This window comes from Callospermophilus lateralis, chromosome 2 (assembly GCF_048772815.1).
Source record: "Callospermophilus lateralis isolate mCalLat2 chromosome 2, mCalLat2.hap1, whole genome shotgun sequence".
NCBI classification, from domain to species: Eukaryota; Metazoa; Chordata; class Mammalia; order Rodentia; family Sciuridae; genus Callospermophilus; species Callospermophilus lateralis.
The window spans coordinates 210,671,570-210,743,036 of record NC_135306.1 but is presented as its reverse complement, the minus strand read 5'-3'; the positions used below and the strand labels follow the sequence as shown (position 1 = coordinate 210,743,036).

The 71,467-nt window shown below is 54.3% G+C and overlaps 1 long non-coding RNA gene across 1 annotated transcript; it reads left to right on the top strand.

The window, feature by feature from the left end:
- The first annotated feature begins 29,157 nt into the window (after positions 1 to 29,157).
- Positions 29,158 to 66,947, top strand: LOC143641401 (uncharacterized). The gene is made up of 5 exons (XR_013155323.1): positions 29,158 to 29,356; positions 29,774 to 29,895; positions 60,130 to 60,239; positions 60,681 to 60,757; positions 64,218 to 66,947. It is a non-coding gene; the product is annotated as an uncharacterized LOC143641401 (long non-coding RNA).
- Positions 66,948 to 71,467: the final 4,520 nt, after the last annotated feature.

The window sequence follows — 71,467 nt, the reverse complement described above, 5'->3', positions numbered from 1 at the left end:
GACCAGTCCCACGTGGACAGAAAGCTCCACCCAGCCACGCCCTGCCAGAGCTCCTGACCTGCCGCATTGTGGGAGGCAAGACGTCGTCGCTTCATGGTTCACTTGTTTTGGAACCACTGGTCAGGCACCGAGGAGTACTGATGCCACCCCTCTGTCCTCTTCTCCAAGCTACACCTTTCTGTCCCAGAGGCCCCCCCGAGGCAGGCAGGGGACACCAGACAATCTCACATCTACCAAACTCCTGAACTTAGGTTTCAGGAAATGGAGGTCAGGAGTTGGGTTCACCAGGAGGGGAGGCAGGAGATAGGCAGCCCTGTGAACCTTCTGGGGAGATCTGTGTGGGGCACGTGGCACGTGGCGCCTAGTGGCTCACTGGTTAGTCACGAGGCTGGTGGGGTCCTGAGACATCAGCGGGCCTCGTTCCTCTTCCTCTGACTGAGGTCGGTAGGATCCCTGCCGCCAGCGGAGGTGGACCTGTGCCGTGGAGGGTGGGTCCACGGCACGGTCCACCAAGGCCACGCATTCCATCACAGGATGCCCCCACACGTGGTCACTTGCCGACTTTGCTCCCTGCAGGGTTCCTGGCCCCACCTTTAAGTTCTGCGCTTCTGAGACTCAGGAGAAGTCAGCTACCCTCCAAGTATCGTCCAGACCCTGCGGAAGGTCCTGATGCCTCCGCTGAGAGACCACCAGGCCCTGGTGGACCCCACCGCCAGCTGCGACCCTTTGTCCAGCCTGGGTGCCCACCATGGCCTGTGGCCTTCTGGACCTTCACCTACTTGTTCAGATCTGGGAAGGGACAAGGCAAAGCAGTCTGCCGCAGCAGCCCAAGGATGGCCCCTGACGTGGCGCCCACAGGGCTTCCCGGAGGCTCTGACTCAACCCTGAGCCAGCTGAGACCCAGCTCTGCCCACCTCGGGACTCTGGGTGCCTGGATGGGGTAGAGCTGAGTGTGTGGGGCTCAGCCGCCCTCCCTCTCCGTCTCTGTCTCTCCCTCCCCTGAGGTGCTGGCGGTAGAACCAAGGGCCTCGCGCATCCTAGCCAAGTGTTCTACCACTGAACCCCTCGGCAGCCTTCAGCCCAGCCTCCGAGGCCTGGACGTGCAGTGAGGTTGGTTATTGCTTTCACACTCTACATGGTATCACTGTCTGTCACCTCAGCAGTCCCCAAATGGCTCCTGGCCTCTGCAGCCTCTACCTGAGACCCTCCTTAGCCTCTGGTGACCCTTGACTACTCCTGTGACTCCTGACACTTGCCTTTTCCATCCCTTCTTGCAGCCACATTGTCCCCTGCTCACCCTGGGCCAGCACCCTGCTGGGGAAGACATGACAAGAGCAATTTTGAGCAGAGGATGTCCCCATCTGCCCGAGCCGCAAGCCTTAATCCTTGCTTACGGGCCAAGTGCAGGTCTTCCTGGTTTGCAGGGAGCGTGCAGATGGGTGGACCATGGCTGCTGCTCCCAGTTCCCAAGGTGGGGACTCAGAGGTCCCTGGCCACTGCTCTCCCAGTCTGTTTTCTGCCGTGGGCCTTCTCTCCAAGCTCCCCCACTCCCATGCTACTGTCCACAGTCTCCTGCTTCTTCATGACCCCCGGAAGGAGCTCCTCTTCCTCCCAGCTCTGGAGCCTCCATGGCCTCTTCCTCCTGCCCGACTCAGAGAACGTGGACGTTAGCACAGTGTCCTGATCACAAGCTGGTCCCCTCCGCAGGGCTCCTAGAGGCTGCCCCTCCTGCCCATTTGCCCCACAGGCGCACAGCAAGCTGAGCTGCTTTCAGGGCTCTCCCTACTCTTGTGAACGGGACCCCCTACTTGTCAGGTCTAGGCCCTCTTCTTCTGCTTGACCCGTAGGGCCACTGTCATCCCAAATCTCAGTGAGCCTGTACCAGTTGGAGCAGATTGAGGAAGGCTGGGGAACTTTCTCAGGGAAAGGACAGGCGGCAGGTTCCTTTCCCCCAGGCCCCAGGGACAGCACAGCAGTGGGCCCTCCTCTATGCAGGGTTGACAGTGTAAAGGGAGGGGGCGCAAGACCACGGAGCCCCCCATCCAGAGAAGTCAAAGGAGATGGGAGTCTTGTGCCAGGACCCAGGACTTGCCGTGAGTCCCCATCGCTTGCTCCCTACCAGGTGAGAAGAGGGCTAGAGGTGGGTGGAAGCCCCTCTCAGGTCTGCACACAGGAGTTCAGGGGGCTGGGGGGTGAATAAACCAGGACACAGCGGGTGGACTGGAGCTCAGAGCAAGAAGAAGGTGGAGGACGCCTTCCTGGTTGGGATTCAAGAGGGAAGAAGGGCCTCTTCCTCCAGCCAGGCTGATTGTTCCCGGCCCTTCTGGAATCATCTGGAAGTTGATCCTTTGGAAAACAAATGTTTCAGACATCCCAACAACACAGGCTCTCCAAGTGGGAGCCTGAGCAGATGGCCAGAGGCCTGGGAACTCTCCCCCACGCCCAGATGCTTAAGCCCCCCAGTCCTCCTCAGCAGCATCCGTGGGGGACGAAGACCACGGCCAGGAAAGTGTCAGAGCCGCCGGCCACCTGCCTGGGCCCCCGCTCCTGGGCCCCGTCCATTCTGCTTGGCAGCTCCCGCCATGGACAGGACATTCCTGAAGGCTGAGGCTGCGCACTGGGGGGTTGGAGTTGGAAAGACCAGAGCAAGGTCCACTATCACCCCAGGGCTCTTGCTGCTCCTGTCCTGCCCTCTCCCCGGCTGCCCCTCTCCTGCTGGGGGCTCACTAGGACGTAGGTGCTGTCCTTGTTTTCCTTGCCCATCCTGAGGGACCCCTCTGTTCCTTCCTGCTGAGAGGCCTCTGCCCAGAGCCCACAGGAGCCCTGGGCCAAGGGTCTCTGTCATGGGGGAACCCAGTCCTAGATCTGGGCTGTGCTGGTCACCTTCCCTTTCCACGGCAGTCTCTGTCCCATGCAGCCCTGAAGCTGCTAAGGACAGAGACCCCCTTCTTGACCTCATCTGTCCCCAGGAGCAGGTAGGTCCCAACCATGGACCAAAAGCAGTTACCAGCCTGAGCAGGTTCCGCCCGCCTGCAAAGACTGCCATCCTGGGGGCTGGGAGAAGGCCTGGGTGCAGACCAGGGGAACATGGCCTTGGGAGTGGGAGCTGGGCAGCCCCCCAAGGGGCAGCAGTCTTCATGGAACACCCTCCAGCCCCTGCACGGAACCTGGCCCCCATTTTGGAGCCCACGAGATCGCGCCACTTTTGATCTGGCCCAGCGAGGTCTCCAGGAGGATGTCCCTACTCCCAGGAAGAAGGACGGGGTTTCCAGAGGCTTCAAGAGTGCAGAGCCACAAGGTGGCAGGAGCCTGGGTCCCCCCCAACACCCAGAACAGAGCCCCCTCCCCATGCCGCCCACCCCAGCTGTGGCTTCCCACATGCACCCTGTGGGTGGCATCCTGGTGCCTGGTGGTGGGCAAGGAGGGCTCAGGATGTTCTGGGGACAGGAAGGCAGAGTCCCTCACCAGCAGTGGGTGGGCACAGGCAAGCGTGGTCAGGCCTCACTGGAGATGCCTGGCAGCAGAGCCGGGCAGGACTGGGGAGGGACACCCTGTGGAGATTGCTGTCTTTGTGGCCTTGCTGCCACTCACAGGAGGCCACCCCCAGCTTGGGCCTTGGACCTGGATCCTGACTGGGACCCTCCTGTGCCACGAGGCCCTGGGCAGCCAGGAAGAGGGGAGAGCAGGGGCGAGGTAGAGCTGCGGGGTCCTGTGAGGAGGGGGCTCGTGGTGCAGAGCTCCCGTGTCTGTCTTGAGGAACATTCAGGCCTGTCCTTTATCTCACCCCTCACAGACATATTTCCACAAAGAAATCGCTTCCAACTCCAAGGGCTCCATGGAGGCGGATTTTTCCGTCTGGGCTCTGCTGATGAGCTCTTTTGGAGGGAACTTCTGCGTTAACTCATTTCCCTCATCTGCGCCTCAGGCTGGGCCGGTCAGGGGCAGAATCGGCGGGTGGTGCCTGGCGGCTGCTTGGTCTGCAGGCCCACTCTGACCTTGCAGGCAGCTCCTGTCCCTTCCCAGGCAGGTCCCCACCTGGCTAGTGTGACGGAGCCAGGGTCTGGATCCCCGGAGGCCAGCAGGATCTGGGTAGATGGGCCATGTCTCTGCACCTGCAGCTCTGGCCCCACAGCCCCATCTCCTCTCCTGGGTCTCCTCTCGCATCCGGCTCTGGCGAGGCCGTTTCCCACACTGTGGCTTCCAACTGAGGGGCCCCGACTCCCCTCCCTCCTTCTCCTGGCTGAGCAGGCTGTAGCCTGTCTTCCCACTGTGACCCCCGCCCCCCCGCCTGTCCCCCTCCCCCGCTCATTCTTCTCAGGCCCCGACCTGGGCTCCAGGCTGGCCTTTCCCCCATGGGAAGGTGGCCAACAGCAGAAGTCTGTAGCCCTCTTCTTTTTCTGTCACTCTGGTCTCTGGGCTTCCTGGCCATCTGTAAATGTCCTTGTCCCTTTCATGTGTCCCTGCTGGAGCCTGCTCCCCATGGTGACACTTTTGGGCACTGGACTTCTACAGGCTGAAATGTGTCCCCCAAATCGGTGTGTTGAAGCCCCGCTCCAGCATGCTCGAGTGCCACAGCTGGAGGCGGGGGTCCCTGCAGAGGTGGTCAAGTTAGGATGAGGCCCTCAGGGGGTCCTGGTCCCATCTGCATGTGTCCTCCTAAGAAGAGGCCATCAAGACTGACAGGCAGAGGTCGGCCATGTGAGGACTCGGGGCGATGGCCAGGAAAGAGCCTGTGGGTAGCCAGCCTGCGGCACCTGGACCCCGACTTCCTCTGTAACTGGGATGATGGCTGTCGGAGCTGCCAAGCTGCAGGGTTCTGTTAGGGCCCCCAGAGTGGACGCAGCCCCAGCCCTGCTCTGCCTCGGCTCCCCAGCACCTCTGGCCTGCTCCGCTTTCTGGGCACGTCGCCCTCCTCCCATCCATCCCACAGGACCTCTCTGTGGACTCTGTGAGCCTGGCCCTGAGGTGCCCACATGTGGCCCTCGGCTCTCAGGGCCCCGAGCTCTGATGCTGGGCAGCCCCTCGGCCACCTGGGTCATCCCCCCAGGCCTGTCTCTGGGTTCCCCTGCTCTTGGATTCAGGACACCTCGAGACCCAGTGCCTGCTGTGCCTGGATGATACGGTGGGGTGTCCAGGCAGGGAAGTGGTCTGGCTCCTGGGCCCAGGGCCTCTGTAGCCCCCATCTCTCTAAGCTGGGTGGGCTGAGTGGGCCCCGGGAGTGGCTGTGGTGGCTGTGAGGCCCCTGCCTCCCTTTCTCTGGGGCGCTGGACGCAGCATGGCCTGGAAGGGAGGCAGCGTGCATGGCTGGAGCCCATGGGGAACCATTTTATTGCTTTCATAGCCCCTCCCAGCCCCAGTTCTCAGGGGCACCCTCTGGACCAATGCAGGGACCCTAGTCCATGGAACCCAAGGTCTGGGTCACCTGGAGCACCCCAAGGGGACCTGGCTCAATGGGCTTTGGAGCCCCACTCTGGGGCAGGTGCTGGATGCTCTGCCTGGCTGGAAGACTCACGCTGTTCACTCGGCTTCATGTCTGTCTGCCCTGCTGAGTCCCCTGGCCCCCAACTCCCTGTGTCTCTGGAACACAGCAGTCCCCTCCCCTGGAGGAGAGCTGGGTCCCTGAGGGTGACCCTGGCCTCTCGGTCCGCTGCCTGGCCACCCACCCCCTCGCCCTGTTTCTCTTTCCTACGGGCTTCCTCTAGCTTTATTGTTTTAAGTTGGTGGTTGGGCCAACAGCCAGCTTGAATTTCACCCCTGCCCCCTCCTCCTCCTGCTCCTCTCTTTCCTCCTCCTCCTCCTCCTCTTCCTCCCTCAGCCTATTCTGCCCTAGACCCGGGGGTGGCCACTGGGGTAAATCTGGGATAGGGAACCTGGTGCCCAGGCAAAAGAGCCTTAGAAAAATGAGAAGAGAAAATAATAAATCTCTCCCCTTCTCAACTCCCCCCCTTCCCCTCCTGTCATAAAAGAAGGAATTTATTTTTCACATGCGCTCGGGGTTGCAAACCACTGCAGTCCTCCTGCGGCGCTGGGCTGGCCGGCTGAGATCTTGGGTTTATTTTGGGGGTGGGCGGTGGGAGGTGGGGGATGGAGGGGGCAGGGAGAGTGTTTGTTTTCTATTGCTTTTGCAAAAAAGGAGGGGGCAGGGCTGCATGGAGGCCAAACTGGGACCCCTCCCCTCCCTGCTCTGGAAGGCCAGGGAGAAGGAGCAGAGCCCAGGGGCCAGGTCTTCCCCTTCAGCTCCTTTTCCCTTGTAGAGGCTGAGGTTAAACAGAGGGCAAGAGGGGCCTGTGACCTTTGCCCTCTGACATCTTTGAACTCTGGAGTCTTTGATGTCCTGGCATGCCCACACCCTCTTCCAAAGCCATGCAGTGGGGCTGAGCTCAGCAAGAGTTGGACCCTCTAGCATTGCCCCTTGGAGACTCCCAGCCAAGCCAGGGGCCCTCTCCCTTGCTGACCTGGAGCTCCAGGTGCCCATCCCTCCTGCCCACATCCCACCTGGACAGCTGTCCTCCCATGGCCTTCTCTCTGGACCTGTTGGAAGGCTGAACCATCTGTGGGGAGAGGCCTGCCTGGGCCTCCCTACTGCAGCTCCGGAGCTGGCTCTGTCCTGCTTGTCCCAGGAGCCAGTTCTATGGGACATGCTGGTGACAGCCCCAGGCTGGGTATTTGGGGATGTGGACGGGGTGCCCAGCTGACTGGGGAGAACTGGGGCAGGACCCTCCTCTGGTATCTGCCCTCACCGCCCTCTCCAAAGCCAAAGCTTGCTGCCGGCCTTCGGGTATTCTGTAGGCCTTGCCCACTGGGGCCTCCTTTGCCCAGGTGGGGAGCACAGACTGGCTCCTTGGGGTTGCCTGCTTCCATCTTCAGATACCAGAGGAGGGTCCTGCCCCAGTTCTCCCCAGTCTCTGGCTGGAGCTGGTGTCCCTGAGTGGCCAGAGAACTAGCCTGAGGTGGAGTGGCAGATGGCGGCCCCCAGCCCCCGGCTTCCCATGGACCCCACCCTCACTGCTGCTCATGTCCCTGGGACTGACGAGCCGTGTGCATGGCCTGGTGGCCTGGTGGCCACAGATTCTCTCCTGGATCCTCAGGGCTGAGCCAGGAAACGGGAGGAGAGGGCCTTGAGAAGGAAGGGTGGACCTGCCCCCGCCCCCGCGGCCCTCTTCCTGCCTGCTTCTCCCTTGGCCTCAGTGTCCCACCTGGTGCCACTGTCTCTTCCAGTCCCATGTGCATCAGAGTGTTTTGGGGTCCTCCAGCTGCCCCATTCCATTGGAGGGTGTGTGCTGGCCTGGGGCACAGCCAGGTCCCCATGGGTTCCAGCCCTGCCACGGTGGGCCTGGGTCTGAGTTCCCCATGATGGCCCCATCCCCCAGGCTGCCCTGAGTAGACAGGGCCTGGTGGGTGGGCAGAAGCTGGGACCGGCCCGTCAGGCGCAGAACGCCAGCGTGGCCTCCTGCCCCGCCCATCCTCGCCCGCAAGTCTGGCCACTGCCAGGTTTCTGAGGGGCATTGTTATTAATTTTATTATTACATTTGCTGCAGAAACAGCTCTGAGCCCCTTGAGTGATTGATTTAGTGTGCGGCCTTATTGATTAGGCCAACTTTCCACGGTGGCGGGCCAGGAATCTGGGGTCTAGGGAGGCAGCTGCCTGTCCAGGGCCTCTGGGAAGACTTTGGAGGCCATCTCTCCCACTCCTTGAGGGGAGCCGCCAGCCCAGGGAGGCCCCAGTCTAGTGGGGAGGCAATGTCTGCCCTAAGCGGGGCCTGGCCTTTGGGAGGGGAAGTCCCACACTGTGAGGGGTCTGGGGGGGCAGCCCCTACCTGGGGCCAGCACCAATCTTAGGGGAAGGCAGTCCCCACCCCAGGAAGACCTAAGCAGAGACCCGGCCACCAAGTCTGTGTGTGCAAAGGGCAAGAGGCCGGCAGTGGGGCTGGAGGGCAGGGTGGACACAAGGCTCTGAGCCTGAGGGGGCCTGGGTCTCCCTCCCTGATTGGCCTTTCTTCTGCAGAGAGGCAGACTGGGGGGCGGGTATGCAGACCAAGGAGCAGCCTGGAGGCCTGAATGGGCTGGGTGGAGGCACTCGGCCTAAGCTAACTGCCCCTCCCTGACCCCATGCCAGTTCCTTCCCTCTGTGTACCAGTGACCCCTGACCCCTCTGATCACACTGAGGCAGGGGGCCCAGGGGTCCCTGCTGGTTTCCTTCCCCCCATGCTGGCCACTCTAGAGCTCCTGGGTCAGAATAGCTCCTAAAATTGGCTACCAGCCCTGTCCACCTGTCCAGGACCCCCCCCCCCCCGCCACGAAACCAGGCAAAGGGGTGATGAGGAGGGGAGGGAACACAAGCAGGGATCAGTCATCTGGGGAGCCTCCCTCCCAGTAGGGCCCCTTTCCCTGAGGACAGTTTTCTCCCCCTGCAGGACCGGTACCTGCTTAGAGGTAGTGCTGATTTGGGGGGTAAACTTGATCATAGACCCCAAAAGTAGACTGGCCACGGTTCCCCCTGGGGGCCACCAGGATGCATGTCTTTTCCTCTACTTCACCCCAGAAGCGGGTCCCATGGCCCAGTGCACAGAAGCCAGGACACTTGGCATTTGAAAAGATGGGCTCCATGTGGGGAGGCTGTGGCCCTGGCTGTGGGCGGGGGCCTGGGCAGCCATGGGGAGGCCCAGGCCAAGGGCCACATGCAAACACTCCCCTTGCCAGCTGAGGCCCGGCTGTCTTTCTGGTTGGCCCTCCCAGGGCATCTGTCCAGCCAGCAGCCCCTGATCTGCCCTCCAGCATCCTTGCTGGCCAACTGGGCATGGAGATGGTATTGCACATGGAGATGGGATGAGGAGTGGTGCAGAAAGCTGACCCCTACCAAGGGCCAAGGCCATGGCGGAGCTAGCCATTGGCTGGAGAGAGGGCTTGGGAGGCCTGCTCTGGGCCCCGTGTTGATCTGGGCTGATTGGTGGAACAGGGAAGACCCAGGGGTGATGGGCTGGGTGAAGCCTCTCTCTCAGATGTCATGAGTCAGGCCACGTCGAGGGAGGAGACTTGTGGTGACACCTCCATCCAAGACAGGCATCCAAGACCTGGCAAGTCCAGGTGGTATGAGCCATCCTATGGGCTTAGACAAGGTCTCGGGAGTGGGACACCCCTCGGGGTACAGTGCAGACTCCCTGCTCTCAAGGCCTCTCTGACCGCTGCTCGAGAAAGCCCAGAGCAGGGGCCTTCTGGGTCTCCTGGTCACCATCTTGAGGATGGTCCCCTGCCCTGGGGTTCTGGGAGCAGGCCTGGCCAGGAGAGCCAGCAAAGGTGCACGTACCACCTCGGTCTCTCCAGCCGGAGCAGCAGCTGGGCTCCAGCCCCGCACACCGCAGGATCCCCTCCCGTCCCTTTTTATGACTAATAAAAGGGATTGTAAACCCTGGTGTGCACAAAGTACACCCTGTAAATGGCTTCTGGTAATGGTGACACTTGCAGAGGTGCCGCTCGGCCAGGAGGGCTGGGGGAGAGGGGGAGCTGGCTTGGACACTTGTAGCATCTGGTCCACCCAGGGCTGAGGGGAGGCCTAGTATGCACCCCAGTGTGGGCACGACCCTCTCTAGGACCAGCGGGCGCTGGACCAGGAGGTCCTGGGCAGAGGGGAGAATGCCTTTGTGCAAGGCCACCTGGGCCTGGCTTGCCCTCTCCCAGGCTCTGACTCCTAGATGGACACACTTCGGCATGTGGCTCTGGTTAAAAAAACACCAGTGGCTCCCTGTTGCCAACCTCCTGGGGCTGAGTTGGGACTGTGACCTTCTCCCCTCTCCATGGCATGCCCTTGACTCTGGGGACTTGGTTTTCCCATCAGGCTCTTGGGCGCCAGGCCCGCAGGCCAAGGGAAGCCTTGCCCCTTCCTCCTGGGGCCCCAAAGGTGCAGGTAACTGTGGCCCCGTGCCCACCCCCACTAACTGCCAAGCCAGGGCAGGGGGATGTCAGGCCCTGGGGCTGCGGACTGCGTGGGAGGTGGGAGGCCCAGCTGGGTCGTGAGCAAAGCCCCACAGGAAGGCTTTAGGGATTAACTCTTGTTTTCCCTTCTCCCCAACATGCTCTGTCTCGCACAAGGTGGCCCTGCGAGGACACCTTCACCTTTTAAGGTTAATTTCCTATTAAGATCCTCCTGTTCGGAGAGTGCCTGATGGAATGTGCTGTTAGCTAATCCCACTCAGCAGAGCCAGCAGGCGCCCCGCCGTGCAGGAGAGTGACAGGTATCAGGGACCCGCCTGGGGCTGCGGGCCTTGAAGGGACTTTTATGGAGTGTTCCGTGTCCTGATGCGTCAGTGAGGGGCCAAGGGCCTCTGGCACGTCAGGTATCCTGCCCTTGTTTAAACAGATGGGAGATCTTCTTAATAGATCCTGGGGAGAACTGCCAATTTCTGTTCTGGAGCCCCACCCTCCATGGGCTGGTCTCACGCTAGCCTTTCTGTGGGCAGGGGGTTTGCTGCTTTGAGTATGGCCCCAGCTTGGCCTGGGAAGTTCAGCCATTGGCTCTGGGAGGAAAATGCTTGATGTTCTGTGTTTGACGATAGCCACGATCCCCATCATGGCCACTGTCCTCAGAGTAGGGAGAGGACCATCCCGGGTGTCACATGGTGAGGGTGAGCCAAGGTGGATGGAGTGCCCCTGGGACTAGAGGCTCCCTCAAGGTGGCCAGATCAGCCCTGGTGTCTTGCTTGCCTCCTTGATCCCTCCTTACACAGGGGCCCTTTGGTCACTGTGCCTCTGTGACCTGTCCCTGGCTGCTTGTCCAGGTGAGGTGCTCCTCGGGCCAGTCCCCTTGGCCTGCGGCCCTGGAAGGCCAGGCCCTGGAGAGCAGTCTGCTGGAGACCACGCAGGGGAAGTGACTGTAGACAGAGACGCAGGCCCTCTGGGACGGACCAGGCAGCTGTAGGGCAGGGGTTCCCCATGGCACCTGTGGGGGCTGTGGCCGGTCCTCCTCATATCAGTTACCAGCAGCTTCCAGGTGCCTCGGGAGCCTGCCGGGAGGTCCTGAGTGCCTGGACCATGTGTCTGCACCACACCTCCCTCCTCCCCTCTGCTTGCTCAGCCCAAGGCGGCTTCCAGCCTCAGGGACAGTGAGCATGGGTTGGGACTTGGGTGGCTGGAGGAGAGCAGCCGTACCACTTTCACCTTGTTTTGACTTCAAGGCCTGCGGGGGCCTGTGGCCAGCCGGTCTTCCTCTCCTCTCTCAGCACCCACCACAGCGCTGCCCAGTGGGGCAGAGGCACAGGAGAGTCGGGCTGGGGAGCTGCACAGGGAGAGATTTGAGCGGGAATGCTGGGAGGAAGGGCCGGCGGACACCCAGGCTGGCTGTCTTTCCAAGTCAGCTCAGCCCCCTCCCCTTCCTGCCTCCACACCCGGCTTTCGTCACCTCACACCTGGGCTGTTGTGGCAGCCCCTGCCTCCCGCCACACTGGCCCTGGGCTCTGCACACAGTAGGCATGCTCTGCACATCGCGGAGGGGACTTGAGAGGGGCGTCAGGGCCCGGGACCCATGGTGGGCCTGTGCACACAGCTACCCCAGGCACAGTGCGGACAGACTCTGGCTCCTGGCGGAAGGCGGCTGTCTCACTGGCTTTCCTGCCCACTGCATCCTGAGAGTCCAACAGGACCATGTCAGGCAGGGACTCCAGGAGCAGTGCTGGCCCAGGGCTCTCTGCTGACTGACCCCACTTGCAGCAGAAGGCCTCATCTTGAGCCCTGCCTTGCTGCAACTTAGGGTTGAGGCCTGTTAGGCCGAAGCTGGTAGGGCCTCCAGCAGTCCCTTCTGGGCAGCTCCTCAGGGAAGAGCCCTGGAAGAAGGCCGGTGTATCCAGGGCCCTGGGGCAGTGGAACAGCTTAGGCCCTCCCAGATGGGGACGGCAGGCCAGAGCTGTGCAAGCCAGTGGTGTCCGGGGAGCTTCCACCACACAAGTCCTGGGGAGCAGGCTCGCTCCTGAGGTGTGGCAGAGGGCAGGCTGAGCTCGGGAGTCAGGCCTGGCCCAGGGAGCTCCTGGTGGGAAGGCCAGGCTCATGAGAAGTGGGGACTGCTGGCCAGTAAGGATGCCTCAAGGACTAGGAGGGAGCTTCTGCTCAAACCAGCACCCCAGAGAGCTTCCTCTAGCAGACGGAATGTTCCAGATCGCCAGTGGACAGTAGGAGCTCAGCTCAAGAGACCCTGAAGTGTGGCCAATTTAATTTTCACTCAACAAACATCACCAGTGACCAGAGGCCGTGGCCTGCATGGCAGACCTGAGTACGGGGGCAGGATGGGGCCAGAGGAGTGGTGGAAACAGCCCTGCCTGCTGTCTAGAGCCACCAGGTGAAACGCAGGTTGCCCAGTTGGATCTCAAAGCAGTGAGTCACCGAGGTTCTTAGTGTGAGCTGGGCTTTGTCACCTCTGGGCATGTACTGGTCTTTATCTGAAGTTCAAAAATTTCAGGCATTCTGATTTTTATCTGAATCTGTTCACCCTCCTGGATGTAGTTGGCCCCCGATCCACAGGAGAGTTGGCCAACACCTACCATGCGGTGGGTGGTCTGCACAGGTGGCCTCTGCGGGTCTTAAGGACAAAGGATGTCTTGGCTGAGCCCAAGGAGGGCCGTGGTTCTGCCTGCTCTGGACGCTGTCAGGTTCCCCAGGGATAGGAGTGTTGCCCCCCACAAGCAAGCTATGGGGGGTGGGTCTTGCCTGCCCATGCACCCTATCTCTGCCTGCCTTCCACCCTTCCAGAAGCCACCAAAGCTGGGGAGCTTCCCAGGGGCTGGATGTGGTGTCACCTGTGGAAGCCTGCTGGAGAGAACAGGCCCCTTGGCATTGCACAGGGTCTGGGGTCTGGGATGTCATCAGTGCTTCCCGGGCTGGGCTGGTGGGTAGAGGGGACTCTCGGTGTCAGCTCTGGCAAGCATCTGAAAAGGTGATGTGTCTCTGGGTACCTGTGTGCACACGTGCTTTTCCAGGGGAGCAGGGTGGGGCCAGAGAAGCCAGTGGCTGAACCAGACCCTCAGTGGACACCACCTTTTGATGCCTGACCCACCTGCCATCCTTCTGAGCCGAGTGAGAGCAGACTGAGATGGGGCACAGTCCTGGGAGTGGGGCTTGCCTTGGTCCCCAACTCTGTTGGAGGCAGGGATGCTGCCAGGACCTGTGTGGTGGAAGGCCCTGTGCTGCCCAGGCAGAACCAAAGCACACTACTGGCCTCACCCAGGGCCAAGGCTAAGTCAGGCTCAGCTGGGAGTTGGAACTGCTCTGGGGATCCAGGGGGCTCTGTGGGTGTCCCCAGCACCCCCTTTCCTCTCCTGGGGATTATATGGAGCATTTTGGGTGCTGAAAGTCCCCGACAGGGGCAGGTGAAGTATAGGATACCAGGCTAGCTGGCTTCCCCGCTCCCCAGGCCATCCTCCCAGGGTCCTTTGGGCCCTTGGCCAGGCTGGCCAGTGGTGGGTAGTCTCCAGGCAGCAGGCCAGTGCTTCCGCATTGTCTCAGACACCTCCTGACACTCGGGCCTTAGCACAGCCCACCACCCGACTGAGCCCACCCCCCAGCCCCTGCCCAGCTGTCTGGCCAGAGGGTGAGATGTGTGTCTGTCTCGCCTGTGTGTTGGGGGGTGTTCCTGAGCGCTGCCGTCTGCAGGTCCCAGTGTGATTTGCACATGGAGGCCGTGTTTGGTTACAGTTGATGGAAGACAGAAGAATTTCTTCTCAAACCACCTCGTTGGCCCCAAACCAAGTGTGGGAAAGCAAGAAGAGCATCGCTCTTTCCCCTTTTAAACAAGTTTTCTTTTTTCAAAGGAAAAAATTCCAGGCTCCGTATTTCCTTATGTGCCTTCCAGATGGGGAACCCCCACTCAGGGCAGGAGCTCCCAGCTAGGTCACCAGAGCTACCAGGCAGGTGGCATCTGGCACCCGAGGGGGCCTGCCACTCTTCCTTACCAGGCACCCTGGGGCTGTGAATTGGAGTGTACCCCAAAACTGCCTCTGAGGACCTGGGATCCTGTGGGGCTGTGGGCCACTCGCTTCCACACCCAAGCTGTGGGTCAAGGCAGCCTGCTAGAGAGGGGCTGGAGAGGCCTGGCCGGCAGGGACCCCCTGGCAGGAGGCCGGGGCTTCTTGAGGTGCTGCACTCAGCACCTGCCACAGCCGTGGGGCAGCCTTCACAGCCCGGGGCTCCGATCCTCTGCCATGCACGTCCTTTCCCCCCGGGGCCCCACATCCAGGCTTGACCCCGTCCCTGTGCCCTTCTCATCCTGGCCACCACTCCACGAGGTGTCCAGGGTCCTGGCACCATGGTTTATCCATGGCATAAACAATCGTGAAGGGCACCTGTTCTCCTGGGGTGGAAAGGACTTCTGACAGACACCTGGGCCAGTGCAGCCACAGCATTTGGGCGGTGCCACGTTCAGGTCCCAGCCATGCCTAGCCCCACCACGGCAGGGCTCCCCAGGGCACACATGTGCTCTGTGGCTCCCTTGGCCAAGAGGAGTCCCGTTGACCCGGCCTCCCTGTCTGCAGGCAGCAGGGGCCGTGCTTGGGCCAGCCCTGACGGTCTCCACCTACCCATGTGCAAAGGGGACAGAGGCCTGCTTGGCCTGCAGGGGCTGCCCACTGGCCTCACCAGCCCCAGAGAACACCCTGACCTCTAGGGACCCAGAGGCTACTGGATGGGGGCTCAGGGCCATGTGCGAGGGTCACATGGGCAGAAAGTTTGGTCTCCCTTGGGCAGTAGCCTAGTGCCAGGAGGCCCAGAGGAAGTGCAGACCAAGGCTCGACCTACCCACCCGCTCTTCAGGACTTCCTGAAGCCCACCCTCCCTGGTCTCTTGGGCAGGTGGCTTGTGAGCTCTGAGGGGTCAGACCCCATCTTTTCTCCTTCTGCCCTACCTGCCAGGTCTTGCCACCCCGTGGGGAGTCCATGAGCAACCCAGGGAGCCTCCACTCCAGGATCCTGCCCCTAGCCTCTGAGACCACCTTCCAGTCCCCAGACAGATGCTGAAGAGAGAGGAGGCCAGCTGATTTGGGGGTGGCCATTCCTGCACCCTATCCCCAGAACCCCCTGGCATTTGGCATCAGGAAGGACCCTTGCTAGGTATGGACAGTGGCCACCAATGCTGTTGCCACTCCCTCACTGGGCTGACCAGCCAGGAGCCAGGAGCAGGATGTTTGGCCCAGTAGGGGACACTCTCCATCCCTGCAGGTCTTAATGGTCACCCAGGAGCGCCTACCCGAGACATGGTCCAGGAGGGGCTAGAGGGAGAGCGGGACCGGGCTAATGTGTGGTCTCAGGCTGTAGGGATGGGGACAGGCCCTGCACTCTCGTGGTGGCCAGGCTTAGAACTGGGTCCTCTGGTCTGGGGCCACTCAAGGGGAGGGTGTCCTGAGCAAGGCCGGAGAAGACAGAGGAGGGAGCCACCTTGTCACGGCACGCTTCTTGAGCCCAGAGTTGTTTCTGCTGCTTTCGGGGCCTCCGAGAGGGGACTCTGGGCAGGTGCTTCATCCCAGATACTGCCCTCGTCCCTGTCCCAATCAGCACAGTCTGGGGCCTGGCGCTGCCATCCTGGTGGGCGCCCTGCTGAAGCGTGGGAGTGGGGCTGGCAGGAGGAGAGGCTGCTTGCCTAGGAGCCAGGCAGCTCCGGGGCAAACCCCGCCCGGGGTTCCAGGAAGCGTCCCCCCCAGAAGCCCAGCCTCTCTGCCTGGACCAAGGAAAGCAAACACGGGAAGCGGGAGGCAGTGGAGAGTGAGAAACTCTAGCAAGTGAGAGCACAGGAGGCCAAGGGCCTTCAGGAGAGGGACGTCACGCGCAGCACATGGCACGGGGCCGCAGCCTGCCGGGCCACCCGCGGGCGCGTTCTTTCCATCTGCCGCAGCTGCTCCCGGGCGCCTGAGCTGGGCTCTCCTCCCCAGCCCACCCGCCTCGCTCCCCACCAGCCGAGGACCACCGACCTAGGCAGAGGGAGAGGGTCTGGCAAGTCCAGAAGCGGGAGGGGGGTGGGCTTGACCCATACGGCGTGACTGGGGTGTCCCTCCCAGCTGTTCAGGGAGGGGGACGCTGGCCCTGGCTGCCCAGGTAGCCCTGAGGGACTCTGAGGGCATGGCTATTTCCAGCCTCAGGGCTCACTCCTTCCCCAAGAGGCAGGGAATGCGGGCACCAGAGACAGCTGGACAGTCAGGCGCTACGAGACCCTAGAAAGGGGTGATGTGCCGAGCTGACAACAGGCAAGGACAGCTGGCCCGATCGGGTCCCCTCGGCCCCCCCTCCTGGGCCCCACCCCGTACCATGATAGAGAGGCGCCTGCCCAGCTCCCTGCCCGGTCCCCTTCTGCCCCAACTCCCTGCCTCGTCCCCTCCTGCCCTCAGGTCACAGGCCCTTGAGAGGAAGGGACTCCATGGGCTCTCGGCACTGTCCTAAATGTAGTGGGGCCTGGGCGAGTTGCCCAAGGAGTGGGGTCCTCCTGGGGGTCCTCCTGGGGGTGCACCCACACAGCCAAAGAGCCTACGTGGCATCTACGATGGCTCAGGTAGGAAGGGCTGATGGTCAGCAGGGGCTGATCAGCATTCACCTGCTTCCCACTCTAGACCCTCTTCTCCACCCCAAGTCCTGCCTCACCAAGGGGCTGCCCCATTGTCCCTTCCTGCCCAGCTGTCTCCTCTCATCTCCACTGGTCTTGACTGGTGGTGAATGGCAGCCCCAGCTGCCATGCGACAGGCCCAGGCCCACCAGCAGGTACCCCTGCCAACCCCGTCCCCACCTCAGGCCCGCCTACGAGGCACAGCGTGCCCAGGGTGGCTGTTGTCCTTGTTTGGGCTTGTCCACTGCAGGGCTACCTATGTCCCAGAAGGGAGGTCAACCAGAGCAGCTGTCCTCACAAGCATGTGGGCCATGGACATGGCTATTTCCAGCTGGGAACTGGCTCCCTGTCCTCTTCCTCATGAGGAAGGGGATATAGATATCCTGCAGGCGCCAGCCAGGCGCCTGAGACCCCAAAAAGGAAGGGAACAGGAGGTCAGCTCGGGCCTGCCCAGTTGCCTTTTCTGCTCATGAGCTCATAGGTGCTGGCTCTCGGGCAGTTCCCAGTCTGTCCTGCCCCGCCCCGTCTCACTGTCCCAAGCCCATTCTGGCATCATCGGGGGGAGCTGACCCCTCCTCCAGAGCGTGCACGCTGGGGTGGGCCAGAGGGGTCTGTGGCACTTCAGTCCTTCCCTGCACCGCCTCCCTGCCCCGGGGTAAAGGGGACCTCACTCTGGAAGACCTGACCAGGGTTCCAGGTCCTTCTGGTGGCCACTCCTGTGCGTTGGCCCACCTGGACTTGGCACCTCTGCCATGCAGGCCTGGGTCTGGGCTGGGCTGTCTGGGTCAGGGCTGCAGGGTCGGCATGAGATGAGACAGAGCCACAGAGGGCGTTGGAGGGGGCTGGCCCAGACTATGGGGAGTGGTGGCCTCATCAGGAGTGCTACCGAGCAGTGTGACACAGGATTCCAGGGTGAATGACAGTAAACTGCTCCCCTGCTCCAGTGGTGTCTCTGCTCGGGCCACCTGTCCTCCGTCTTGGAAGGCCAGTGGAGCCAGGCCTGCCCCATGGCACCCTCCCCTAGAGAGGTGGGTGAGTGGCAGGGGCAGCCCTGGGTGGAAGGGCAAGGCCAGGGAAATGGAGGGTGCCCTCCTGCCGGCCTCCTCAGGTCTGCACCATGAGCTTCTAGGAATGCCTGGACTCACTGAGGGCTGGTACCCTGTGGAGAGACCCTGGCTGGGCTTCCCAGGACTCAGGACACTGAGAGCTGAGGGCACAGCCCACTGTGACAGCACATGCTCCTTTCCAGGAACTGCAAAATGGGCTTGTGGTGTACAGTGGTGGCCAAATCGCTATGGCCCAGGGCCCTAGAAGTTGGCATGGGTGGCCGCCATGCTGCTGGGACCCTTGGCACTCTGGAAACATCACCCAGGCCCTGGCTTGAGCACCCCACAAACAGATCCAGGGCTACCCAGTCACCTAGAACAGAGCTCCTGAGAAGCCCTCCGTACCCCACACCTGGGCCAGCCGCCTGCCTTCCATTCTCCTTGCACAGTGGGAACAAGGGCCAATTGACCTTCTTGAGTGGGGGTCAGCTAGTCCAGCCTGCTGTGGAGGCAGCTGTGGTGGCCCAGCAGCATAGCAAACCTGAGGCAGGCTGCAGCACTTCCTGTGTGACCGCAGGCTGAGAGCGGGGGACAGCAGGTTTCCCACTGAGCTACAGCTTTGGCCTGATGGGAATCTGGGAGGTCGGCCAAGGGTATAGGGGTCCTGCAGGCTCAGAGATGGGTGCCAGGGAGAGTGCTGGCCAGCCCTGGGGAGATTTCAGTCTAGAGGCTATGGGGGCTTTGCCCTCAGGGAGCTTGTGGTCTCTCTGGGCAGAGCCAGGCCCCCAGAGCATAAGCAGCTCAAAGAAGTGGGAATTGTGCCCGACTTGGGAGCGGGAGCTGTGATGTGGGGCCCAGGGCTGCTCCTGGACTTTGGATGATCAGCCTTACCATAACAGAGCAAGGAGGGGGGCCCGTGTCTCAGGTAGGGACTGGACCAGGGACCACTGAGTCTGGAATCCAGACTCAATCCTGCTACCACTGCCACCAGCCTGGGCCCAAGTGCAGGGAAAGCCAGTCAAGTGCTCTCCTAGCCATGTGTCCAGCTCGTGGGCATCCTGGGCTGGCACTCAACCCCGGTCCCATGCTCCCCTCCAGGCCAAAGTGGAGGTTTGGGATTTTACCCTCCTCAGTGGTCCAAATCTTACCAGGGGTGTCCCAGCCCCTGGGGGTCCCCTCCTCCTTCCCACTATGCCAGGCACAGTGTCTGGAGGCGTCCTGCCTGTGGGAGGCATAGTGCAGAGTCATGGGGAGCTCTGGAGGGTCCCACAAGACTTCGCTGGGGAAGACAAGAAGCCATAGCTCCATGGCTCCCAGTAGCTTGCTTTTCCCATGCGGATGAGACTTAGGTGGGCCAGAGGCCGGCAGGAGTGTAGAGTCCAGTCCTGCCTCGCCCCTAGAGGCTGGAGGCCCACACAGGGCTACGTGGGCTGCCTGAGCTCCCACGGTTGGAGGAGCCAAGGTCGCCTGCTTCCCAGATACTCGCCCCCAGGGTGTGGTAGCCCACTGTCAGCCAATGTGTCCCAAGAGGGGTTCCGAGGGATGGCGTCGGCTCCAGGTTTTCTCCTGAAACGCCAAGTTAATAAGACCTCATTTGAAATGCACAGGAGGTCGGGGGTCACCCAGGGGCCTCTGGGACCTTCTGCAAAATGGCTCCTCTCCCATGTGCCCAGTCTGCCAGGCATGTGAGGCCTCACCTTTGCCATCTGACCCCCACGACCTATGTGCTGTGGGTTCTGGGGGCTTGGGTCTGGGTGGAAGGGCTGGAATTCCTTCTGGGCCAAGCAGGCCACGCTGGCAGAAAGTGCTGGCTGTGCGTGGTGAGGGAGCCCTGGCCAAGGGGCCGCTGGACGGTGGGGGCCGTGGGCCCTCTGGCACAGCAGCACAGTGGGCGTGTGGGCCAGGCCTCAGCGTGATAAATGGCTTCCCGTGGAGCCGGCGGCTCTGCCAGGGGCTCAGTCCTCTGAACTCAGTCTTGTTGATCTGGAGGCCCAGTCGGGGCCTTTCGAATAGGGCTGCTTTGTGGATGGACGGGGTGGTGATTTGGGGATGGCCAGTCGTGGGGTCTGTATGGGCAGAGCTGGCCCTGGGGGCCCAAGAGTTACCCAGGAAGCCCTGCCAGCCTGGGTGGGAGCTCAGCTTTGGGGAACAGAGCTGCAGCGCGGGGGCTCTGGAGTCACGTGGCCCCGAGTTCTGGGCTAGGAGGGGGCGCAGCGAGCTCAGAGCCCTGTGTTGGAGTTCAGGGAAGAGGCGGCATTTTGCCAGCTCAGCTTTCAGTGTCCCCTAGACCCTGCAGGGAGTGGAGGCTCCAGGGGCCTGGGAGGCTAGGTGTGGGCCAGGGCTTTGGACCCTGCTGACTCATGTACGGGAAGCCTCTGTCTCCAAGGCCCAGCCTCAAAACCCCAGGCTGGGGATGCGTCCAGAGCAGAGGGGGGTGGCAGTGGCTCTGGTCCCTTGTACATCCTTTCCACCCAGGGGAACCCCACATGGGGGTTCTGATGGGCCCCTCAGCCCCTAAGACCTCGGTGATGTTCCCCGCCCCACCCCTGCACTTGGAAGACCCCTCACAACTCCTGAGAGAGCAGGCTGTGGGACAAGATGAGCTTCCCACAGTATGTTTGGGTGAGACACCCCGCTCTCCACCACCTCCAGGGAGACCTCCCGGCTCCACTGGCTCTGGGATGTAGGTCTCAGCCACTAGCCAAAGCCCACATGCCTTTCCCCTGCTACAGCCAACAGTCCTATCTCATGGAGGCCAGCCGCAGGCACAGGGCCCTGAGCCTCATGGGCACATGGGACCCTGGGAGTGGGCCACATGCTGGGCCAGCCTGGGCCCTGAGCACCTGGCTTGCTCCCACCAGGGGCTCTCAGTCTGTGGCACTCCCCACAAGCTGAGAGGAGGAAGGCCCTTGGTCGGGGTGGTGTGGAGTTCGGGTGAGCTGGCAGCCCGCGGCTCTGGCTCCCCGGGACCCTTTGGCGCTGCAGAACTGGGGAGGAAGCGGGCTGGGCCTGCCCTGGAGCTGCTTGGACCTCACAGGGCCTGTGGCTCGCTCTAATTGCTCTTTCTAAGAAATCCCTCAAAATCTTTTGCAGGAAGGGAAGGCCTGGGAGGAGTGGAGGCCGGCCGGTGTGAGACAGGTTGGGTCTGGGGAAGGCAGGGAGGCCTTTGCCCCCACCCCAAACGCAGTGGCCATGGGCCTGAGAAATGAGTTTCCTGGGTCCCCCAAATCTGGCCCTGGGGACTGGGCCCCCGAAACGCCACCTCTTCAGTGGCTCTGTCTCCTCCCACTTGCTGGGCCGCCCGGTCTGAGTGGGACACACAGCTGGAACGGCCGGCCTGGGATTGAGGGAAGAGGAAAACATGACGAGGTGGGTGGAGGCAGAGCTGCGGACACACAGCCCAGGGTGCCACACACACGTGTCTACCCACCCAGACCTCACTGCCCGCAGGGCCAGTGGAAACCACGAGTCGGTCGAGCTGCCCCACCCCCGCCAACTCCCACAGGGCGCCCCGGAGCTCCCCCAGGCTGCCTGTGGGCCGGAGGCCTGGGTGAGGCCTCAGGGAGGGCAGGCAGCAAGCCCAGCAGGCTGGGGTGGGAGGGCTGGGCGGGGGCTGGACTCTTCGGGAACCCCACAGTGCCCCAGGCAGCCCTGCCCACGCCCCTCTGTCACAGACTGTACCCTGGACCCTGGACTGTGACCCCACTAGGCAAGGTGTGTCGGGCTGGAGTACCTGGGGGCTCTTCCTCCTCTGTCTGCCCAGAGGCCCCGCTCCCTCCCTCGCTGCCTGTGGTGCCCCATTCTCCAAACCGCACTTTCCAGTCCCCCACGCCCACTGTGGATGGTCTACACCTCGGCCTGCAGTCACCCCCAGCCCAACTGCTGGCCCTGCTTAGGGCCTCATGGCCACTTAGAGAAGTCACGGAGGGAAGCAGCTAACAGACTTTCTCAGTGTGAGGGACTTGGGGAACAACCCTCCCCAGAAGGCTGGGACACGGCTGGCCTTTGGGAGATGCCCAGAGACGGTCCAGGGATGACTCAGAGGGCAGCCAGCGAGGAGCACTGGGGCAGGATCAACTGGGGGTGCTTGGGTGCTCCCTGGGCTCCCGGGCCTCTCAGAGCCACAGGAGGCCTCCCCCACGCCTGAGGCACCAGCACAGGGGTGCCTGCCGAAAGGGAGGGGAGGGGAGAGAAATGGAACCGGGGCTGGGCCTGCCGAGGGACACACCACCCCGGGGCTGGGCCTAGAGCAGGCACTGTCTGCCGGCTGACGGTGAGCTGCTAGGCCTGCTCAGAAGTCCCTGGGAATGGGGTGACTGGGTGTAGGGGCAGGCTGGGCTGGGTTGGCCACAGGGAGCCTCCAGCCCTGTGTGTGGGTCCCTGGGGGGATCCACAGGGAAGGAGGGAGGGACGAGAGTTGTGGGCAGGTGCTACCAGGATAATCCAGGCCCCACCAGCTGGGCACAATTCTGCCACATCACCTGGACCAGCTCTGCCTCTGACAGACTGGGCCCTCCACGGGCCTCACTTGTCCTATAGGGAGGTGGGCAGAGAGCTACCTCTCCCTCTGCCTTCTGAGAGCATCAGCCGTGAACACCCAAGTCCCCACTTCTGTCCTACTGTCCCGTTGAATCCTGCCTCTCCTGCAGGAAACACAGGATCTGGGGAAGCTCACCTGGGGAAGTGGCCACCCAGGATCTCCTGGTCCAAGTGGACAGGGGGTTGGGCATTGGAGGAGAAGGGGGCCATATTGCTGTGGGTCCCCAGGTCATCTGGCCTGCCAGTGTCCACTTCCCCAGGCCGGGATTTGGAGGATGTGTCTCTCCTGGCCACAGAGGACTTTGAGGGGAGCCAGTGGGAGAATGGGACAGAAAGGACACTGCATCCTCCCTCCTGGGACTCTGACTTGAATCATGCTTGAGGTCCCAGTGACCACTTGGTCCCCCGGCCAGTGTTGCAGACTGGCTGAGTCCAGAGGACTTGGAGGCTGGGCCTGACTCCTAGCCACCTGCAGTTGTGGAGAGGCTCTCTGTAGGGGTTCCTGGAGGGGCCAGTGGGAGGCTGTGCTCAGTCACTCTTGACCTGCAGGAGGACGTGGCCTGCTCTAGGGACCCAGCAGGCCTGTTGGGCTCTTCCTAGTGGTCACCTGCCACCTAGGGATCTGGCTCATCTCCGGGCACTATCTGGTGCCTGGGTAGGAGCCAGTGCATTGCTCCAAGGGCAGTAGAGGAGGGACAGTCCTGTCCCCAAGGAACCTCCACATAGACCTGGATCCGTGAGCGTTTGGTGGACGGACGGGAAGGCCATGGGAGAGGGCTCTGGCGCCCAACCAGGGAGCAGACCACTGCTTCCAGGCCTCAAGCCTAGAGGTGTCCCTAACCTCTGTGCACGGGTAGACACCGGTGGGTGGAGTGCCCAACATTGTCCTCCTGCCTACCTTGCTGGTCAGCCAGTGCTGTGGGAACCTGCTCTCACCTTGTCCCTTACTCCCCTGGTAGCTACCAGGACAACTGAGCAGAGCCCATCCATTAGTGGGGTCCTGCACCCATGAGGAATGTCCCACAGTGTGAGGCCACCTCAGAAAGGAGTTTCAAGAAGGACCCAGAGGGGCCAGAGGGTCAGGCTGCCCAAGTGAGTATCCATGGTGGCCTCTTTTGTGTCCCTTCAGAAGGCCATACTCCAGGAGTGCTCACACCTGAGTTGGAGCACAGCCAGGGCCTTGGGCAGCTTTGTCCAAGTGCATCCACACTTCTGGGGTCAGTGGGCAAAATTCCACCACCCCACTGGCCCATGAGGAAACCAGCCCGTTAGCTTGAGGATGGACCTTGCTACAGGAGCAGGCCTAGGGGTTGGAGTTCCGGAGGGAACCTTAGCAACTTTATTTTTAATTTTTTTTTTTTAAAGAGAGAGAGAGAGAGAGAGAGAGAGAGAGAGAGAGAGAGAGAGAGAGAGAGAGAAGGAATTTTATTTATTATTTTTTAGTTTTCGATGCACACAACATCTTTGTTTGTATGTGGTGCTGAGGATGGAACCCGGGCCGCACGCATGCCAGGCGAGTGCGCTACCGTGTGAGCCGCATCCCCAGCCCCGCAACTTTATTTTTCATCTTGGAGGGGCAGCAACAGTTTGGGGATTTGGGCCTTATGAAGTGGAAGATGGGGTGTGAGTGGACACAGGCGGCTTGTAGTGTCCTGGGCCTGGCAGTGTGGGGCTGGACCAACTCATGGGCCCCAGGAGGCCTGCTGGAGATCTGCAGTGACCCTACCCCATTGGTACATCCTGACTCTTCCTGGGGCAGCTATGGGGGAGGCCATGTGTGGTGGAAAGACACGACTCAGCTACAGACTGCCCCTGGGCCAGAGAACCACAGCTTCTCCAGCTCCCCCGTCCACAAGGCAGCTGGTGGGGTCTTGTTTCTTGGGGCAGTTCTGGAGCTGAGCTGGCCTCTGGTCACTGCCCACCTCTGGGGTGGAGCAGAACCTGTAGTGCCCAGGCCTCCGTCCTGCCTGCTAGGAACCCTTTGGCTTCTGCCTCCTCCCCAGCCACTGGGCTCTGGCCTGACTCTATCCTTCCTTGCTAAGCCTCTGCCTGTGGCCAGCAGCCTCCTCCTTGGACAGAAGCACAGGCTCCCACCCCCTCACCCACCCCACATGGCAGGCTGGTTGATGTCTACTTGGCTAGCTGTTAGAACATGGCCACTGCCTTCTCTGGGTCCCCAGACTTGCTCAGGCCTGAGGGAGGCATTTCCAGAGCCCACCCCATCCTGGCCCCCGCCCTGCATTCCCTCTGTCCAGCTACAAGCTGCTCACAGCAGGGCAGGCAAACCTCAGCCTAACCCCAGATTCCAGGCTTGGGGCTGGCTGCCGGCTGCAGAGATAAATCGAGGAAGTGTCCCCTGACCCTGGCCCCGGCCAGCCCCCTGTGGTGGCAGGCGAGGGAAAGGAGAGACCCCAGAGGCCTGTTTGCTGTCCCAGCTGGGCTCCCGGCATGCCCCTTCCTCTGCCCTGGCTCCAGCCCCATCAGATCTGAGGACTCCCTGCTCAGGATGTGGAGCTTGTCAGGCACTCAGGCCTGTGGGAGGAGGGGACGGAGATTGGGACAGACAGCCACTGTTCTGTGAAGGGGATGTGACTTCCATCCCCCGGTTTCTCGGGAGCGTCCTGGGGACAGCAGGGGCTCCCAGGTGTACCTCTCGCCTGCCTCAGCCTGGCCTGGGGGCTCACCATGACTTGCCCTTCAGTGTCTTGCAGAGAGGGGACCTCTGTGAGGGGTGAATCAGCCCCTTCTCTGAGGCATTACGGAGGACCCTGAGAGGGAAGGGCTTCAGCAGCTTGCCTGGACTACCCTCAGCTGCCGCTGGAGCCCTGTGGGCCTGTGCTGCCGAGCTGGCAGGGAAGCCCAGTGGTGCTGGGCTGGTGCTGGTGTTTGCAAAAAGAACCCAGCCCGCCCAGGGGCCCTGGTCCTTTGTCCCACCCCTACTCCATTCCCTGACTAGTGAGGCCCACCTCTGACCTTGGGCTTCTCAAAAGGGCTTCCTGGACAACTGGCTGCCAGAAGATGTCCCCTAAGCCCCTGGGGCCTGGGACTTGGGTTCTGCCCTGCAGCCAGCTCCCTGGGCGTGCCTGCCATGAGGGCAAGAGCAAGGGAGCCCCGTGCCAGCCAGGCTGTGGGGCCGGGAGGGGGGCAGGGCTCCTCTTTACTGCAGCTTCCTGTGGTCCAGGGGGTCTTGGGGAACCCAGTCTCTGGGAGGATACCTCACTCTCTGGTGGTCTTGATCTTGGGGCTTATGCACTGACAGTGTGGACCCTGGCTCTGTGTCCAGCTGGTCCTGGTGTAGCACTCTGTGTCCCCCAGGTCTTCAGCAGATGTGAGAGCTGGCCTAGGGGAGGCCAGGGGGTGAGAGCTGGCCTAGGGGAGGCCAGGGGGTGAGAGCTGCCTAGGGGAGGCCAGGGGGTGAGAGCTGCCTAGGGGAGGCCAGGGGGTGAGAGCTGCCTAGGGGAGGCCAGGGGGTGAGAGCTGCCTAGGGGAGGCCAGGGGGTAGGGGAGGCCAGGGGGTGAGAGCTGCCTAGGGGAGGCCAGGGGGTGAGAGCTGGCCTAGGGGAGGCCAGGGGGTGAGAGCTGCCTAGGGGAGGCCAGGGGGTGAGAGCTGCCTAGGGGAGGCCAGGGGGTGAGAGCTGCCTAGGGGAGGCCAGGGGGTGAGAGCTGGCCTAGGGGAGGCCAGGGGGTGAGAGCTGGCCTAGGGGAGGCCAGGGGGTGAGAGCTGCCTAGGGGAGGCCAGGGGGTGAGAGCTGCCTAGGGGAGGCCAGGGGGTGAGAGCTGCCTAGGGGAGGCCAGGGGGTGAGAGCTGGCCTAGGGGAGGCCAGTGGGGTGAGAGCTGGCCTAGGGGAGGAGGCCAGGGGTGAGAGCTGGCCTAGGGGAGGCAGTGGGGTGAGAGCTGGCCTAGGGGAGGCCAGGGGGTGAGAGCTGGCCTAGGGGAGGCCAGGGGTGAGAGCTGGCCTAGGGGAGGCAGTGGGGTGAGAGCTGGCCTAGGGGAGGCAGTGGGGTGAGAGCTGGCCTAGGGGAGGCCAGGGGGTGAGAGCTGGCCTAGGGGAGGCCAGGGGTGAGAGCTGGCCTAGGGGAGGCAGTGGGGTGAGAGCTGGCCTAGGGGAGGCCAGGGGGTGAGAGCTGGCCTAGGGGAGGCCAGGGGGTGAGAGCTGGCCTAGGGGAGGCCAGTGGGGTTCAGCTTTCCAGGCCGCAGTCAGATGCTTGGGCTCAGGAAAGACTTGGGTTCCCTTGGGCTGGGCAGGGGTTGCCTTCTCGGGACCCCCGGAGTCTGGGTGGGCTCAGCAACCGGAGGGCCTCCATCTCCTGGGCCGAGGCCCCCGTGTCAAAAGGAAGGGAAGGAGGCAGGGGTGGGGTAAGCAGCCCCTCTCACTGCCCCCCCCCCCCCGCTGAGCCAGGAAAGGACTGCCCTCTTCTGAGGCCCCTGGAGGACCTGGGGAGGAAGAAGGGCCCAAATCTGGGGGTAGTGGGGCGGGGGGCTGGGGTCACTTCCCCTTGCCCCCCCCCAGAAGCCCCACCTCAGTGGCCAAATGCATGTCATGCTGACCACTGACCTCAAGGGGGCGCAGGAGACAACAAAATATCTTCCTGTTTGGGAGGCAGTCTGGCTGTGGCTGAACCTCCAGGGTGAGCCGGCTCAGCGGGGCTCCCTGTCCCACTCACACTCCCCACAGCCCTGCCCAGGCCCACCCGCCACCTTGGCTCCCTGGCCCCTGAGCAGCTCCTGATAAGCATCCCCACCCTTTCAGCCACTCTGGCCTCTGGCCTCAGCCTTCTCCCAGTCCCTCCCCTCCCTCCCCTCCCCTCCCTCCCCTCCCTCCCCTCCCCTCCCCTCCCCTCCCCTCCCCTCCCCTCCCTGGCCGGCTCCCTTGCACTCTCCTCTCTGGGCCTGGGAGGGATGATCCTCAGCCCACCTAGACCAGGCAGGCAGCCCTGGCCAGTCTGTGCATTTGGAGGAAGTTCCAGAGCACCTGCTCTGGGGTGGGCCTGGGTGTGGGAAGGACGGACCTTCATCTGAGGCTCAAGGGACTTTACTTAGTTAGGTCCCAGGCCACAAAGGGCAGCAGGTGGCTTTAGGAAAGGCCTGGAAGGGAGGCGAGGCCACTGCCCGGGAGCCTGGGAGGTGGATAGAGGATGCTAGGTGGAGACAGGGCCTGAGGGACATGGAGTGGGGTAGGACACTGAATAACAGAGGCAAATGGGGGTGCAGACAGGCAGGTGGCAGCCCAAGGTCCTGCAGGAGGATTCCAGGGACATTGGGAGGTAGAATGGGGGAAGGAGGCCCGGCATTAGGCAGGAGCATTAGCAGAGATGGGCTCTTCAGAGGAGGCTGAGGGCAGCTGTCCAGGCATAGCTAGAGAAGTCCTCCTGGGTCTGTGGCTGATGGGTGCAAGGAGCACAGAAAGACCTCCAGCCTCCCCCTCCAGGACTAGGGAGCCACGGAAGATTGCTGAGCAAGGGCAACCCAGCCAGGAGCTGCCTGGGAAGGTGAAAGGTCACTCCAGGGCATCTGTGCCACCAGTCACCAGGAAAGGGTCCCAGGGCACACTCCCCAGGCTGGCCTGTCCAGGTGGGAGCCAGCTCACCCACCACCACTGACGCTGTCGCTCATCCTGACCTTGGTGCATCCTTCTGCAGGAAACTTCCTGAGACTCTAGGCAAATGTCCCTTCCTCTGGACTGGCACCATTCCCAAGGGGACCCCCAGGAGGCTGCAAACACACCAGGGACCAGGGAGGACTGGGCTGCCTTGGATGGGTCAGTATGGTAGGCCTTTTTTCCCTTCCAGCCTGGGTTCTGGGATTCACTCTGGTGGGAGGTGAAGGGGTAAGAAGTAGGGAGTGGACTCAGGTGCCAAAGTTGCAAATGTGTTAAGGGAAGAGTTAAATAGAAAGTCCTTTGCATTTGATAAAGTTGAGGTTCTTTTCTCCTGGCACTGGGGAGCCATGGAAGGTTGCACAGCAAGAGCAGGAGCAACACTGCAAGCAGGGAGCCCATTGGAGGAACTTGTGGGACCAGAAATGGTCAGCCTTAGGGCTTGGCCCACCCCCATGGAGAACTCAGATTCCCCCACCAGCCTACTCTGACCAGCTTCCTCCCCTTCTCAAAAGGACTGCCCTAAGCAGATGTTGCCTAGCTGGTCAGAGGAGCCCACCTCGACATGGTGCTCCAGCCTTTGCCATTGCACCAGGAACCCTTGGGGAGAAAAGCCCAGGCTGAGGGCTCCAGTGGACAGAGCTCTGTGGATGGGTCACGCCCTGCCCCCAGGTGCCTCTCCCTCCCGGCCTCAGTTTCCCACGTGCTCCCCGCTCTTGGCCTGCCAGGAGGCACTGTCCTGTGATCTCAGCACTGCCCGGGCGGCAGGAGGAGTGTCCCCGACAAGTGGGGCTCCTGGGGTCCTCAGCCTGGGCGTGTGCTCTTCTCTGAGTGGATCGGTCAGCACAGCCCAGTGTGGGCAGTAGGACTGCGGGGTCCAGGCCTCATCTCAGGGGTTCCCCGTGGGGAGGGGCCTGGGCTGGGTGGGCAGGAAAGCCTGGCTGGAGCTGGGGAGGGGGCGAGGGCCAGGACCGGGGCCTGGTGGGTGGAGCAGGAGGGGCCGGCAGAGGCGCGGTGAGCAGACTTGGCAGGCTTCCCTGCTGGCCACCGGGCCGGGGCTGGGACGGGGACCTTTTCGTGGAAGAGGATCGAAGCCGCCCTGTTGGGTTTGTTTGCCTCTGACCTTTGCCTGGGCTTGTGCAAGGCCCTCTCGGTGGCCTTCACCTTTGCCTGGGGGACATGGCTCACAGGAGACCCTGCTGCAGTGGCCGGAGCAGCTGGGGGGGCACTCTGAGCCCCTTGCTGGGCTGTGGTGGGGGAGGCGGCAGGGCAGCCACCACCTGCCACTGTCAGTCAGCCCAGCGGGCCTCGGCGGGGTGGGCAGCAAGGGGCGGGGCGCCAGCAGGCCTGGGTGGATTTCCTGGCCCGATTAGCTCCTCCTGGGGCCTAGGCCTGGGGCCTGGCCCTGCGTGTTTGTGGGCTGGGTGGGGAGGTGTGCCCACGTCAGGGCCAGGCGGAGACACGCAGGCCTGTGTATGTCGGTGCCACTGAAGAGGGGCCAGTGAGGTTCCTCTGCTAGCTAACGCAGGCTCCATCAGATCCGCATCCTCCTCTGGCAGGATTTGGCTGTGGAGAAGGCCCAAGGCTCTGGGAGCCAGCTAGAGACCCAAGGTGAGGGCGGGGCCCAGAGGGGTGGTGAGGCAGCCCAGGGCTCAGGGTCAGGAGTGGTGGGGCCCAGGGGCTCCAGAGAGGCCATCTTGGGAGAAGGCCTGGGACACTGGGTCATCTGGAAGGTCCTCTTGGGAGGCCACCTGTGGCAGCATGTCAATCCCAGGCTTCTCTGGGGGCCCCTTCTGGGCAAGGGCAGCCTGGAGGCCCCTGGGTGCCCTGCAGTTTCCACCAAGGCCACCAGATTGAGGCCCAGATTCTTGGCCTCCCCGCCCCTGGCCTGCTGCTTCCTTGGCACTCTTGGGCATGCATGGGCCATTCTCTGGGGACGTCCCTGAGTTGCCCGTCACCCCTGAGAGGTGGCAGGTGTGGCCCCTGAACAAGGGGAAAACTGAGACTTCCCTCACTCACGGCCCACAGATGGACCAGTCCTTGGGACAGCACGTGACACACAGTGAGTGCATAGCCCTAAGGTGGGAAGCTGTGAGAGCCCAGGAGACACTCAGAGGCCAGCAAGGCCCAGCACGGAGCCTGGCCAAGGGGTAAGTGAGTCTCCAGCAGCATGTGGCAAGGCTCTTGCCATGCCCCTGAGCACTGTCTGCACTGCACGTGTCCCCAGGGCACCCAGCACAACCTAGCACCTGACGGGGGTGGCACAGTGCCTGCCCTATAATATGTGTCCTCAAACTGCAGGAGAGGTGGCTACTGCAGGGCAGGACACAGGAGGGACACGGCCACACTCACACCCCACTCCACTGACCACACTCCAAATCACACAGAGCACACCGCCGTGTTCTTGCTATGAAGGCCCCAGCCTCCACCTCCACCCCCACACTCCACTCCCATGGTCTACACTCCACCCCCATGGTCTACACTCCATCTGCCATGGTCTACACTCCATCTGCCATGGTCTATACTCCATCCACCATGGTCTACATTCCAACCTCCATGGTCTACACTCCACCTCCATGGTCTACACTTCATCCACCATGGTCTACACTCCATCCTCCATGGTCTATACTCCACCTCCATGGTCTACACTCCACCTCCATAGATCTACACTCTATCTCCATGGTCTACACTCCATCTCCATGGTCTACACTCCATCCACCATGGTCTACACTCCACCTCCATGGTCTACACTTTACCTCCATGTTCTACACTCCATCCACCATGGTCTACACTCCACCTCCATGGTCTACACTCCATCCTCCATGGTCTATACTCCACCTCCATGGTCTACACTCCATCCACCATGTTCTACACTCCATCCTCCATGGTCTACACTTCACCTCCATGGTCTACACTTCATCCACCATGGTCTACATTCCAACCTCCATGGTCTACACTCCACCTCCATGATCTACACTCCATCCACCATCGTCTACACTCCATCTCCATGGTCTGCATTCCAACCTCCATGATCTACACTCCATCTCCATGGTCTACACTCCATCCACCATTGTCTACACTCCATCTCCATGGTCTACATTCCAACCTCCATGGTCTACACTCCATCTCCATGGTCTACACTCCATCCACCATGGTCTACACTCTACCTCCATGGTCTACACTCCATCCACCATGGTCTACACTCCAACCTCCATGGTCTACACTCCACCCCCATGCCCACACTCCACCCTTCATGTCCACACTCCATCCATCACTCTCCATACTCCATCCTCCATTCTCTCCACTCCACTCTCCAGATTCCACACTGTTGTCCGTGCTCCACACTCAGCCCTCCAACCACACGACATCCTCAAAGTCCCACACCTGTCATTCAGATCCACACCCTCTCCATGCTACATGCCTGATCCTCCAGGCTCCAAACTTCCTCCAGTGGGCTCCGCACTCTGTCCTCCATGTCTACACTCAATCTCCAGGCTCCACACGAGTCCTCCATGTCCTACACTCCGCCTACAGGTTTCGCACTCACTTCAATGCGATGCCCCACAGTCCACCCTTCAGCCTCAAACTCTGTCCTGCATACTCCATGATCTACCTTCAGGGTCTGACATTCCCGTCTCCAGGTGTCACACTCTCCTTCCTGCCCGACTCTCCATCCTCAGTCCCCATGCTTCCCTTCCACAACCCAGGATCCATGGTCCCTGCTGTGCGCTCCATCTTCCGTCCTCTCCATTCGGTTCTCCAGGTCTGCACTACATCTACCAGGCTCCAAATTGCTTCCTCCAGGCTCCGCACACTGTCTTCTGTGCCTCCCATTCCACCCTCCAGGCTCCACACTCCACATTCCAGGCTCCACTCTGGCCTCTAGGCTTCACCCTCATCCTCTGTGTCCACCCTCTTTCTTAGGTTCCACACACTGTCTTCCATGCCGCATCCTCCGTTTCCCATGCTCCACTGTCTGTCCTCCATGCCCCCCACTCCACCCTCCAGGCTCCACACTCTGCCCTTAGTGCTACGCACCCCCAGTCAATCTCTAGGCTCCACCCTGCACCCTCCAGGCTCCACACTCGGGCCCCCAGGTTTCTCACCGCTCTCCATGCCCCTTCCTTCAGTCTCCATGGCATTTCCAGGCTCAAAGCTCCATCCTCCAGCTCCCACACCCTCCTCCATGCCTCATGGTACATCCTTCAGTCCCTGAATTCTTTTTGATCATCTCAGAACACATCCTGCCTGCTCCACGTTCTGTCTTCCATCCTCACCACTCTATACCCCACACTCCACCCTCAGGTTCCTCTCAGTCCTCCTGGAGTGTCCCACACTCTGTCCTCCACTCTCCGCACTCTCTGTATCCCCGATCCCTCCTTCAGTCTCCATCCTCCATCCTCTCCACTCCACGCCCCACACTCCACCCTCCATGCCCACTCTCTGTCCCAGGCTGCTTGCTCATTTTACCCTTCATGCTGCACACTTTCCTGCCTGCTGCACACTCCCACATTTCATTTCCAACTCCACCCGCATCCTGAATCACCCACACTCCATCCTCCTGCTCCACCCTCCATTCTCCAGACTCCACACTCGCTGCTGGAGGCTCAACACTCTCCTCCATTCTCCACGTTCCAGTCTTCAGTCTCTAAACTCCGTCCTGCAGGCTCCGCACTCCGTCCTCTTTGCCTCACTTTGCGCCCCCATGTTTCACTCAGTCCTCCCTGATCCACGCTCTGGCCTCCAGGTTTCTCACACCCTCCATGCCCCAGTTCATCTTCAGCCTCCACATTCTGCCCTGCATACTCCACCATCCATCTTCCCACACCACACTCTGTCCTCAGACCCACACCCCCTCCTCACGTCCCAAGACATTTCCTCCATGATCTGCATGCCACCTTCCATACTGCACATTTCATCCTCCATGTCCACACTCTTCCCCAGGTTCCTCACCTACTCCATGCTCCATCCTTCAGCCTCCACTCCATCTTCCGTGCTCCATGCTTTGCGATTCATCTTTCATCCTCTCCACCCTTTCTCCAGGTCCCACCACTCTGTCCCGCATGCTCCACACTCAGTCCTCCTTGGTCCACGCTTCATCCTCAGTGTCCCACACTCTCTCCTCCAGGTTCCACACCCACTGCGTGCCCCAAATTCCATCCTCGGATTCCATGCTCCGTCTTCCACTCACCACACTCCATTCTCCAGGTTGCATGCTCCATGCTCCATGTTCCATGCACAGTGCTCCATGATCCACACTCCATGTTCAGTGTCCCACACTCAGTCCTCTGGTAACCGACCTCCTCCATGCCCCACATTCCTCCCTCCAGGCCCCACGCTGTCCTCCAGGTCCCACGCTGTCCTCCATGCCACACATTGTTTTTCTATTTCGGGGGGTGGGGTACCAGAGATTGAACTCAGGGACATTCAACCACTGAACCACATCTCCAGCCCTATTTTGTATTTTATTAGAGACAGGGTCTCACTGAGTTGCTTAGGGCCTCGCCATTGCTGAGGCTGACTTTGAACTTGCAATACTCCTGTCTCAGCTTCCCCAGCTGCTGGGATTACAGGTGTGTGCCACCACCCTGGGCTCCATGCCCCACGTTGTAGTCCTGAATGCCTCACGCTCATCTGCCAGACTCCACACACACCCTCCATGCACCATTAACAGCCCCACACTGTCCTCCATGCTCCACAGTCCACTGGTAGTGCTTCACACTCCCTCTTCCATCCCTCCACTTCATTCTCCAAGTTCCACCCTCCATGCTCCATGTCCTACACACCGTACTCCAGGCGGCCTACCCAGTCCTCCACGATGACACTCCATCAGTCATGTCCCATTCTCTAACCGCCAGGTTCCACACGGTCCTCCATGCCCCACACTCCGTCCGTCACTCTCCACATTCTATCCTCTGTGCTCCACAATCCGTCTTCCAGGCCCCAGACTCCGTCTTTCATCTCCCCACCCCATTCTCCACGCTCAGCCCTCAGCCCTCCAGCCACACTCCATGTCAATGCTCAGACTTCGACCGCCAGGTTTCACACCATCTCTGTGCTCCATGATGGATCCTCCAGGCTCCATATCATCCTTTATGCTTTACACTCCATTCTTCAGGCTCCACACTTCCTCCTGTAGGTCCTAAATTCTGTCTTCATGCTCCAAATTTGTCCTTCTGTCTCCAGACTGCAGCCTCTGTACTCCACATGACATCCTTACCCCACTTTGTCCTCCATGTCCCACACTTCACCCTCCAGGCCCCACACTCCGTCCTTGATGCTCCACACCCCACGCTCCACGCTCCACACTCACTCCTACTTGTCCACACTCCATTGTCAGTGTCCCACACTCTGTCCCCAGGTTCCCCACCTTCCTCCAGGCCCCACATTCCGTCCTTCACTCTTCTCACTCCGTTCTCCCACTGCACACTCTATTCCCAGGTCTCACTCTCATACTCCAGGGGCCACTTCAGACCTCTGGGCTCACTCCCTGCTCCATGCTCAACTCTCTGGCCTGCAGGCTCCACATTTCATTCCCCAGGCTCGCACTCCCCTGCGTGCTCCACACTCTGTCTTCCATTCCCCACACTCCAGTGGCAGCTCCACACTCCATTCTTTGTGAACCACACTCCATCTTCCAGGCTCCAGACTCCAAGCTTGCTCCTGGAGGCTCCACACTCTGTCCTCCATGCTGCACACTCTGACCTTCAGTCTCCACACTCCATTCCCCTGGCTTCGCCTCCTGGCCTATGTGCCCCCAACTCTGTGAGGGTAGGCCTCACACTGTCCTCCATAAGCACATGCTGTCATCCGTATGTCGCACTCCATCCTCCCTGCCACTCACCCTGTCCTCCAGGCGTCACCCTCCATCTTCCAGGTCCCACTTTCCATCCTCCAGGTTCATGCCTTTCTTCGTGCCTCAGGCTCCACCCTTCTGTCTCCGTACTTCATTCTCCATGCTCCGCACTCTGTCTTCCATCCCTCCATCCATTCTCTGCGTTCCACACCCCATCCTCCATAACCCACACTCAGTCCTCCATGATCCCCCTCTGTCTGCCATGTCCCACACCCCATCCTCCAGGTTCCACACAGTCCTCCATGGCCCAGGCCTGACCCACAGTCTCAACACTCCATGTTCCACACTCTGCTCTCTGTGTCCCACAGACCCTTGTCCATGCTCCTCACCCGGTCCTTTATCCTTTCCACTTCCTTCTGGTTCTCCACTGTGCCCTCCATGCTCCATACTTCATCTTTCATGTACCAAACCCTGCCCTCCAGGTTTCACCAAAGCCCTGTGCTCCTGCACACTCTCCACACTCTGTCCTCCAGGCTCCAGACTTCCTCCTGTGCTCCACACTCTGTCCTTCAGTCTCCACGTTGCGTCTCCGTGCTCCAGAGGACACCTTTAGCCTCACGCTTAGCCTCACGCTTTGTTTTCCGTGCCCCACAGTTCATACTCTAGCCTCTACACCCCACTCTCCAAGCTCCTCGCTCAGTCTTCCCTGATTCACCTCCATCTTCCACCTCCCATACTCCACCCTTCATGCTCCACACTGCATTTTCTAGGCTCAGCCCTGTCCTCCAGACAGTGCACTCTATCCTCCAAGTTCTGCACCCTCCTGCATGCCTCATGCTCCATCCTTCAGTCTCCACACCCATCCTCTTCGCTCCACAGTCAGCCCTGCATGACACCCACTCAATCCTCAGTGTCCCACACTCCATCCCCCATGCCCCTCACACACCATCCTCACTGCCCCACACCCTGTCCTCCATGTTCTACATTCTGTGCTTTAGTCTCCATGCTTCATTCTCCTGGCTTCACACACACATATATTGTCCTATATGTCCCCCACTCTGTACTCCAGGCCTCACGCTATCTTGTCCTCTGCTCATGGCATCATCCATGTCCAACTCTGTCCTCCAGGTTCCATACTCTCCTCCATGCCCCATGCCCCATCCTGGAGTCACCACACTTCATCTTCCATGCTCCAAAATCCATCCTCCCTGCTCCACACTCCATCTTCCATCCTCTGGGTTCCACACTCCATCCTCCATGCTGCATACTCAGTACTCCATGATCCACACTCCACACCCAATGTCTCACACTCAGTCCTTCAGGTAACATCCTCTCCATGCCCCATTTTCCATCTTCCAGGTCCCCTACTCCTTCCTTTATGTGTCACACCCTGTCCTCAGTCTCTACACTCCATTCTCCACGTGTCACACCCTGTCCTCAGTCTCTACACTTCATTCTCCATGTGCCACACCCTGTCCTCAGTCTCTACACTCCATTCTCCATGTGTCACACCCTGACCTCAGTCTCTACACTCCATTCTCCACGTGCCACACCCTGTCCTCAGTCTCTACACTCCATTCTCCACGTGTCACACCCTGTCCTCAGTCTCTACACTCCATTCTCCACGTGTCACACCCTGTCCTCAGTCTCTACACTCCATTCTCCACGTGTCACACCCTGTCCTCAGTCTCTACACTTCATTCTCCATGTGCCACACCCTGTCCTCAGTCTCTACACTCCATTCTCCGCGTGTCACACCCTGACCTCAGTCTCTACACTCCATTCTCCACGTGTCACACCCTGACCTCAGTCTCTACACTCCATTCTCCACGTGCCACACCCTGTCCTCAGTCTCTACACTCCATTCTCCACGTGCCACACCCTGTCCTCAGTCTCTACACTCCATTCTCCACGTGTCACACCCTGTCCTCAGTCTCTACACTCCATTCTCCACGTGTCACACCCTGTCCTCAGTCTCTACACTCCATTCTCCGCGTGTCACACCCTGTCCTCAGTCTCTACACTCCATTCTCCACGTGTCACACCCTGTCCTCAGTCTCTACACTCCATTCTCCGCGTGTCACACCCTGTCCTCAGTCTCTACACTCCATTCTCCGCGTGTCACACCCTGTCCTCAGTCTCTACACTCCATTCTCCGCGTGTCACACCCTGTCCTCAGTCTCTACACTCCATTCTCCGCGTGTCACACCCTGTCCTCAGTCTCTACACTCCATTCTCCTTGTGTCACACCCTGTCCTCAGTCTCTACACTCCATTCTCCATGTGTCACACCCTGTCCTCAGTCTCTACACTCCATTCTCCACATGTCACACCCTGTCCTCAGTCTCTACACTCCATTCTCCACGTGTCACACCCTGTCCTCAGTCTCTACACTGCATTCTCCACGTTCACACCCTGTCCTCAGTCTCTACACTCCATTCTCCTTGTGTCACACCCTGTCCTCAGTCTCTACACTCCATTCTCCATGTGTCACACCCTGTCCTCAGTCTCTACACTCCATTCTCCACGTGTCACACCCTGTCCTCAGTCTCTACACTCCATTCTTCACGTGTCACACCCTGTCCTCAGTCTCTACACTCCATTCTCCGCGTGTCACACCCTGACCTCAGTCTCTACACTCCATTCTCCACGTGTCACACCCTGACCTCAGTCTCTACACTCCATTCTCCGCGTGTCACACCCTGTCCTCAGTCTCTACACTCCATTCTCCACGTGTCACACCCTGACCTCAGTCTCTACACTCCATTCTCCGCGTGTCACACCCTGTCCTCAGTCTCTACACTCCATTCTCCATGTGTCACACCCTGACCTCAGTCTCTACACTCCATTCTCCACGTGTCACACCCTGTCCTCAGTCTCTACACTCCATTCTCCATGTGTCACACCCTGTCCTCAGTCTCTACACTCCATTCTCCACGTGTCACACCCTGTCCTCAGTCTCTACACTCCATTCTCCATGTGCCACACCCTGTCCTCCAGGCTCTACACTGTATTCCTGCGTGCTTCACACTCATGCTCCAGGCTCCACAGCACTTTCCATCTTCCAGTTTCCATACTCTCCATGCCCCATGCTGTATCCTTCAGTCCCCATGCTCCATCCTCTGTGCTCCACACTCTGTCTTCCAACCTCTTCGTTCCATTCTCTACGTTCCACACCCCATCCTCCATACCCCACACTTAGTCCTCCATGTTCCACTTCTATCTTCAGTGTCCCACACCAGTCTCCACACTCCATGTTCCACACTTGATCCTCCATGCCACACATTCTGTTCTGCATGTTCCACAATCCATCGTCCATGCCACACATACCATCTTTCGTCCTCTCCACTTTATTATTCAGGTTCTACACTCTGTCCGCCATGATCCACACTCCATTCTCCATGTACCAAACTTGGTCCTCCAGGTTCCACACCCTCCAAGCCCCATGCCCCATACACAGTCGTCATACTCTGTCGTCCATGCTCCATAATCCACTCTCCATGCACCTCACTTCACCTTTCATCCTTTCTGCTCCATTCTTATTTCACACTCCTTCCTTCATGCACAATAATCTGTCCTCCATGACTCACACTTAATCCTACACAATCCATCTCCAATGTCTCCCACTCCATCCTCCAGGTTCTACACCATCCTCATGCCCCATCCACAGTCGGCACACTCTGTCCTCCATGCTCCACAATCTTCCATGGCCCACATTTCATCCTCTGTGCTCCATACTTTGTCCTATATGCTCCAAACTCCAGATTCCAGGCTGCACACTTAGCTCTGCATTCTGTACACTCCATCATCCATGTCTCATTCTCTGACCTCCAGGGTCTCCATGCCCTGCACTCCATCAATCACTCTCCACAATCCATCCTCCATGCTCCGTACTCTATTTTATTCCTCCCACTTCATTCTCCAGGTTCCACACTCAATGCTCCATGCCCCACACTCAGCCCTTCATGCTGCACACTCCCTCCTCCATGCCACACACTCTGTCAACCCTGCCTTCGGTCTCAATCATCTGTTCTTCATGCTCCACACTCCCTCCTGGAGGCTCCACACTCTGTCCTCCATGCTGCACACTCTGACCTTCAGTCTCCACACTCCATTCCCCAGGCTCCACACTCTCTCCTGCATGCTTCCAACTCAATCTCTAGGCTTCACATTTCTTCCTCCAGACTCCAAATTCCATATTCCTGGCTGTGCCCTCTCTTCCGTGTCATATATGTCATCCTTCAGGTCTCATTCTCTGCCCACCATGCTCCACCATTCATTTTCTTTGATACACACTATCTTCCTTCCTCTCCACTCCATTTTCCAGGTTCCACACTCCATCTATTATGCTCCACATTCAATCCTGCCTGATACCCATTAACCCTCCATGTCCCGTACTCCTCCTCCAGGCCCCTCACTCCATTCTCCTGGCTTTGCCTTCTGTTCTGTGTGCCCCACTCTGTACTTCAGGCCTCACACGATCCTGAACATCGCATAAGGCATTGCCCATGCTCCACACTCTGTCCTCCAGCTTCCAGACCCTCCCACATTCCCCACACTCCATCCTCCATGCCCCACCTCATGTCCTCCATGGCCCACAGTCTCTCAGTCTCTACACTCCATCCTCCATGCCCCACCTCATGTCCTCCATGGCCCACAGTCTCCCAGTCTCCACACTCCATCCTCCATGCCCCACCTCATGTCCTCCATGCCCACAGTCTCCCAATCTCCACACTCCATCCTCCATGCCCCACCTCATGTCCTCCATGCCCACAGTCTCCCAGTCTCCACACTCCATCCTCCATGCCCCACCTCATGTCCTCCATGCCCACAGTCTCCCAATCTCCACACTCCATCCTCCATGCCCCACCTCATGTCCTCCATGGCCCACAGTCTCTCAGTCTCTACACTCCATCCTCCATGCCCCACCTCATGTCCTCCATGCCCACAGTCTCCCAATCTCCACACTCCATCCTCCATGCCCCACCTCATGTCCTCCATGCCCACAGTCTCCCAATCTCCACACTCCATCCTCCAGGCTCCACAGTCCATTTTTCAGGCTCTAAACACTCTTCTGTAGGTTTCCCACCATGTCCTCCATGCTGCACATTCTATCCTTCAATCTCTACAATTGAACCCCCCCCACTTTGTCCTTCATGCACCACAATTCATGTTCCAAGTCACACACTCCATTCTCCATGTTCCACACTCCATTCTTCATGCTCCTTACTCAGTACTCCATGCTCCACACTCTATCCTCCATGTCCCACATTCCATCCTCCTGTTTCTATTCCCTCCTTCATGCCCCAAGCTCCATTCTTCTGTCTCCACACTCCACTCTCTATGCTCCACAATCTGTCCTCCATGCCCCATGCTTCATTCTCTCCACTCCATCCTCCATGCCCCATACTCAGTCTTCCAGGCTCTGCTCTCTGTGTTTAATGACCTACACTAACCTTGAACAATCCATACTCCATCCTCCAGGCCCAACAATCCGTCCTACATGCTCCACACACATCCTCCGTGATCTGCACTCCTCCAGGTTCCACATCTTCAACCAAGCCCCACACTCCATCCACAGTCTCTGCACTCTGTCCTCTGTGCTCCACAATCTGTTCATCATGTTCCACAAGCCACTTTTCATGGGCCATACTTCACCCACCATGCCCCACACTCCATCCTCCAGACCCACACTCCATTTTCCAGGCTCCATACTTCCTCCTATAGGTTCCATACTCTGTCCTCCATGCTCCACATTCTGACCTTCAGTCTCCATACTGCATCCTCCATGCTCCACATTATACCCTTTAACCCCACACTTTGTCCTCCATGCCCTACACTCCATATTCAAGGATCCACACTCCATCCTTAATGCTATACACCACATCCCGCATGCTTTACACTCGATCTCTAAACTCCACACTCAGTCTTCCATGATCCATACTGTGTCCTCCATGTCCCACACTCTGCCTCCGAGTTTCTCGACATCCTCAATGCCCCATGATCCATACTGTGTCCTCCATGTCCCACACTCTGCCTCCGAGTTTCTCGACATCCTCAATGCCCCATGATCCATACTGTGTCCTCCATGTCCCACACTCTGCCTCCGAGTTTCTCGACATCCTCAATGCCCCATGATCCGTCCTTCAGTGTCTACACTCCATTCTCCATGCTCTACGATCCATTTTCAATGTTCCACATCCCTATATTCAGGTTCTACACCTTCATCCAAACCCCACACTCCACCCACAGTCTCCAAACTCCCCTTCCATGCATTGTGTTCCACACTCCATCTTTCTTTCTCTCCATTTTATTCACCAGGTTCTTCACTCCAGCCTCCAGGAACCACATGCCTATTCCATGGCCCACATTCCATCCTCCATGTTCCAGTCTCCCCTCCCCTATGCCTCATGTTCCATCCTTTAGTCTTAACACACCGTCCTTTGTTCTTCACCCTCCATCCTCCCTACCCCACACCTAATTCTCCTTGCCCAATATTTTTTCCTCCATTCTCCACATTATGTCCTCCACGATCCATGTTCCATCCTCCATTTCCTACTTTGTCTTACTTTCCCAACACTCCATCCTCAATGCTCCACTCTGTCCTTCATCTACCATTCTCTACACTTTATGTTGTAGGCTCCACACTCCAGCCTCCATGCCCCACACTCCATTCTCTAGACTCTGTACTATTCTCCATTCTCCACATTCTTCATATACTGTTACTACACTCCATTCTCTATACACATACTTCATTCTCTACTCTCCTTTCTCCTTACTCCACCATTCCCTATTCCTTATTCTCATATTCTGTCCTCCGTATTTCATTATCTATATACCATGATCTGTACTACATATACCATTGCCCATTATTAATGTACCATAATCTGTTATCCATATGTCAGTCTCCATACGCCAATCTCCATTCTCCATTGTCCATATTCTGTATTCCATTACCCATTCTTCACTCACCATACCCAGTATTTTGAATGTCATTCTTCATATTTTATGTTCCATTTCCTGATTCCATTCTTCATAATAAAGATACCATGCTTTATCCTCTACTTCATATTCCAAGTTCCACACTTTAATTTTCATTCTCCCTTCTCCATAGTCTATTACCTATACTCCACATGCCATTAGCCATACTCTGTGTTCCATTTTCCATATTAGACTCCATTGTCCACTCAAGCTTTTATCTATATTCCATATTCTAAATTTCTTATGCTATTCCCTATTCTTCATTCCCCATTCTCCATAATTCATTCACCACATCATTCTTCATTCTCCGTACTCCATTCTCTACACCATTTTCTATTATCTACCTTCCATTCTTCATATTATATTCTCCATACTATATTTTCTGTAGTTCACATTCTCTGCTCTCTATAACCTATTCTCTAAACTTCACATTTCAGTCTTGATTCTCAATTCTTCTTACTCCTTGCTCTATATGCCATTTTCATGCTCCATTATACTTTCTTCATATTCCATCTCCTGCCTCCATTTAATTTACTACATAATTTACATCCATTCTCTACTACAAATTCCATAATTCAAACTCCATTCTTTATTTTCCATATTCTCTAGTCCATGCTGCATTACACATGTTCTAGTCTTCATTATGCATAATCATTCTCTACACAACATTTTCCACACTTCATTCTTCATGTTCTATACTCTATTCTTTACACCTTAGTCTCCATACTCCATATTCTACACATAATCCTCACACTTCCATTCCCCATCTCATTCTCCACACTCCAAACTAATTTTCCATTATTTATTCTTCATATGATATATGCCATACTATGTGCATTATTACATTCTCCATATCCCATTCTCCACCCTCTGTTCTCCATATATTGTATCACTTTAATTCTCCATATTTTTCTCCTATCTCCATGATTCATTCTGTGTGCTCTACTGTAAGTTTTCTATGTTACAGTCTCTATACTCAGTTTCCCATTCTCCTTTCTGAAGAAACTATTTCCTGGTCTGCGTTATTTATTCTCTATATTCCTTTCTCCATTGTCCTTATACTATATTCTATTCTCCATTCTTTATGATCTGTTGTTCAGTCTCCATATTCCAGTCTCCATATTTGTTACTCCATTATCTATCTTTTATTGTTCATATTTTATATTTCTTTTTCCATAATGTAGTCCATTCTTATTCATCCTCCTTTCTCCATTTCCATACTCTATTCTACAGTCTCCACACAACATTTTCCACTCTCCAGTCTCCACACACCATTCTCCATTTCCTAATCACCATGCTTCATTGTCTATTCTCTGTGATCTCTTATCCATATTCTGTACTCCATTATCTCTTTTCCACACCGCATACTCCATTGTCTGTACCATTATTCATTTTCTATACAACATAATCCATCTCTATACTTCAAACTCCTTTCTCCAGATTCTATGCTCCATTGTCTAGTCTTCATACTCTGATCTCCACATTCTAAATTCTTCATTTTTTATTTTAGCTTCTCTGTTCTGTGTACTCTGTGCTTCATTGTTCACTCTGTATATTCAACTTCATTAAAATTGCCTATATTCAATTCTCCATAGTCCATATGGTATATTCCCTATTTCATTTTCCACATTCCATTTCCTATACTCTCCATTCTACTTCCTCCATATTCCGTACAACATTCTCCATTCTTTATTAACCATGCTCCATTATCAGTTCTTCAAACTCCACAAATCATTCTTCACATTCTGTTTTCCATTCCCTATATACCATACTCTGTTCTCTACACACTATACTCCATTCATCATATTCAGTACTCCTGTTCATTCTCCATACTCCATCCACCATTCTCCATACATAATGCTCCATTTTCTATATATAATCATATTCCTCACACCATTCTCCATTATCAAGTATCAGTATATCCATATTCTCTACTTTATTCTCCATATTCTATACTCCATTCTTTATCCTAGATATTTCATACTCTGTTTTCTGTATTACATTCTCCACACCCATAATTCATTCTACAGTTTATTATCCATACTCTACACTCTGTTCTCCAATCCATAAAATATTTTCTACACATCATTGTTCAGATTCCATGCATCCTTTTTTATACACTATGACATACTCTTTACATTCCATATTCTAAACTTCATTCTCTATTCTCCATATACCATGTATGCTACTCCTTACTCTACTCCAAATTCCATGCTTCATTCAATAAATTCTACACTTTGTTCTCTATTTTACTTTCTCCTCACTCTATTTCTACAGTACTCACACTCCATAACTTATTTCTATATTTTATCCTTCATGCTATATAGTCTACATGCCTTTTCCCCTTTATAAGCCATTATTAATAATCCATACTTCACTTACCATTCATCATACACCATACTCCACTCACCATTCACCACACTTATATCATTGTTTATATTCTATAATCTATTCTCTAACCTTTATTCTCCTTCATCCATCTTCACTTGCCATGCTTCATTATTCACATACTATTCTGTATCCTCTATTTTCTAACTCTGTATTCTATACAACATATGCCATTCTCCATACTTCACACTCCATTCTGTGCTCTATTATCCATATTACATTATCTTCTGCCGTAATCCATTCTACACATTCTATTCTTCATACTCCATATTCAATTGTCTACACTTACATTTTGTTATTCATTTTTATTCTTCTTATTCCATTCACTGTACAGCATTGTCCCTCCATACTTCACATTATATATTTGTATTCTCCATAACTTCATTCTCCATAATTTATTCTCCATTCTTTCTTATGTACTGTGCTTTTCCCATTCACCATCATCCATCCTATACTCTCCACTCCTTATTCTATACTCTGTTCTCTATGTTTAATACTCCATTCTTTCTTCTCTGTTCCTTACTACATTAATTGTGTTCTATGTTGAATATTCCATTATCTATTCAACATACTCTATTATCCATTCTTCAAACTGCAAAATTCATGCCCTGTAACCCACATTCCATATTCCACATTTCATTCTCCCTATTCTATTTTCCAACTCTGCACTGTTCTCCATAAACATTTTCATATTACATAATCCTCCTCCTACTATCCATTCCATTCACCATTCCATAAACTGCTTTTCATACTCTATTCTTCATACTCGATACTCCATTTATACCTATTCTCTATTTTCCTTGTTCCATTTACCACACTCCATTTGACATTCTCTGTATTGTATACTTTATACTCCACTATCCATTCTACATACTTCATTCTCCTTTCCACATTTCAGAAATTCCAGACGTCACACTCTATAACCCATTCTCCATATTCCAACATTTCATTATCTATTGAACATTATTCATACTGCATTCTCCATTTGCCATATTCCTACAACATTCTCCACACTCTTGTAACACTTTTCATAGGCCATTCCCAATATTTTTTTGCATACTCCCTATATTCCATTGTCCTTATTCTATATCACATTATCCATTTCCATCCTCCATATTGCATACATCATTCATCATATTCTATGTTCCATTTTCAATCTTCATTCTCTATTTTCCATTTTCCTCACTCAAATCAACAGATTCCATTTTCCATCTTACTACATACACCATGATCTATTCTCCACTTCATATTCAATACTCTATTATTTATACTTAATTTACTTTTGTTTGTTCTCTTTATGTATCCTTTCCTTTTCTTTGTTCTCTATGTTTACTCTTTGTTCTCTATATTTATTCTTTTCCATATTCTCCATACACTTTTTACTCTGTACATCTTACTCCATTCTCAAGTCTATGCTCCATAGCACTTGCTCCATTTGTCGTTGTACTTGATCGTCTCTTCTACTTTGTTCAAACTCTATTTGCCATGCTGCGTTTACCATACCCATGCCCTATGCTTCAAACACCATTATAATTTTAAACTCCTTTCTCCATTCCGTTCATCGTTCTCCATACTCTGTTTCTGGAAATCTTTTCCATTCTCCATACTTAATACTCCATTCTTTGCTATCTATACTCTATTCTGCATTTTCTCCACACTCCATTGTTTGTACTCCTGTAGCCATAATGTATACTTCATTCTTCATTCTCCATTCTGAATATGTTCCATTCTCCATATTCTATCTGCCATTTCCTGTACTCCATTCTTCATGTTCTTACTTCATTCTTCCTTCTTCCTTCTCCATACTCTAGTCTCCACACCCTATAATCCATTCTATATAAATATTTTTCACATTACATACTTTATACTCCATTCTAATGTCAAATACACATTCTTATTCCATTATTAAGACCCTATTCTACATTTTATACACTCCACACAGACAGATTTCATTCTCCACTCCTACCTATTCTCTATATTGTATTCTTCATACATTCAGTTATACTCCATTCTCAATATTACATTCTCCAACCCATTCTTTCTTTTCTTTTTTAAAAAATTTAAATTTGCTTTAGTTAGTTATGCATGACAGTAGAATGCATTTATGCCCTTTGATATATCAAACATAGATGGGATACAATTTCTCATCTTTCTGAGTGTACATGTTGCAGAATCATATTGGTCATGCAGTCACATAAATACAAAGAGTAATCATGCCTGTTTCATTCTACTATCTTTCCTATCCCCACATTCCCTCCACTTCCCTCCCTAATCCAAGGTAATGCTTTTCTTCCCTATAAGTCCCCCCCACCTTATTGTGAGTTAGCATCTGCATATTAGAGAAAACATTCAGCCTTTTGGTTTTGTGGGATTGGCTTATTTTGTTTAGCATGATATTCTCCAATTCCAACCATTTACTGGCAAATGCCATAATTTTACTCTTCTTTAAAGCTGAGTAATGGACTGGGGATGTGGCTCAAGCGGTAACACGCTCTCCTGGCACGCACGGGGTGCTGGGTTCGATCCTTAACACCACATAAAAATAAAGATGTTGTGTCCACTGAAAACTAAAAAATAAATATTGAAAAATTCTCTCTCTCTCTCTCAAAAAAAAAGCTGAGTAATATTCCATTGAGTATATATACCACATTTTCTTTATCCATTCATCTTTTGAGGGACACCTAGGTTGGTTCCATATTTTCCTGTTGTGAATTGAGCTTCTATAAACATTGATGTGGCTGTGTCACTATAGTATGCTGATTTTAAGTCCTTTGGGTATAAACCAAGGAGTGGGATAGCTGGGTCAAATGGTGGTTCCATTCCAAGTTTTCTGAGGAATCTCCATACTGCTTTCCATAGTGGTCATACCAATTTGCAGTCCCACCAGCAATGTGTGAGTGTACCTTTCCCCCACATCCTCACCAACATTTACTGTTACCTGTGTTCTTGATGATTACCATTCTGACAGGAGTGAAATGAAATCTTAGAGTAGTTTTGATTTGCATTTTTCTAATTGCTAGAGAGGTTGAACACCTTTTCATATATTTGGTGATCAGTTGTATTTCTTCTTCTGTGAAGTGTCTGTTCAGTCCTTGGCCCATTTATTGATTGGGTTATTTGTTTTTTTGATGATAGGTTTTTTTTGAGTTCTTTAAATATCCTAGAGATTATTATTATTATTAATCAGAGGTGCATGTAGTGAAGATTTTCTCCTAACCTGTAGGCTCTCTCCTCACTTTATTAATTGTTTCCTTTGCTGAGAAAAGTCTTTTAAATTTGAATCTATTCCATTTATTGATTCTTAATTTTACTTCTTGCACTTTAAGAATCTTGTTAAGGAAGTCAGATCCTAGGCCAATGTGAAGATTTGGGCCTATTTTTTCTTCTATAGGTATAGGGTCTCTGTTCTAATGCCTAAGTCTTTGTTCTACTTTGAGTTGATTTTTGTGCAGGGTAAGAGATAGAGATTTAATTTCATCTTGTTACATACGGATTTCCAGTTTTGCCAACACCATTTGTTGAATAGGCCGTCTTTTCTCCAGTGAATGTTTTTGGCACCTTGTCTAGTATGACATAACCATATTTATGTGGGTGTCTCTGTGTTCTCCATTCTGTACCATTGGTCTACAAGTCTATTTTTGTGCCAATACCAGGCATTTTTGTTACTATATCTCTGAAGTATAAGGTTTGGTACTGTGATGCCTCCTGCTTCACTTTTCTTGCTAAGGATTGCTTTAGCTATTCTGCATCTCTTATTTTTCCAAATAAATTTCATGATTGTTTTTCTATTTCTATGAAGAATGTCATTGGGATTTTAATAGGAATTGCATTAAATCTGTACAATACTTTTGGTACTAGGGCCATTTTGACAATATTAATTCTGCCTATCCAGGAGCATGGGAGATCTTTCCATCTTCTGAGGTTTTCTTCAATTTCTTTTTTAGTGTTCTGTAGTTTTCATTGTACAGATCTTTCACTCTTTTGCTATATCTATTCCCAGGTATTTTTTTTTTGAAGCTATTGTGAATGGAGTAGTTTTCCTAATTTCTCTTTCAGTGGATTCATCGCTGATGTATAGGAATGCATTTGATTCATGGGCATTGAGTTTATATTTTGCTACTTTGCTGAATTCATTTATTAGTTCTAGAAGTTTTCTGGTGTAGTTTTTTGGATCTTCTAGATATCCTGTCATCAGAAAATAGTGATAGTTTTGAATTCTTCTTTACCTATTTGTATTCCTTTAATTTCCTTCTTTTGTCTAATTGCTCTGGCTAGATTTTCAAGGATGATGTTCAATAGAAATGGTGAGGACATCCTTGTCTTATTCCAGTTTTTAGAGGGAATGTTCTCATTTTTTCTCCATTTAGAATGATGCTGGGCTTGGGTTTAGCATATACAGCTTTTACAATGTAGAGGTATGTTCCGACTTTCTGCAGCTTTTCTAGTGTGTTGAACATGAAGGGGTGCTGCTGTATTTTGTTAAATGCTTTTTCTGCGTCTATTGAGATGATCATATGATTCTTGTTTTTAAGTCTATTAATATGATGTATGACATTTATTGATTTCCATATGTTGAACCAACCCTGCATCCCTGGTATGAATCCCACTTGATCACGGTGCACTATCTTTTTAATGTGTTTTTGTATGTAACTTACCAGAATATTATTAATAATTTTTGCATGTATGTTCCTCAGGAATATTGATCTGAAGTTTTCTTTCCTTGATGTGTCTTTGTCTGGTTTTGGAATCAGGGTGATATTAGCCTCATACAATGAGTTTGGAAGGGTTCCCTCCTTTTCTATTTCATGGAATACTTTGAGGAGTATTGGTGTTAATTCTTCTTTGAAAGTCTTGTAGAACTTGGCTGAGAATCCATCCAGTCCCGGGCTTTTCTTGGTTGGCAGGCTTTCAATGGCATTTTCTATTTCATTACTGGAATTTGATGTGTTTTATTGTGTCTGAACTCCTCATTCAGTTTGGGTAGGTCATATTTGTTGATATCTTCGATATTTTCTATTTTATTAGAGTATAAATTTTCAAAATAGTTTCTGATTATCTTTTGTATTTCAGATGTGTCCATTTTGATATTTCTTTCTTCATCTTGTGTTTTAGTAATTTGAGTTTTCTCTCTTTTTCTCTTCATTAGCATGGCCAGGGGTTTATGTATTTTATTTACTTTTTCAAAGAACCAACTTTTTGCTTTGTCAATTTTTAAAATCATTTCTTTTGTTTTGATTTTATTAATTTCAGCTCCGATTTTAATTATTTCCTGTCTTCTGCTGCTTTTGGTGTTGATTTGTTCTTTTTTTCTAAGGCTTTGAGATGTAGTGTTATTTGAATTCCTTTAATTTCTTTCTTTCTTTTCTTTTCTTTCTTTTTTTTTTTTGGTCTAATTGCTCTGGCTAGACTTTCAAGGATGATGTTCAATAGAAATAGTGAAAGAGGACATCCTTGTCTTGTTCCAGTTTTTAGAGAGAATGCTTTCAACTTTTCTCCATTTAGAATGATGCTGGGTTTGGGTTTAGCATATACAGCTTTTACAATGTTGAGGTGTGTTCCTACTATCTGCAGCTTTTCTAGTGTGTTGAACATGAAGGGGTGTATTTTGTGACTTTTTATTCTTTTAATGAATGAGCTCAATGCAATAAACTTTCCTCTTAGTACTGCCTTCATAGTGTCCCAGACATTTTGATATATTGTATCAGTGTTCTCATTTACCTGTAAGAATTTTTTTATTTCATCCTTGATTTCTTATAATATCCATTCATCATTCAATTGTGTATTACTAGTCTCTATTTGTTATAGTAACTTCTATTTTTATTTTATCATTTATTTCTAATTTCATTCCATTGTGGTCTGATAGAATGCAGGATATTATTTCTACTTTTTTGTATCTAAGAGTTGCTTTGTGACATAAGATCTGGTCAACTTTAGAAAAGGAGCCATGTGCTGCTGAGAAGGAAGTATATTTGCTCCTTAATGGATAAAATATTATATATATATCTGTTAGTCTAAATTATTGATTATAGTATTCAGTTCTATATTTTCCTTATTTAGTTTTTGTTTGGAAGATCTGTTCAGTACTGAGAGAGGTGTGTTAAAGTCACCTAGTATTATTGTATTGTGATCTATTTGACTCTTGAAATTGAGAAGGGTTTGTATAATGTACATAGATGCTCCATTGTTTGAGGCATAAGTATTTATAATTGTTATGTCCTGCTTGTTTATGCAATCCATGAGTGATGGGTTTTTCCCATCTTTTCACCTTCAGTCTGTGGATGACTTTGTCCACAAGGTGAGTCTCTTGATGACAGCATATTGTTGGGTCTTGCTTTTTAATCCCATCTGCCAGTCTATGTCTTTTGATTGATAAGTTTAGGCTGTTAACATTCAAGGTTATTATTGAGATATGATTTGCATTCCCTGTCATTTTTACTTATTTCTAGTTTTTGATTTGTCTTGGTTTCTCATTTGGTTGAATGTCCCTTTAGTATAGATTCTCCTTTGCTGGTCTTTACTTTTTTTTCACTTCATCATGGAATATTTTGTTGAGAATGCTCGATAGTGTAGGCTTTCTAGTTGTGAGTTCTTTTCATTTTTGTTTATCATGAATGTTTTAATCTCATCTTCAAATTTGAAACTTAATTTTGCTGGATATCAAATTCTTGGGTGGCATCCATTTTCTTTCATATCTTGAAATATATTATTCCAGGATTTCCTGTCTTTGAAGGTCTGGGCTGAGAAATCAGTTGAGATCCAAATTGGTTTCCCTCTATATGTAATTTGATTTTTTTTCTCTTACAGCCTTTAAGATTTTATCTTTATTCTCTGTGTTAGTCATTCTCATTATGATGTGTCTTGGTGGGGGTCTGCTGTAATTTTGTACTTTTGGGGTTCTGTAAGCCTCTTGTATTTGATTTTCTATCTCATTCTTTAGGTTTGGAAAATTTTCTATTTTATCATTGAAAAGATTTTCCACTCCTTTGGTTTGTATCTCTCCTCTTTCATCTCCTCCAATAAATCTTAAATTTGTTTTTTTCGTGTTATCCCATAATTCTTGGATGTTCTGTTCATGGTTTCTTAGCATCTTCTCTGCATGTTCAACTCTACTTTCAAGATTATATATTTTGTCTTCATTGTCTGAGGTTCTGTCTTCCAAGTGGTCTAATTTGTTGGTGATGCTTTCTAATGAATTCATAATTTGGTTTACTGATTACTTCATTTCGAGGATTTCTGCTTGTTTTCTTCTCACAATCTCTAACTCTTTATTAAAGTGGTCTTTTACTTTCTGTATTTTTTCTTTTTCTATAATATTTATTTTTGGGTTGTAACTGGACACAATACCTTTATTTTATTTATTTATTTTTATGTGGTGCTGAGGATTGAACCCAGGGCCTCCCATGTGCTAGGCGAGCGCTCTACCCCTGAGCTACAACCCCAGTCTCTGTATTTTTTCTTTGATTTCACTCCTTATAATACCCTTTACTTCACGTATCAATTTAACTATATACAATATGAACTCCTTCTTGGACATTTATTCTATTGTGTTATCATGGCTTCTGCTGTTGAAGCATCTTGGTTTGTTTGGGGCACTTTATTCCCTTGTTTTTCCATGTTGTTAGTATATTCTCCCATCTAAAAGTATGGATCTAAGGCAGGATAAATTCTACCCCGTAGACCTATAGTGTCCCTGAAGTTTTGCAGCACTTCACCTTTAATGGTGAGACCAATATCAACAGCACCCAGTGTACACAATATACAGCCTTAAACCTAACAGCTCCCGCTAAGGTGTCTACTGCTTTCTTGCATTTAACCAAAATGATGAGTTCGATAACTAACTGTAGTACAAACAGAATATTGTTAAAACAATATATAGTTTCAAATGGTGGGTGAGAGAACAGAGGTAGTGTAGTATGCAATACTTCATGAAGGAGGAAGAGAGAAGCTAGAAGTAAAAATTCACAGGAAGAGTGGAAGAGTAGCTGACAGAGATTGGCTGTTGGTTGGAGAAAAGTTGGAAAGAAAATAGACAAGAGAGAGGAAGAATATGAACAAAGAGAAAAAATTAAAGACATAAGAATACAACAAAATGCAAAATGCCAATCATATATCATTATTCTCCACACACTGATGCATAAAAAAACCTGTTTCAAATATGGGAGAGAGGTTACTGAATCAAAAAATAAAATAAGTCTTGCTGGGAAGTTGAACGGTCTCTGTCAGTGTTCTCTCAGCATCACCAAACCCAGACCAGCCCTCACAAACCCAGTCTTTATCCCACCAATCTGGACTTCAGACGTCTCAGGATCAGCCATGCTGCAGTCCCAAGATCTCAGTGCTGCTCCTGCTTGCAGAGAGACCACCAGGGACATACTCATGCAAAGGAGCAATCCCGAGATGCAGCATCAAGACAAGGGCCACCAGCACTCTCAGCAGGAAGACCCCAGGCTCCTCCAAACCTGCAGGCACCCCCACACTGGACCTGCAGGTCCCAGCTGGAATCCCCAGACAGAGGCTCTTGTGGTGGTAAACCTGCTGGCACCCGGGCCCTGACCCTGGCTGGTGTTCCCAAATGGGTGCAGCCACATGCAACCAGACCTGGAGTCTGCCCTGAAGCAGTCCCCCAGGCTGTGGGAGCAGCAGCAGTAGGGTGGTGGTTGGCAGCGGGCAGTAGGTCAGCAGTAGTGGCAGCTGCAGAGGCAGCTACCACTGCAGCTGCAGGGGTCATTGTCTCCAGGTGATCTCCAGGGGTCAGCAGCAGGTCGGCTTCAGTAGCGTCCAGGGCAGTAGTTTCTTCTGTGGCAGTGACACCCAGAAAGAAGACTTCCAGGCCATCTCAGGCTGGCAGCAGCGGAATCAGAGGCAGCAGCCATGCAGGTGGCGGTTGGTTCCCGTTCTTTCTCGATGTCTTTTACGCTGTCTATATATCACGGGCCACTGAGTTAATCCCCAGGCTTCTGTTTTCATCTTGAGATAAGGTCTCACAAGTTGTGCATTTGGGCCTCCAACTGGGACCTTCCTGCCTCCATCCCCCAGGTAGCTGGGGTTCCAGGTGTGTGTCCCCTGGCGTGTGTCCCGTATGTTACATTCCGTTCTCTGCACTTGAATTCCTTTTTGCAGTCCCCATTGTCCAACCCGACCTGTTGCCATAATCAAGATCCAGATTTTCACATTTTCTATTCAGTCTGGCTTTTTCCATTTTCCCATCTTCACACTCCATTCCCCGTCCTCTGCTCATTAGTATCACTTCCCCGCATTCTTCAGTTTCTATTCTTTATTTTCCATTTGTTGTTCTGCACTCTTTGTACCTCTTTTTCCCGCACCATTCTTCATAGTACATAATTCCTATCCACTTTCTACTCTCCATTTCTCCATTATCTATTCTCTTTTTTAAAAAATATTTTTATAGTTGTTGATGGATCTTTATTTATTTATATATATGTGGTGCTGAGAATGGAACCCAGGGCCTCACACATGCTAGGCAAGAGCTCTACCACGGAGCCCCAGCCCCAGCCCCCCGCTATCTATTCTTAATGCTCTATTTTCTATCCTCCATGCTCCATTTTTCTTAGCCTGTACTTCATCCTCTATATATTCCCCATTCTCCTTGCTGCACTGTACACAATTATTTCCCATATTCATACTCAGTTGTGATTCTCCATTTTCCATACCCCACACTTGGCACTCCATTCTTCAACCGTCATATTCCATACACCAGGCCCATCTTCATTCTCCATGGAACAGTCTCCAAACACTATTCTCCATTCCACACTCACCATATCTAAGCCCATTCCAACACCCTTCTCCACTCTTCACTCTAGTATTCAATCTCCATACTCCTTTGCTCATTCTCCAGATTCTAAACTTTGCATTCCATTCTCTATTCTCCATTCTCCACTCTACACAGAAACATCTATACCTTTTTCATTATCCATTTCATTCTTCATTCTATAACCCCTTCTCCATTATCCATGCTCCATATTCCATTATCTTTTTTCCATATACTGTACTCCATTCTTTTTTTTTTTTTTAACTCAGAGACACTCAACCACTGAGACACATCTCCACCCTATTTTGTATTTTATTTAGAGACAGGGTCTCACTGAGTTGCTTAGTGCCTTGACATTGCTGAGGCTGACTTTGAACTCGTGATCCTCCTGTCTCAGCCTCTCGAGCCACTGGGATTATAGGTGTGCATCACAGCACCTAGTGGTACTCCATTCTTCACATCCACTCTCCTTACTCCTTTCACCACACTCAATTCTCCAGTCTTTTGACTCGACACTTAGTACTTCATTCCATCTGCAACATTCCTTTCTTCTTTCTTCATTCTCCATACATAATACTCCACTCTCCAGTCCACACTCCCTTCTCTGCTGTTCATATTCGACACAACATTCTCCACACACTGTTCTTTATACCACCCTCCTCATACTACAATCTCCACCCTGAACTCTCTACAATCCATTCTCTGTTCCATATTCAATACTCCAGTCTTCATCCTCTTTTCTTAAATTCCATTCTCCATTCTCTATATTCCAGCCTTTTCCTGTATTCTCTAACTTAAATTTCCAAATCCCAATCTCCTTAATCCATACTCCATTCTCTAGGCATCATTATCCATGCTTTATATACTCTATATTTTCCTGTCTCCATAGTCAACCCTCCATACCCCCTTCTCCACTCTTTGTTATCAGTACTTCATATTCCAATCTACATAGTGTATACTTCATTCTCAGCCTCATTTCCCCTATTCTACTTTCTAGTGTCCAATCTTCATTCTTCATACACTACTCTCCAACTCCGAACTCCACACTCCTCAATTCCCCATTCTTAATACTCCATTTCCTATATAAACCAACCCTCTTATTCCATTTTCACTACCTTTCTTCAGTTTGTATACCCTGTACTCCAAATAGCATACTATGATTCCCATTCTCTGTACTCTCTACTTAACAACATATTACATTGTCAATATTACATGGAATGGACAGTGTAATCTGTTGTTAAGTAGAGGGTACAGAGAATACATATTCTATATATTTCATAGTCTCTCCTTTATATTCTATTCACCATAATCATATTGCATTCTCCATACTAATTTTCATCCCATTATTCATTATCATATCCATTCTTTATATTCTTTTTTCAATATTTTGCTTTTTACTCTCTATTTCCTTTTCTCTATAATCTATTATCCAAATTCCGTATGTCATCTCACTTTCTCCGTTCTCCTTATGCCATACTTCGTTCTCCATTGGATTCTCCATACTTGATACCCCATGTCCATTCTTCACTCCATTGTCCACTCTCTATACTCCATGCTTCCCACACCTTACTGAATTCTCCCCTTCCAGTATTCACCCCACACTTCATTCTCTGTATTCTACATTACATTATTCATTCTTCAGAGTTCATTCTCCATTCTTCACACTTAATTCACCATGTTCTCTTCTCTGCTCTCCATACTTCATACTCTATTCTCCATTTGCCTACTCTATTCTCTCTATTCCATCTTTCTCCATTCTTTTATCTCTGATTCCATACTCCAGACATTTTTTACCATATTCTATACTCTGTTTTTGGTACTCCCCTTCATTTTCATTCCCCTTACTTCATTCAGTATGCTCTATTCTCCATACTCCACACTTCACACACCGTACTCCACTCTCCTCCTCCAGTCTTCACTTTACAATTCACTCTCTATGATCTGTTATTCATTCTTCATTTTCCACAGTCCATTCTCCATTCTCCACCATTCATTCTACAACTAGATTCTCAATATTCCATATTCTATTATTCCTGTTTTTTCATTTCCATAGTTCATACTCTATTCTGAATATTCCAAGTCCTTTCGCCAGTCTTCTATTGCTAATTCCATAATCCGTACACCAATCTTGTTTTTTTTAGCAGGGTCTACTATGTTACCAAGGCTGACCTCAAACACATGATTCTTCTGGCTCAGCCTTCTGAGTAGCTGATATTACAATATCCCAAACTTTACAAGCAACAGTGCAGTCCCCATACTCTATTCCACACACCACTCTCCATTTTCTATCTCCATACTCCATTTTTCATATTTCATTCTCCTCCATTTCTTATACTTTTTTCTCCATTCCTTATTGTCTCTACTCCACACACTGTTCTTCCTGTTCTATACCCCATGATCAATTCTCCATTTACCATACTCTTTTCTCCATATTCTCTATTCCATTCTCCACACTCTACTCTCTGTTTCCACTTTGCATATTCCATGCTATATTCTCCATACTTTAACTTCCATTCTTCATATACCACTTTTCATCATCTCTACTTCATGCTATATTTTCTACATTCTGTCATCGTTCTTATTTCTTTATGTTCTATACACCACTCTTCACATTCTATATTTTATTGTCTATATTGTATTCTCAGTTCCTTACTCCATAACCCAGTCTCCATATTTCATGTGCCATTTTCCATATTCCACACTACTTGCTTCAAACTCAACTCCCTGGGTTCTACACTTCATTCTTCATATTTCTTTCTCCAAACTCCACTCTCCATTCTTTACACCCCACATTTTATATTCCGTACTCATACTCCACAATGTTCACTAATACAGATCCCTTTTAGATTCTCCTTCCTCTTGTTTCTCATTTCTCTTTGGTTTTCAATGTTTCTTTGTGCCTTCCTTTTCCACTAATAACTTGGTTTCCTCCACTTCAGAGTGCGTATCTCTCTCCAGCACATCCCTTTATCCACAAACTTATCTACTCGCTCCATGATATCTTTGTCTTTCCCTCACCATCAGTCATAAGATCTCTATGCTCCTTCAAAGGCCACCCATTCACTGGAGAGGATTCCAGGCCCTACGACATTTTATTATTTAGGATCCTTTAAGATGCCAATAGGCTGGCATTGCCTCCACCCTGAAACAAGCAGATAAGTGCGGAGTCCCAGCTGGCTTCTCACCGACTGCATCCACTTTCTCTCCTCCCCTTCTCTCCCCAGCAGGCCTGCTCTTCCAACCAAAGAGACTTCTGACCTTGTTCCATCCTTCCCATTGCTCAGGGCAGATGCCTTGCTGCCATGTTTGATTCCCTCTTTCTCTGACACTCCATGTTACATCTGTTGGAAGGCAGGTATCTGGGGAGAGTCCCCCACACACCTCAACTGAGAATAAGAAGAGCTCTGGATGATCGTAGAATCAGCATTAACTCACCTTCAGACCTCCACCTTCCCTACACATTTGGCCACCATCTTAGCTCCCAGGATCATACACTGAGATTCTCAATGATCCTCCTTCTCCTGCCATGTTCCCCTGAAGTCCATGCTCCGTGGAGAAATGGGATGGAGGGCCCTGTTATAACACGAGGTTGACCTGTCCCTCCTCTGCTCAGAGCCCAGCACAGCCCCTTGCCTCACTCAGAGAAAAGGCCCCACATGATTACTATGGCTGACAGAGGTCCACAGGGAGGACCCTGATGAGTCCTCTCACACTCTCCTGGTTGCACCTTTGTTCAATGTCCATGGAGGATTGATCTGGGGACTTCTGCAGACACCCAAATCCATGCTGCTTCATCCCTCATAAAAAATGTGGTATTTACCTGAACATACACACATCCCCCGGTATACTTCAAATCATCTCTAGGGTGCCCATAACACCCCAAACAATGCAAATGCTACTTAAGCAGTTATTATGCTGTATTGTTTAGGGTATAATGACAAAGTTCCCATACATGCAATTTCTTGTTGATTGAATCTCAGATGTGTAACCCATGTGCATTAATCTGTGTTACATTACTATAACCAAATGCCTGAGGCAGGCCAACTTTATGAAGAAAAGGGTCTTATTTACCTCACAGTTTTGGAGGCTGTGCTTGGACCGTGTTTGTTGGTTGACGGTGGGTACTGCTTGGCCCTTAGCTGTGCGGCCTCTGGCGATCACCTCCCTGGAAGTGAGGAGGCTCCAGCTCCCACCCTCACTGGAGTTCCGTCTCTCCCAAGGCTGAAACACCTTGGAAAGTCAGGATTTCTGCCTCTGGTGTCCTCAGGCCTAGCGGCTCATTCTCTCCTGGACAGCTGCCGCCCCCTGCAGAAGCCCCTCCCCATCCTCCCTGGCCCACAGCAGAACTTGGCTCTGGAGCCCTGGTTGGAGGTTCCGTGTTCTGCCCGGTCCCTGCCACCTTGGGGGCCTCTTGCAGCCCAGTTTTGCAGCAGCCTGTGGGGACTTCCGCGGTGCTCAGGCATCAGGCCCCAGGGTGGAACACCACCCTCCTAGGTGGTCTGTGGTGCACTGAGGCCGGAGCAGGGCCCTTGGTGGGAATCCGGACAGGGAGGGGTGGGCAGCAGGGGCCCTACAGACCTGGAGCCAGGCCAGGCCACCAGCCCTAGAGTCAGCAGCACGTATGGCTGCCAGGCTGCAGTGGCCAGTCCCCGCCCTGACCGAGGATGTGGTGTTCAGAGCCACGGCCTGCAGGACAGCTGAGCATAGGAAGGGGAAGGCCGAGGGGCATCAGGGGCCAGGAGAGAGAAGGACCCCCATGGTGCTGTTACTCTCCTCACCTGGAGCCAGAGACAACCACAAGGCGGGGCCCCACTTGCTCCTGCTCTGCCCCCAACTTCCTGGAATGGGAGAAGAGGGGCAGGGGACGAGGGAAGCGGTGGCCGCTGACCCTCTTCAGTGATTGTGGGTGTGGGGATTGGCCACTTGTGGGAAAGAGGCTGTTGCTGAAAATGGAAGAATGGGTTTAACCCAGGAGAGTCCATGAGCGGCGGACCCTTGGGCTGGGCACGGGCTGCTGGGAGGGGCTAGGCCTCCATCCTGCTCTCCCGGACGAAAGCCTCCTGAATTTTCAGGAGAAGTCGAATCTGCACTAATTTTACATCAGGGAAGATCTACGGGTCCCCAACTCACAGGGAAGTGCAGGGTGACCCTGCCTGAAGCTCCAGCCTGGCTCAGCTCTGGCTCCAAGGGACTGGGTTCTTTCTGGGGTGCTCAGGGCTCCAGTTCCTCCCCAGGCAGGGCTGCATGTTCCCACAGGCCATGGCAGGGCCAAGGGGCCACCCGGGCCACCCAGCAGAGTGCAGGCTGCGCAGCCCGGCCACCTGACTCTCCAGGAGCAAGGCTGCCCGCGGACTCCCCTGACCCTGGGAAGTTACTGGGATATGGGAATCCCCCCTGTGTTCAGTGGAAACTCCCCACAGGAGCCAATGTAGGGACCTGAGTAAGGAACTTTCTATAAACCTGTCACCTGAACTGTCACCCCTCAAGGCCTCTCTGCTCCACCCCTGTGTTATCCCAAAGCAACGCTTTACTTTGTTTTGTTGTGGTTTTTGTTTGCTGGTTGGTCGGTACCAGGAATTAAACCCCAGAGGTGATTGGCCACTGAGCCACACCCCAGGCTTTTTAATATTTTATTTAGAGATAGGGTCTCACTAATCCACTGAGGCTGGCTTTGAACTCACCATCTCCTGCCTCAGCCTCCCACGCTGTTGGGATTACAGGTGGGCGCACCGCCCCCCCACTTACTTTTGTTTCATGCCGTCTTTATTATGACCTACATGAAGGTTTAATTAAAATAGAGAAATATGAAATTAAAGTTGGTGATGCAGTGAAATGATTTTGCATCCTGTGTAGGAACAGGACTCAAGTCCGTTGGCACAGAGTCATCTCCCCCGTGTGTCAGCCTTGAGGTAAAGCCACTCACAGCAGTGATGACGAAGCACATCTATGTAGGCTCTACCTCTGTTCATTTAGAAAGTGGACTCTCTCAATAGCCTCCCCTTCCAATATTCTTATTTGAAGTTTGGAAACCCCTCAGGATGTGATTCACTGTTTATTGGTGTGGTGTAATTATACAAGCAGCGGGACGCGCTGTGAACTTCCGCGTCTGCGGGTGACACAATCAGTCAGCTTTATCGCCCGGTTCGCCCCTTGCCCTCCCCTCATCCTCCACTCAACTCTCCCCTTCCATTTCCAGGAACCCCCTTTCCCTCCAGCTTCCACTCAGCACCAGGTCCCGCAGCGCAGCCCCGTGCGTGGCCGGCTCACGCCTGATTTCCTTCTTTATGGCCTTGTGAAGCCCCCACAGCGTCTTTGGACAACTTGACCCCTGTCCGTGAACAGGAAGGTTCATTTCTAACTGCAACCGGACAAGCGTGAACGCACGGTGGGAAAGGTGGCCGGCCCCACACCAGGTCACACTGACTCCCACAGCTTCTCTTTTCTCCTCTAGGTAGAACACCGTGTGGCAGCCGGGACAGTGACTGGAGGGACGATCCATGTCACAAGCACAGCTGGGGACCCCAGGGACCTGGCGTGGGCTCCTCCGTGATAGCCTCAGAGGTGAGTGACCTCATTCCCCCATGGCCATCCAGCTGCAGGGTGCAGCCCAGTGCAGGTGGCTCTGGGGAGTGGGCGTCAGCAGCAGCCACTGCCCCTTGTGGCCCACCAGCCTGTTCTCCACCTCCTGGAGCCACCTTGTCCCCCCAGGTTGCTTTCCACGGCTGGTCTCAAGCTAGCCCAGCAAGGGAGAGGCCTCAAGCCGCTGGTGGCCCTGTGGTTTTGTGTCCAGACTGTCACTCCAGGGGCCTCCCACTGTGACAGCAGCAGTGGGTTCTGTGTGCTCAGGGACAAGGTGTATCTGCTGCCATCCACAGAATGCATTTTTTTTTTTTTTTTTGGCAGAGCTGGGGATGGAAACCAGGGCCTTGAGCACGCCAGGTAAGTGCTCTACCACTGAGCCACATCCCCAGCTCTTTCTTTATTTTTTTTATTTTGAGACAGAGTCTCGCTAAGTTCCTGAAGCTGGCCTTGAACTTGAGATCCTCCTTCCTCAGCCTCCCGCGTACCTGGCATTACAGGTATGTGCCACTGAGCTCAGCAAACTTCTCTGTTTTAAAAATAAAAGGAGTAGACTCTAAATAACAATTAAAAGTGCGTGGAGTGAACCCCAAGCCAGCAGTGGGGGTGTCCGTTTCCCAGGACCACACACCGTGTGACTGCACATGCCACACTTTCGGGAGTGGCTCCACAGCGGCTGTGTTCATGCCACCAGCATCGGGCGAGTGTGCACATCACACCTTGAGCTACTATGATGACTGTGACGTCACAGGGTGATGTGGATCTCATATAGGCCACCCACCACTGTCCAGGATGTCATCGTGTGGCTCGTGCCCGCCCTGGCAAGCCTCACTTTTGGGGTCTGCTCTGTGCTGGTGGAAGTGAGGGGAGCCTGGTCCAGCCCGCCTTGCAGGGCAGACTGTGAACCTCTGGCTCCCCTCGCACAGGTCCATGAGGGTGACCAGGACGGCCCGACTTGAGTCCCCCAGCATGAAAGGGGTGGTGTCCACACTGCTGTCCCTCTCTTGTCTCTCCTGGGAGGAACACCGGTCTCCAGGGCCTTGGTTTCACTGAAGTCCCCCCTGGCAGCCCAGGTGCTGTAGCCATGCTGACCAGGGTGGTGGATCCCCTGAGCCCAGGACTCCAGGGGCAGCAGAGATGCCGACTGGTTTGGGGCCTAGGGATAGGCAGGTATGTTCTGTAGCTGCCTTGGAGCAGCGTCTGGGGTAGAGATTCAGGCCGCTGACCCAGATCTGAGCCTGCAGCCATGGAGCCTGGAGTGTGCTTGCCTGGTCATGGGCAGCCCCAAGGAGCTCACGAGGAGGGGGAGGGCCTAACATAGGGGCAGGTATTAGTGTGGGGGGCAGCAGGAAGGCAAGGGAGGAGCCGTCATGGATGTGGCATCAAGGGTCCTTGGTGCCCTTCTGGGGGATCGGGGGCTGGAGGGCGGGGAGTCAGTGTTGAAGGTTTCCAGTCTGGGAGATGTGACGCTCTGGAGGGGTGACGGCCGTGCAGTCTTGGAGGGAGCTTGGAAACCTAGTGATGGCAAGTTTCACGTCCTGTCTGTTTTACCACAATAACAAAGTAGTAAATCCATTTGTTTCTTAATCCACTTCTGGACTACTATGCAGAAACTTGGCCCTGACCAGAATACTCACTTTGTGTAGTTAGAAAAGCTTATCATTGTTTAACAAATGGGAAAGTTGTTTATTCTGCCGCGCTCTGGGAAATCCTTAGTGTCTTTGAAATACTCTCGTTCGTTGTTTTAACGTGGAGACTGTGCACCAGGACTGCCTGGGCCACGTGCCTCTGTGAGGTTCCATTTGGTGATAAAGACCCAATCTCGCCTCCTTGTCTCCCCAGGCAAGGGGTGGGCAGGTGGCCACTGTCCACTAGCACCCTTGGCCCTTTATGAATGGTCCATGGTTGCTTCTGAAGGCCCGAGTGAGCTGTCAAGCAGGGACCCCAGGCCACAGTGCCAGAGCTGCAGCACTCACGCTCCGGCCCTCTACGGGGAAGGTTCCTTGCCCCGAGGTCCGCAGATCAGAAACCACTTTGCCCAGTGTCCGCTTGAAGCTCTAAATTCTTCTCCTCTGCTTCACAACTAAAACTCACTGTCATGAAGCCAAATAAAATCAATCTTAAAAATCAGGACATTTGATCTAAAGGGAAATGGCCCTGGGATCTGGGCCAAGTGGCTAAAATCGTGGCGGTTTGCTGAAGGGAGATGGCGTGGTGTGGGGGCAGGGCAGGTCCAGACACTTGAGACACCTAGGAGGGCTCAGGAGATAACTGGGCACCTGGGAAGAGGTCAGGGGAGGGACTGACCGCAGGGTCAGCCTGGGAGTCACCCACCCGCCCTGGAAGGCACTGTCCAGGGAGCAGCGAGTGCCTGGGTGGGTGCTGCGAAGCCAGGGGCCGTGACGGGGCCACCTCACGGACTCCAGGGACCCAAGAGAACTGCCCTGGGGAGGCTAAAGCCGCCTGATGAGGGTTTGGAGAGGACAGGAGAGGTCTCCTCCTGGGAGCTCTGCTCTGAAGGGAGCCAGATGGCTGGCAGGGCCAAGTGAACAGGCCCAGAGACATCAGCTGACCCCACCCCGTGAGGAGGAGGGGACTTTGTGGCCGTGGTCGAGCGAAGGGTTTGAGGAGGGGAGATGGTGCTGGGATTTCTGGGCGGGTCCTTATGAGTGGGAAACGTGTGGCCTCGGAGGCTGAGGCTGGAGCCACATGGACAAGCCCAGGATGCCTGGAGTCCCCAGGAGTCCTTCCAACATGCTGCCCCACTCCATGCCCTGCCCCAGCCCCGGCTCCCACAGACACTGCTGCCCTGGACCACTGGCAGCAGGACCCCATGTGGCTCATGAGTCAGTGTGAAGGCCCTGAGGCCCCCACGCCAGCCAAGGACCGTTTGGTCAGGAAGAGAAGGCGAGGGGCTGCTCAGTTATGGACAGGAAGCAGCCACACCTAGGGCCACCTCACCCCTCTGCCCCCAGAGGACCCTGCACCAAGCAGTCCATCCAGATTTGCCCAGACCCAGAGACCACACTAGAACTCATCCCCAATCAGGGGTCCCGAGGGCAGAGTGGAGCCAAGCCACTCATCCCACTGTCACAGGGCCCCATGACAGGACAGGAAGGATCTGGAGCCCCCGTGCACTTGGCCTGGGGTGAGAAACCAAGGCCAGAGGCAGCGTTTCCCAGGGACCTCTCCTGCTCCCGGGGACAGAGCTCAGGCTGCAGGACAGGCCTCCCGTGGTCAGTCTGCACACCAGCCCTCTGCTAGAGTAGTCAGGCAGGGGCCAAGGCCCCTGGGTCCTCTGTGGGACGTCACAGGGCCCGAGGGAGGCCAGACCCACCTCACCTCCTCTCAGCGTGAGCCCTCCCATCCCACAGAGGACCCCTTTCCCACCCCCACGGCTCTGTGTGCAGGCCCTGTCCTACACCACACCCTGGACCGGTGGCACCTCCCAGGCCACACTGACCCTTTCAGAGCCTTCTCTGGTCAGCCCCAGCCAGACTGGAAGCCCGCCCAGACCCGCCCTCACTAGGCACGCACAGCTGACCCCTGGTGCCCACCCACAAACACCCCTTTCCCTCCTCACTCACTCCCTGGCAGCTGCCTGACCCAGCTCCCTGCAGCCCACCCAGGCCACCCTCTTACCTGGCAATCAGAGCCCACAGATGCCAAGACTGGCCCTCAGGCCTGGCGTCAGGGACTCCTGCCACAGACAGGGCTGTCGTCTCAGAGCCAGGGCTGACCTCCCGGGTCCAGGCCTGCCAGGACCTCCCATGACTTGGATGCTTCTTCCCGCAGGGAGCTCAGCAGAGAACAGGGCCTTTGGTAGGTGTTGTCATTAGGAACCCTCGCTCCGCCCCCACAGGGGCGTCTCCAGGCCCTCGGCTCTGGTTCCTGGGGAAGCGGCAGCATGGATTTTGAAATCCTTTTGAAAATGTTTTTCCTTTGTTTTGTTTTATTTAGAAATTTCCCAAATTTTTACCAAGTTAAAGAGACAACCACAAGAATGTGTAGCCTGGATGGACGACTGGCATAAACAACCCCTCCCCCACTGCCCAGCCGCCCCGAAACCACGGCCCCCCAACTCAGCAGCAAAAAATGCCAAACACGAACAGGAAGAAAGGCAGCGACATGGACAGTGTGCGGCGGGGGGCGCGGAAACCACTCCATGACCAAGGGCACACACACATGTGCACACACGTGCAACACATGCCTGCACACACACACACACACACACTTGCATGTAACTTTGCACACACGTACAGTTGAAGTGCATATGTGTGCAAGCTCATGTGTGCAGGGTGTACACCCCACAGGCACCATGCACACGCACCACTCATGCTTGCAGACACGCTTGGCTGAGGCAGAGGATCCCCTTCCACAGGCAGAGGAGCCTGGTGAAGGCAGGCTGCTGGGTCCACCCCTCACACTGTCCCTCCCGGTCATCCCTTGGCCTCTCTTGGCCTGCTTCCTCTTCACCTGCCTCACCTCCCAGCGTCCTTTGGAGAATACAGTAGGACAGTGGTGGCAGGATCTGCATGTCATCCCACATAGCCACATAGGATGGGGATGCATCTCCATATTCCTAAGAGGTCCTGGGACCCTGAGGCTACTCCAAGGTGGGCACCCTTGAGCCATAGCAATACCATCCTAGACAGAGCCTGGACTTCAGAATGTGGAGGATTCCTTCCCAGAGACCCCTGGGATTGGAGGAGCCTTGGAATGGTCAGTGGATATGCAGGGATGGACCCAAGGATGGGCCACAAGGCCTGCCTTTAGAGCCACCCAGCTGTGCCTTGAGCCTGCCTGTCCCCAGAACTGTTTCTCCTACCAGAAGATACCTGGCCAAATGAACTCCCTCAAAAGTCAGAGGACAAATGTCCCCACTGGCTCTGCTGCCTTGGGGTCCTCCCCTAGAGATGGACCTCCTTAGTCTGGGACACTCCATTTCAAGAAACCAGGTTGGCATCGGAACCCAGGACTTCCTGCTCACCCAGATCTGACAGCTCTGCACCCTGGGAGCACCGCCCACAGAAGCCCTGCCAGCCGCGGGGGATGTCCTGAGCACCCCCAGGGGGACCCCCCTGAAGGGGACTTTCTGGACCCTGGGGAGGCTCTCGGGGCTGAGAGGGTCTCTGAGTCCCAGGAATGTCACATCCAGGAGGATGGTCTCTTGTGCTCTGCGAAAGACAGTCTTGGCTTGGGGAATTTTGCTGGCACAGAGACAGGAAGGAGAGGATCTTGGCTTTCCAAAATGTTTACTACATCAGGAAATTAATTCACTACGCACGGGCTTCAGTGACGGTAATAAAAACCCTCGCGCTGGCTCAGGACGAATGGACCTGACCATCCCAGAGCTCCCTGCTTTCAGGGGAGCCTAGGGGAACTCAGGCGGGCTGGGGTCACAGACCCTCCCCTCCCTGCCCCGTGGCCACCCACACTGCTGGGGCAGGGAGGGTGCACTCTTGTCTTCACTGGTGCCCGGCTGAGAGGGCAGCCCAGGAATGTGCCCAGGAGGATGGAGACAGTGCTGGCTGGGGCGGGTGCTGACCCGACTGCTGCCGGCCGCCCCAGCCCCCCACACTGGCCGGACTTGTCCAGACCAGGGCCACAGGAGGTCAGGGCACTTGTGTAGGCTCTGGGCAGCTCTAGCCAAGCTGGGTCGCAGATGCTGATGGGGAGAAGAGAAGGGACCTGAGTAGGGAGGGGCGTGCCAGGGAGGGCCCCCCCCACAGGCTCCCCGCCTCTCTTTGCTGGCAGCAGCTGCTGCCAGAGCCCAGGACCCAGCTTGCAGCCCTGGCTGTGCCACCTCCAGCAGGAAGGCCCGGGCTGTTACCTCATCACGGGGCAGAGCCCCATGAGAAAGGAACTCAGGGGAGGCCCTGGGCCCCCACTCCCTCCCCTGCTCTCCAACCCCTCCAGCCTAACGAGCAACCCTCGGTGCACCCTGCCCGGGGTCCCCTCATCCATGGGCCTGCAGTTCTTTGATGACACTCCCCCCAGCCACTGTGGGGGCAGCATGTTCCCTGTGCCCATGGGGGCTCTCACCCTGCATGTCCACAGCAGGCCTGCAAAGGACAGTCCTTCCTGGAGTTCAAAGCCCCAAAGATTAGTGCCCAGCCCCAGCCAGCTGCCCGGTCCCATGTGCTTGGCTGAGCTCCCTGGGTTCAGGTTTTGGGGAACATTTAGCCATAGGCGAGGGGTCAGAGGTTCATTTCAAAAGGCTCTTTTGCTTCTGGATGCCCAGTGGCCACTGAGTGGGAGTTTGGGCCGAGAAGTTCTGGGGGTGAGTCACAAGTGAGTCCTAGAGGACCCCTCCCTCTGGATTAGGTCTCTGGGCTGTCATGGAGGTCAGAGGCTGGAAGGAGGAAGAAGCTAGAGGGTTGTGCCCTGCAGACTCAAGGTGGCCGGGCAGCTGGGTTAAGATGACCTGAGAGGCTGAGGAGGCTGGGGTCCAAGAGAGGGGCTCAGGAAAGATCTAGCAGTGCAAGCTGCTCACCCTGCCAGGCTCAGTGGCCCTAGGGAGCAAGTTCTGATGCTGTTCAACACCTCGCACCAGAGAAGCCCTCTTCGGGCCCAGATGGGGGCTGCCATGGAACCAGGCCTGGGTGCCCCAGCACTCACCTTGGCTCTTTGGACCCCTTCTCCTGCCACCTTGGTGTCCATTCCAGCATTAGTCAGCCGTGCCAGACTACCTTCCTCTGTCCCTCACCTGGGTTGCTCCCGCTGCCCGCAGAACAAACTCCACGTGAGCCATTGTACAGATGCTGCTTGGGACTGAAGGGTGTGGCTTAGCCTCGGAGGTCTTTAGATCAGGTCGGGAGGAGAGGCCTTCACCGCCAGGAAGCTGTCAAGCGTATCCCGCAGTCTTTCTCTGCAGCGGCCCTCGCGACAATCTTGGGAACCCGTTTTACAGAGACGACCTTTATAGTACTTTTCCAGGCCTTGCAGAGCCTAAGAGACCCTTTGCCACATGCCATCACTGGGCTCTGCCCCTTGGAGTGCCTGTGTGCTTGCGTCATCTCCAGTATGGAAAATAGAAAGTCCCAAAGAGACAGTCCTTATGTCCTGATCCTGGTCTCAGACGTGACTGCTAATGGCTCAGAATCTACAAGTCATAGATGCAGGAGGGAAATAAAGGCAGCATTGCATTTCACGGCAAAGGGACTTACTGAAGTTTTCTTAACAATGAACTTCCAGTTATCAAATCGGGAAGTTACAAAATTGTATCGGAAATGGTGGTAGGTAGATGGATGAATGGATGATGGATGGGTGAACATGGCATGGATGGGTGGGTAGGTAAGAGGGTAGTAGATAGGTAGATAAACATAGTAGTGAACAATTGAAAAGTAGACTAGAAGTGTGAATGTATGAGTAGTTTGCTGGGTGGATGGATATGGTTAGGTAATGGTGCATGGGTGGATATGTGGTGGATGGTAGATGAATAAAAAAGTAAACTGGATGGGTGGATAGTTAGAGTGCTAGGGAAATAGAAAAGTAGAGGGCTGGATGAGTCAATTAGTTGATGATATATGGAAGGATGGATGGATGGGTGAGTGATAGATCAATAAGTCTCTGGAAGGGCAAGTAGATGGCACAAGTAGTCAGGTGGATAGAAGAATGGATCTTGATAAAGCAGATGAATGAGTCGGGGAATGGGTGGATAGACACGACTAGAACTACAGAAGAGTAGATGAGGGTTGGGGGTGACGACATTCAAGAAGGTGCACGGAGAGCGCACTGAGAGGAGCCTGGTGGAGAAGGTGGGTGGGTGGATGGATGGATGGGTTGAGGGATGCCTGGATGAAGGTGGGTGAGGGAGGGAGGGAGGGAGAGACGGATGGATGGAGGGAGAGATGGACGGATGGATGAAAAAGGGGTGGAGGGGCGGAGAGGTAAGTGTTTGGGGCGGCTGTGTGGGTACTAGTGGACATATGAGTGGGTGTTGGTGGAGGGAGGGGAGGACATGGAAAGGCAGTTGGATGGCTGGATGATGAAGGAGCAAGTAGGTATTTAATGGCACCTTTTTTGGCTAAGCTCTGGTCATGATGAATAGCTGCAGTACCCTCCACCCTGTGGTCTGTAGTTCCACGCTGTGACCTCCAGGCCACAAGGCAGCATGGCCTCTCAATCCCCAAATAAGGTGACAAAGTCCGCTCTGGCAGGGTTAGGGAGCAGGAAGTCCCGGTGGGGGTGGGAGGCCCTGCTCCCGGAGCTGAAGTCAGTTCCTTCTTTTCTGAACAATGGGGCTTGGCTTGAACCCTGCCGCACCTCCACCCTGCTCCACCCAAGTTCCCGCCTCGTCTGATGGGGTGCTGGGGCCCTCATGCAAGATGCAGGGAGCTGGGGGCAGGAGCAGAAAGGCAGAGAGGACCAGAGGCCCCTGTGGGAGCTCTCCCTCCCCTTGGGTTGCACTGCCCCGCTCCTTTCTGTGCGGGGCAGGAGTGGGCTGTCTTATTCCTGTCTTCTCCAGGACCCTGCCTGGAAGGCGCAGCCTCCCTTCTCGGTCCACTTCCCTGAGGTCACCTGCATGTCTCCCCTTCCCTTCCCTCCACAGCTCACCTAGCTAGCACGGCAGGACAGGACACTGGTCGGGGAGAGTAAGTTCAGCTGGCCCCACCCAGATGCCAGGGGAGGACAGAGGGTGAGGAGGGGAAACGGTCGCTCCTCGTCCCAGGTGCCAAGCACTGGGCTTTCCAGCAGAGGCTCCTGGGGTTGAATGACCACAGGAGGGAATCTCTGGGGCCTTTGAGGCCGGACCCAGGGCCAGGAGGCAGCTCCTCCACAGCCTCCCAGGTCACTGTGTCCAGCACTGTCCCTGCCAAACAAAGAGGCCAAGGGGCCAGTCAAGGTGATGCTCCTGGGGCCAACCCTGGTCCTTCCTGCCTGTGTTCCAGCCACCACGTCTTCCTGCAGCTCAGGTCAGGGCCTCCAGCTTCTGTCTCCCGTGTTGGCAGGACAAGCAGAAAGTCAAGGAACCTCAGAGGCTCCCGGGACGAACACCCGAGTGTCCCAGGGCCTGGGAGACTCCGTCCTCCCAGGGGCTGCCTGGGAGCCCAGAGATGGCTTCAGCAGCATTTCCCACCTCTGTGGCTTCAGGACCCACAGGCAAGGGGCCCTGCAGGGCAGGGTGCTGCCCACGGGGCTGGCCCTGAGATGAGCAGTTGGTCCGACAGGAGATGGACCAGGCTGGTGCAGCCTTCCCCACCTCCCACCCTGCCACGCCCTGACTGTTCTCAGACTGTTTACAGTCTGGCTGGGCAACGGCGGTGGTCATGTCATGCCTCCTTGGTGGCTAGGCACTGGTAGGGTGCCGCAGTCCCGCTGGGCAAAATAACCGGGAGGTGACAAGCAACTTGAAGGTTGAAGCAGGAACTGCTTTATTGCGGGGGGAACTCAGTGGGAACTGAGCGGGAACTCAAGGTAGCGGGAACTGCTTTATTGCGGAGCAGCAGAGGTGTATATACCTACCTGATTACACACAGCTTGACTCAATTAGCATCATCCAGATACAGCAGTCAGCCAATAAGGAGTCCCCACCATCTTAATGGCTCGGTGGCGTTGCCTCACAAACCACTCCTCCTGGCAAACCGCCAGGCACCATCTTGACTTGGTTGCGACCCCCAACAGTAGGGTGTCCACAGCCTCCCTCCTGAGATGGTCAGCACTGTCTTGTTACAGGCAGAAAGAGTTTGTCTCAGGTGAGTGACTTTCTTTCTTTTCTTTTTTTTTTTTTAAAGAGAGAGAGAGAGAGAGAGAGAGAGAGAGAGAGGGAGAGAATTATTTTTTAATATATATATATATATATATATATATATATTTTTTTAGTTTTCGGCAGGTACAACATCTTTGTCTGTATGTGGTGTTGATGATCGAACCCAGGTCACACGTAGGCCAGGAGAGCGCGCTACCGCTTGAGCCACATCCCCAGCCCTCAGGTGAGTGACTTTCTCACCGTCACATGCTAGGTTGTGGGAGAGCCAGCAGCTCCAGCCCAGGCCTGGCCCCGCTCCTGGACACTGCCAGGCCACCACCTCCTCGGGGACCCGCTGGGGCCTGTGATGCAGTTCCACTGCCAGGTCAGGCAGCGCCACTACTTTCTGACCATCATCAAATGAAAAAATGATGTGGGGGAGGTAGAGGCCCATGGGTGGTCCCAGAGCCATCTATGAGGCAGGGTGCAGAGGGCTCCACACAGCCACACACGTGCCGGGGCCTCCTGAGTCTAGGCCTCTAGAGCTCTGTCTTTGCTCAGGGTCCCAGTGGCCCACTTTGGGATCTTTGAGGCCACCCTACCCCAGCATGGGCCCCCCAGTGAGTGTACCAAGATTCCCAAGCCCACCCCCAAAGCCCCCAGGTCTCTGCCTGCTCACAGCCGGGAGTCAGCCTGCAGGGTAAGGCCTCCCACACCTGATTATCTCCCCTAATCCTGACAACTGCCAGCTGAGCACAGCCACAGGGACCCCAGGCAGTCTCCAGGTGGTACAGAAAGGGGCCAAAGGCAGGGTTTACTCCTCGGACCACCTCCACCCAATGCCAGGATGCAGACCAGGCTAGCCATAGAGGTCCAGCCCCCAGGCTGCAGGGTCTCCAGAGCCTGCTCAGTGTCTCTCAGCCCTGGTGTGGCTTGGACCCAACCTGTTGCTAGGATTAGTGCCCGGATTAGCCCACCAGCTCTCCAGAGCCTTGAGGTCCAGTCACTGGTGCTATAGAAACCTGGCTGTAGGCTGTCGGCAGGGGACTGGCCACTCCTTGGCAGGCTCTTTCCTGCAGGCCCAGCCTGAGCCTGGGATCAGGGGGAAGGGCCCTGGGTGAAGGGGCAGTATGGGCTTGGGCCTGAGTCCCCAAGCTGCCCTGTTCCGTGCCCTGCTCCCTCCTCTGCAGAGCACTTTCCCTGGGAAATTTTGAGCTTCTAAAATCAGCTGTTTTCCAGATACCAGAATGGAAGCCACACCTGGGTCATTCCTTGCTCAGGGAGAAAGGTGATTTGTACCCGGCCTCACTGAAGCTGCGGAGTCAAAAAGCCTCTGGGCTCGTGCATCCGGTCCCCCAAATTCCACCTGAGAATTCCCCACCCTGGCTCAGCCCAAGCCATCTCTGCAGCCCCCTGCCTCTGGCCCCCACTGTCCTCTGCCCAGGCACCCTTGTGCCTCTGCTCTGAGGCCAGCATGGCCAGGAGTCTGGGACCTGGTCAGCCCTTGGTGGTGCGGCTG